At 43.4% G+C, this 66,533-nt stretch overlaps 1 protein-coding gene and 1 long non-coding RNA gene across 2 annotated transcripts; both read left to right on the plus strand.

Moving 5' to 3' along the window:
- Nucleotides 1-4,948: 4,948 nt before the first annotated feature.
- On the plus strand, nucleotides 4,949-14,572 carry LOC113564584. The gene is made up of 2 exons (XR_003408103.1): nucleotides 4,949-5,328; nucleotides 14,418-14,572. It is a non-coding gene; the product is annotated as an uncharacterized LOC113564584 (long non-coding RNA).
- A 182-nt stretch (nucleotides 14,573-14,754) lies between these two features.
- Nucleotides 14,755-52,372, plus strand: LOC6551719 (carbonic anhydrase-related protein 10). Its single transcript, XM_026982713.1, has 7 exons — nucleotides 14,755-14,812; nucleotides 38,609-38,745; nucleotides 38,885-39,097; nucleotides 49,074-49,169; nucleotides 49,316-49,537; nucleotides 51,735-51,918; nucleotides 52,031-52,372. Exons 1-7 carry the CDS (start codon nucleotides 14,755-14,757, stop codon nucleotides 52,051-52,053), a joined length of 933 nt encoding a protein of 310 aa, XP_026838514.1. The 3' UTR covers nucleotides 52,054-52,372.
- The last annotated feature ends 14,161 nt before the right edge of the window (nucleotides 52,373-66,533 follow it).

Here is a 66,533-nt window from a genome sequence, read left to right on the forward strand (position 1 = left end):
TCTTAAGTGTGATTACTTGCAAGATCAAATTTAAGGTGAGTAGTAAAAATTGTCTTAAATAAAGCCTATTAAATGCCCGAAACGCATTGGCAGATTGGCAACGTATGAATCAAACGTATGAATCATAATCTGACCTGTTTTTTCATCCTTTACGTTACGTTACGTTACTCGTATTATTCTAGTGTCTTTGCCATCACTGTGTTTCGGATTAAATTTCAAAATCATAGAATGCTTGATCTGCGTGCGGCTGAAGCGCACTTAAATTCACCAAATAGCAATTTAAACAGCAGCCGATTATATTAATTGCATATCATTGCAACGCCACCAAAAACGTACAGAGTACATAGAAGCACACGAAAGGGGCGGAGCGGGGCGGGGTCAATGCAATTAGCCAAACAGTGGGTGGTCCATTAGTTACACACAGCCGCCTTGAGGCCAGACAAAAAGGCAATTAACAAAGATTTTGTGGCCAATAGTTGTCAACAGATTGTTTAATTTGTGCCGAGTGGGGCAGCAACAGCATTACAAAGCAATCCAGCCCACTGACCAAATGACCAAATGACCAACTAACCAAACACATGCTGCGACACAGAAACCAACACGTTTGCCTGTGAGTGGGGCTCTGTGCTCCATAATATATATCCATAGTCAGTTTCCAGCAGCTTCGTTTTGACAAAAGTGAGGCAAGCAAAAAGTAGAAGAAAACGTTGAAAATATATTAGAAAATACATAAATACAATGGCTCATTCGCAAATATGCGAATATATTGTCTGCTATTTGCCACTGGCAGTGGATTCAATTTCGGAATTGAGTAAATTGACCCACGTGGGCTGCCCAATGGGAGTTTTGTTGTTCTTTGGAGCCAGGGGGCCCTGGTAATATAGGGCTCCACATGCCGTCAAACTCGGCGCACTTGGCAAAGTTTTGGGGCCAGAAAACCGCAGCAAAAGTGGCCAAAGCCACCGAAGCGTCTCTGCTCTGTTCATTTTCCAGCTTTCCATACATATGTATGTATGTATATATATATAGAGTGAGGGGTGGGGGTGGCAACTGCAAGTGTCAAGTCGGAGACATGCATAACTGTGCAGATATATACTTAGATAGATATGGACAAAGGCTGCGAAGTTCGTTGCAGTTCTGTTTCAGTTTCAGTTTCAGTTTCAGTTGTAGCTTCGGTTTCAGCCCGAGCATATGTCTTAATTTTTGACCGAACTTTGCTGAAAACCCCCCTTTTGCGCTGTTGTTGTTGGTGTTTGCAATAAACTTTAATGAGTTTTCTGCTTTTCAGCCACAAAAACCACTTAACCGGCACATATGCAAGCAGAGGGCTGAAAAAACAGGTTGGGTTGCCCATCAGACGAAGCTGCCAGGGATGCTGGAGAAACTTTAGCCGCCACTGAACATTTTTGGCTAGCCAAGTTAACACTGCACACACACATGCACACACACACTCGGGCCCTAAATATATTATATACATATACATAGGCAATGACCAGCGGCTGTTGAAGGAGCAGAAAAAAAGCGATGGCTAAAAATTTGAGCGCATGTAAATTTTTGTGGCGCAGGAAAAGCGGAGCAGCGAAAAGGAGTGAGGAAAAAATAGAAGGAAAATGAATGTGGCATAAGGCTGCTGGTGTCTAACCGACATTTATGGCCAGCAAATTTCCCGCTTAGCGCTAACCAATCAACTGTGGCAAGTTTCAGTTGCATTTTCCGGCCCAGCAGCTCCGATCCACTTGCTCCGATCCCGAATTCCACATATCCCATGAACCAGCCCCCAATTCCACCCAATTCCAATCCCAATCCCGACTTGTCGATTCAGCTCCGTTTCGTAAATGTAATTTCTGACTAACGACGGAGTTTCGTATGAGTAGGCCACTTTTTTCTTGTTTTCCATCGCTTTTTTTCTCTCCTTGGCTGAGCCAGCATTCAAATGTCACTTGGCTAATAAAGCGGTCATTCACTGGGCCGAAAAAACAGTTGGGGTTGCTGGTCGGCATTGTCAAAGTTTTATGAGCGGTCAAGCTCGCGCATTTCAAGCGTCTTTCGCTTAATTACATTTGCCGCACTGCCGACTCGGCTAGCTGAATACCCTATCCAAATATTTCTTGAGATTTTATAGCTTATGCTTCTACCACTTAAGTATTTCTTGTAGTCGTTGTAAAGTTATGTCCAATTATAATCCTTTTACGTATATGTATAGTATATAGTTAAAGTGATCTTTCCGCAGCAGAGGGCTTATAGGGTAGCACGGGGTATTACTGAGCGCCATGTGAGACCCAAAAATCAAAAGCGATTTTTTGCTACCCACTTTCATAACTCGCTCAATATGTGGCCGCCTGGCAGACCATGTACAGACATCTGTCCGTTGGTTGGCCATTTCCCAGAGCCGCTTGTTTGGATTTGTTCGCTTTTTTTTTCAGTGCCGGCCCTGCAATTACTTTGTGGCCAAAGCCAAAAACTAAATGTGAACGCGACGCAGCTGCCGTTAGCATAAAGTAATCAAAAAAGTTTTGCTTTATTGTGGGGCAGCCCACTCATCATCGTCAGCATCGTCATCATTGAAGCTGCACGAATGCCATAGCTTTCTATATTCGCTTCAGCTCTATATCATCGTACATATTTGTGGCTGGTTTTATTAATTTTCGCATGGCCGGAGTGGAAAGTGCAACCTTGAGCGAGCTTAGTGCGCCACGGGAATGCAATAAAAAATTGATAAGTTTTGCTCACCGATTTCTCGGTTTTGTCTTAGTTTTCCTCTTGGCTGCTAACTTAATTGTACACTGACTGGCAGCGAGGGGGAAAATGGAAAAGCAGCAGATAAAGCCGGTGCGACGTATGGAGTGCCGTGGCAATTTGGTATTATTCGCACGTAATTCGATGAAATTTTAATAATCCAGCTACGAAGGTAATAAAGAACTTTTGGACATGTGGGGCTGAAGGCCGTTTCCTGTCTCACGTGTGCCATTTTCCAGGGTAGCCGTTGTATGCTGGCACAGTGTGGCAGTTTCTCAAGTGGCACATTTATTTTGTATAGGTGTTTTTAGTAGTTACATTTTTATTTCCATCATATTTGCATTTATTTAATTGCATATTAAGGCATAATAATAAAAATAAGTATTTACTTTTTTTGCGTTCATCAGTGATTCATTCCTTACTCCACATTCATAAATTTCAAAATACAGGGTGCGTCCTCTTCCCCACCAAATTTTTATGATCTGCCCAACACCTGCAGGTCGCACCACTCAACCACCCAACCACCCAACTACTCACCCATTGCCCCACTATTGAAACAACTTGATTGGGCTTTTGACTTGATTCGCATTGATTGCAATTGCAATTTTAGCTTTTGGCCGAGCAGAAGGGGCGCGGGAAATTAATTAAAATTACTTACCGACTGGCAAACATTTTACTTGATTCCTCTATTATTGGGCGCCAATTAATTTGCTTTAATTTTCGTGCCAAACAAAACACGAGCAATGGTAAAAATTTAATTAAAATTGAGCAAGCAAACAAACAAACATTCGACGGCCAGCTAGTTAGACCAGTTCAGCTCAGTCGAGTTCGGTTTATGTAGCACTTTGTACGGCGGAATGGGCAGTTCTTCAGAACTCATCCTCCAGCGCAGAGAACAAGTGGAGTGCAAACACATGACGCATACGCCGGGGCGGCCCAAAAAAGCGAGTTTCACTTGTGGCAAATGGCAGCAAACTAAATTGCTCAAAAGAGCCAACAGGGGCACACGAACAAACACTCACACACGCACACACACCCAGGGTGTGGCAACTTAAAAGCGTTTCTGGCCAAGACTGGCCAGAATCTCGGCGCTCGGCGCTCGGCACTTGGTACTCGGTACTCCACTCGACGCCTCCCCAAGCCGTCCACTTACTTGGTCTTATTAAAAGTTGCTGGCATTCTTGTGTTTACCTAGCACAAATGTCAAATCAGATGGAAAAATGCGCACGAAATGCAGGCAGAACGGAAGCCGAGACTCAGAACTCAGGACGCAGGACTCGGGACTGCTCAGCCTTGGAAGCAGGACCCTGAGCTGAGCTTGCATCTGCCAGATACTTTTGCATTTTCCGGATACGGAAGGAGCTGCGAAAAAGTGTTCACCTAAGTTGTAGATAGCGATGTGAGTTTAATTTTATTTAAAAGTGTTGAGGTGTGAATTTGTTCTATTAACAATGAAAATGTAGATACATTGTACGTTAGATACGAAATAATGGTTTCGCTTCTTAAGATATTAAAACCAAAATAACATTTATTAAAAGTATTTAAATTGTGCACAGTTCTATCGATATATATGCAATAAAGTCAGTAAGTAACTTATTAAACTGATTTCGAACTTAAGGATATTTGGGAAAGACCACTTCTTGCGATCCCTAACATTTAATGCATTGTTTTAAAACTCCCTTTTCGGCTGGCCAGTCAATAAAATCAGCTCTTCAATGGCACTTGCCAACATTCCATTTCCGTCTAACGACGCTGGGATTCAACGAACCCCTGGCTTGAACTCCTGTCGTAACCCCATCCTTCGTCCTTTCTCGTATTTGTTTCCTTGCCTCCTCCAAGGCAGCCACGTGTTTCCAGTTTTCCCTGGAATGTAAACACAAAACGTAAACAAACTCTCTTCAGCGCCGGCAAAATGAAATCCACCACGAGTTGGATGAGCAGTCGGGCCTCGGTTCGGCTGGCAATCGGCTTCGTTCGGCTAGTGTCCTTTCGGGCATTCGGCAGTCATTCGGGCAGGAAATTGACGAAGGGGCGCAGGCGCCGATGGCCAGTTTTGTAAACAGGAAGCGAAGGCAAGGGCCGCCGGTCTGTTCCACAGCCAACGGCAGTCCTGAAGGATCCGATTGCCAGCCGAAGGACCCTTCGGCTGCTCTGTGGCCATCGGAGCCGAGGGCCGCCTGCCAAGTCCTGGCAAGGATTCGACTTTGTTGTGGCGTCTTCCTCAGCCGCGCAACAGTTTTGTTTGAAGCGTCAACACGTGCGGTAGTCACTCGTCCTTGGTCCTGCTACCCGAATTTTGTCTGACATTTGTGAAAGGACTCGCTGACTTTCGCGTAGCGCGATCAAAATATACTCATTGCAATGTGCACGTCAGTCAGTCAGCAATCGAAGCGAATCGAATCGAATTCAACTGAATAAAGTCTCAAGAAATACGAAAAATAAGAGGAAAAAACAAAAAAACCCAATTCAGCCGATTTATTAATGATTTTTGTTGTTTTTGTTGCGTGCCGGCATTAATACAAAATAGAAAATAAACACAGAATAAAGCGAAGCAGAAGGGCAAGTCGGGCGCTGAATTAATCAAATTAAAAGGTAAAGCCAATGAAATTCCTCGACCAACTAATGAGAGGCCCCACAAAAACACAAGCACACACACATACACACAGAAAAAGCGGGGGTCTGTGTGAAAAACAAATTGCAACCGCAACCGAATCAAAGCGAAGCCAAAAAGGCACCGAATCAACGCAATTTGTGCTCATTATAATCAAGCAGGCAAAACAAACTCACATGCTTTTCAGCGTTGCCTGGTAATTTTCATTAGGCAACCTAACGCCCACTTTTCAGCTCTCGAAACATACACATGTATGTATGTATGTTGTCTATGCAGTGCAGACATTGCTATAGCGATTTTCCCAATGCCAGGAAATCGAAGACAAAGCCAAACGTTTGTTGACTAATCGTTTCTCGATTGCATTTTAAATGGGAAACTTGGAGTGGCCGGAAACGGATGTGCAGTCACCCCACAAACTCCGCCATTTTCGCAGCTCCTGCAACTGGGATTCAAATCCAAGATTTCCGCTGCGCAGAGTGTTTGTTCGATGTGAAGTGAATGTTTTAAGTGTTTCCTCTGTGCTGACATACTTTACTTTAGTTTGCTGTCAACTATTTATACGCATTTTGCATGAGTTTAGTTTGGTTTATTAATGGCATTCAAATAAATCCAACATTTGAAAATATTTTGAAAAACAAAATTCCATTTATTTGCAGTACTCGTTTTTTTTGTAAAGTTTCGTATATAGCTAAAACCCCTATCAGAAAGCATAAGTAGCTTAAATATAGATAACTTATATTTTTAAAGATTATTTCAAAATTTTATGAACTCCAGCAAATTTAGTGGCATTTATTACCTATATTTAAACAGCAAGCAGCTCATCTTTAAATAGCAATCGCTTATAATCGTAATTAATACTTAAGAGCCGTGTTTATTTGCCGTTTTAATTCGATTAGCCAGAATCAGACAAATGCATCTTGATAAGTGCCCGACACTTGAGGCTTAATTTAATAATTATGAATTATAAATGAGTGCTTTAATTACGAGTGATTGTGATAAGCGGCAGGGTCGCGAGTTTCTATGAAGGCCATCGTAATGGTTTTATTGACGCGGATTAGCTCGCTCGGCGCTATTGTAATCAATGAAAAGCGGCGGTGGAGTGGCTCTTCAGGCGAATATTTATGGCAAATATATTCCATCAAATTTTCATCAATCAAATGGCCAATTTTTGAGCAAACAACGGTCTCGTTTTCCTCACACACACATGCGAGGAGCAATTTTGGTACAACAGAAAACAAAAAAGAGAAAAATGAAAATGAAAATGAAAACAAAAACAAAAAGCAGCAACAAAAAATTTGCACAAATATTTGCCAACAATTTCGCCGAACAGCGTCGCCATCAACATCATCAGTCTGCCGACAATAAAATCAAGCTGGCAATTTATTTTGGGATTTTTTGCCATGTTTTCCATGATGCTCACACTCCGAAAATAGCCAAACGAAATCAAAACGAAATTAATAAAAAGAATTTTCATAAAAATTTGGCGCTCGCATGTAGAACTCACTGAACGGCTTCCTTCTTCCATCCGTCGAAAATGGAGCTTTTGTCTGTCGCTGGCGTCGCCAATCAAGTTGCATTCACCAAGTTGCATGCACCGTATCCTGCATCGACACAGGCTTAGAGTCCTTTGTTCTGGTTGAGCTCCTCGAAAACACAGCACTTGGATGCCATTTCTGAGCGCCAATTCACTTCAGAGCTTATTTGTAGTTTTTGGATAAGTTAATGGCTGTGAGCTGTCCGTTTTAATGGGATTTGCGTTTTGCGGTTGAACTGTGATTTTTGCCAGAAAATATGCATTAGAAATTAAGATTGGCTTCATTTGACCAACTTTCTGTGGGAGTTATTTTGTGAATTTAATGTATTTTAAATTTCAATTAAATTCAATAACCTTAGTATTAATTACAGTACATTTTTGTTAGCCTAATTTAAATGCATGTTGCATTTAGAACATTGTGCGAATTATCAAATTATTTGATATTTCATAAATAAAATATCCTTTATAATCATAAATACAACGTTCTAGCTTTTTTCACTCAGCTAAGGCTTTATTTGTTTTTATTGCGTTTTTTGTTTTCGTTGAGATTTAATGTTTATACTATAAATCAAATATTATTGCTTGCCAGAAAATTTCAACTAAAATTGCAATTTATCAAATTAAATTCTGCAGCCACAGAAGGGATCAAATTTATTTGAACAACTGCAATTGGAGTGCTTTCGATTCGACCCATTCGGCCCGCTGTGATTATTTCGGGGTAAATTACAAATGTACTTCTATGGCAAAATGGCTAAATGCCACCTTTTCCCTTCGACGCTTTTGTCCTCTTTTTGGCCATTTGCGTGTTCATGACGCAACGTTTGCGGTTGTTTATGTTTTTGAGGTCGCATATCGTGGTTGGCCAATTGTTATGCGCATTTCGTTTAATTGCACACACTCACACTCGCTTACGCACACACGCACACACACCAGGATTTTGTGGTGACATCCTCGTCGTCATCGTTATTTCGTCCATTTAGGTGTTAATATTTCAATTAGCAGTCGTTTAGGTTTACGTATCGCAAGGAATTTCCCGTAATGCTTCACGCAAGTGTTACGCCAAAAAAGCTCGTAACACACACGCCATGTGCGTTGTGGCTATATTTATTTATTTATTTACTTTATTTACTTTTTGGGAAATCGGCTTCTAGATATTTAGCTTAGTTTTACAACTCATTTGGCATTTTTGCGGCCAGGCAGTTAAGTTTGCCGATTTTATTGTGCATCATCTGGACGATCTGTGGCCAAGTGGTAAATCCAGCGTAAAATGGCCAAAAGTAAGTTGAGGCGAAGCCAACAAACTAGTTGGCTCAACTTGGCCGGAAAGCGAAGTTCTAAGGCTGCCGTCGGAAAAAGTAATTAGTTGAGAAAAATCTGTAAAAACCGAGTTGTAAAGGATTCAGTTTTGAAAGTTTAACTGTAGATTTGCTGGCAAATTTCTAGTCTTTGCAGAAAAAAAGAAAACTCTCCCAAATGAATGAAATCTCTGCATTATACCCTATGCATGCCACAAATATGTATGTAAATAATCTCGAAAAAAAGGGAAATAATCGTAATTAATCCCTAAGCAACTAAGCCCAAAACTATCCAACAAATAGGGCTCAGCAAAAACCAAATTAACAATTTATTTGCAATATACCATTGTAATCTCCCTTTGCAACTAAAAGTACGATCTCTTTAGGCCGTTCTGGGGGACAATGGTCTTCTGGTCGACTTATTTGCAAATAAATTGTTTCCAAACTGAAATAATTGCGTGCGGTGCGGGCGAACAAATAAATGCAATGAAATGAAATGCAATGCAATGGAATTATTTGATCCCTCAAGGAAATCGGCATGCATAGCCAGTGTAATATATATGCAAGTATATATACGTATAATCAACTATATATAGTAGATTTTAAAACATTTGCTTATCATTTTTATTATGAGTTGTAGGCGGCGGGGAGAGAAAAACTTTTCAATAATGAATATGCAACAGTAAATGGCCAGCGAGAGGTGGATTCACTGTGTGTGTGTTTTTTGAACATTTTAATATGCATGGCAGGGCCCGACACATTGCGAAAATGAAAAGAACAAAAGCTGGGGGCGCAGGGGCTGCATTTTCCAGGGGTGTGTGTGTGGGAATGTGGGGGCGGGAAAACCAAGCGGGGCGGGGGAAAAGAAAAACCGCCGGCGGCAACCGAAATAAATTTGTCAGCCATTGCAATATTCTTCTTCGCGGGCCGCAAATGAAACTGGAATGGAATGGAGTGGAATGGCTCTGGACCTGGTCAATAAATAAATATGCAAAAGTAAACTATATACATATATATATATATATATGGATAAATGGATATATGGATATATGGATATACGGATATATGGATATATGGATATATGGATATACATATAAATGCTCCGACTACAGCCAGCTGAAAATGCAACGCACACAAGGCTGAAATTGTGCATGAAAAATATGAAAAGACATTTTCGGTTAACGTATCAAGCACCATCCTGCCCACCAATTTTTTCGAACCTTTTGCCAAGCTGACAATAAATGTCATTTAGTTGCGGGGAAATGTGGGTCTGGAGATTCTGCAGCTGCTCAGTTGCATGGCAATGCCAATAAAATTTATTTAAAGCAAATTAAGGCTCCAATGGCCTGCGAATGATTTGTGCCCTTTCAGTTTGCAATACGAAGGACCTGCATCCTGCGTCCTGCGTCCTGCGTGCTGCGTCCAGCGGCTAATCGTACACATGCAGATATCCCTGGGAATTAAGTTCCATTTACAAGTTAAGCCCAATTGTCAGTAAACCGAAATTAAATGTTTTCAATAATTCAATTAAATTCCATTGTGGCGTCTGCTGTTTGCCCAATCATTTGAGGTCAAGAAAAAGGTCGAAATTCCATAGTTTTTATTACCCCATATATATTATATATATATGTGTATATGTGTATATGTGTATATGTATACTTATGTATATAGGTAGCTCTATGAAAAAAACATATCCGGCATATGCTGCGTAGACTTAAAGCCCAAAAAGAGCGATACATTTAAGTCTGCAACTTCGGAAAACATCTCAATTATTTATGGAATAAATGCAGCTGAATTGTGCTTTAATTCTGGGGATTTTAAATTCGTTTCCCTGGCATAAAAGCAACTTATTAAAATTCAAATAAATTGTGTGCGCCCCCAATGTGTAAATTGTGCGACAAATGCCTGAAATGCTAGATAAGTCTGCATTCAAATTGTATAATCTGCTGCCATTGTTGTGCGTCTTCGTGTGTCTTCGAGTTTCTTTTTTGCACAAAAAGTTAATTGAGAAGTGCAGTTTAATTTTTGGCCTACATGTTTTGGTGTGCGAAATAGTTCAGCAATAGTTGGCCAAATGAATTTCACTTATCGTAAGAGCCGGATCAAATGGAATGCAGAGTGTTTTGCTTTGTTTTGTTTGGATTTGTTTGGTGAAAACTGGCTATCTGACAAAATAATTTCAACGGAAAGTTGTTCAATAAAGACCTTTACTTTTAATTTGTTTTCGTTGCACTTTATGAATTTCGACTGTTGTCGATTTTCATTTTATTTATGTGTACGAGTATTCCCAACTAAAACCTTTTTTTATTTATTTGCCATTTATTTCAAATTTACAAAATTGGCTTATCTAAATATTTGTTTTCCACTCTCCTTTTGAGTTGATTTGTTTGAACGATTCTTTTCAAGTCATCTTTTTTTGGTTATTTAATGGTAGCATTATTATAGAATGAATAGTTATGCAGGTTAGAGAGACCGGATATCTTTACCATTTGATATAGGTGTTTAATTTCAATTTCCCTACTCTTCGCTGCTATTATATTTGAAATTATTGCATTTTAATCTTGGACATTGGCTTCATTAGCTTCGATCTGGCATAAACTTGATGGCCATACGCCAACTTCTCAGAGCTGGGCCAAATTTCAATTACGCCCGTGACATGACGTAAATTAAGGCTGGAACGTCTAAAAGCCCGGTCAAAACATGGGTGGCCAAAGGGGGCGGGGGCTGGGGGTGTAACGCTTGATTTGCTCTGACATAAGTGGAGGTCCTGTTTGGAGTTGTTGGACTGGCTGGTCGCCTTATTGTTACGCCTACAACGAAGCCATTCCGGCATTCCTGGCATTCAACATTCGCCATTTGCTGCTCGAGGTTTTTCCAGCCATGTCTATGTGGTCTTTTGCCTCTTTATGTGTTTGTGTGGCTCTGCCTGTGCCCGTGTGTGTGTGTGTGTGTGAGTTGGCCAACAGCGACGAGTGCATGTTAAGTGCCTTATTATCCTGTTTATGTAACCGTGCAGTTTTGTCCGGGAGAAAGAGCGGTCACATGTCCTGCTGCCGTTGTCCCGTTGTTTTCCATTTTCATGTTTTATTCAGGCCTAGTTTACAAATTGTCGCAACGGCTCCGTGGAACGTGGCTAGCACGAAATGAATATTTTGAATACAAATAACTTAAAGGCGGACGTTCAGAATAGGACTGGCACTACGAACTCGGACTCCAAATTGCTCAATTCGCCAAACAAAATGAAACGAAGAGGAAAAAAAAAAACAAAAGATGGATGGAGAACTTGTTGCCTTGTTTTTCCGCCGTCCAAAGTGGAGTTTTCGAGTAAATAATTCCGATGCCAGAATAGTTTCAAGTTCACTTTCGACTCCATGGAGCAGCTTCAAGCCAACCGAATTTTGAGGTTTCGGAAAATGTTTCTTCCTCTGCCGGCATTCTGACACTTAATTAAAGTGTCTGCTTATTACACTTTCAGGAAGCTGAAAAAGTCAAGCTCACGTTAATAAAACTAACATTTAAAATTAACTGCATTGGCAAGGGAATGGTCCGGAATGTTGGAAAAACTTTTCCCCCATTTAAAGGCAATGCAATATTTTCTGGAGGATTTTTATCACAACTCGGCTGCAAATGGTGATACAGAATTATAAAAACAAATTTTAAAGAGCTAATTACCAACGCTAGTAATCACTTTTTAACGGATTTACGGAAATTAAATTTTGGGTAATTTTCGCGTGTTTAGTAAGGGGCAAAAAAACTGATTATTTTATGACCAAAATTGGAAAAAACGGATTTTGGCAAAATGGAAATATTTTAAATGGGCATTTTAACCATAACTTGGCCAAAAATGTTCGTAAAGCTTAAAGAATAACTGTTTTGAGCAGCTAATTATCAATACTAACCATCCGTATCAATTTTTGACGGACTTAGGAAAATTAATTTTTCGGTCAATTTTCGCATATTTTGTAAGGGGTAACATCATCAAAATTTGAAAAAAATGGCAAAAAATTAGCATTCCCATTTTTGAACGCAGTTCGATTGCAAATTTAAATACGAACTCAACGATGTATAACATTCCATATTCAGACAATTATTTTTAAAGTTGTGGCCAAAAAAACGATTATTTTATTACTGAAATTCGAAAAAAATGATTTTGTCCAAAATTTAAATATTTTAAATTGGCATTTTAATCATAACTTGGCCAAAAATGATCATAAAGATGAAAGGGTTACTGTTTTGAGCAGCTTATTACCAAATCTAACCATCCCTGTCACTTTTTGACGGATTTAAAAAATTTAAATTTTTTGTCAATTTTTGCATTTTTTTTAAGGGGTAACATCATCAAAATTTGCAAAAAATGGCAAAAATTTAGCATTCCCATTTTTGAACGCAGTTCGATTGGAAATTTAAATACGAGCTCAACGAGGTATGACATTCCATATTCAGCCATTTATTTTTAAAGTTGTGGCCAAAAAACTCATTATTTTATGACCGAAATTCGAAAAAACGGATTTTCGCAAAATGGAAATATTTTAAATTGGTATTTTAATCATAACTTGGCCAAAAATGCTCATAAAGACGAAAGGGTAACTGTTTTGAGCAGCTTATTACCAAATCTAACCATCCCTGTCACTTTTTGACGGATTTAAAAAATTTAAATTTTTTGTCAATTTTTGCATTTTTTTTAAGGGGTAACATCATCAAAATTTGCAAAAAATGGCAAAAATTTAGCATTCCCATTTTTGAACGCAGTTCGATTGGAAATTTAAATACGAGCTCAACGAGGTATGACATTCCATATTCAGCCATTTATTTTTAAAGTTGTGGCCAAAAAACTCATTATCTTATGTCGCAAAATTGGAAAAAGGACTTTTGGCAAATAACATCATTATTATTAAAATTATCATTGAAATTAGAAAGAAAAAGTACAAACAAATTTAGTTCCCAGTTTTGAACGCAGTTTTATTGGAAATTTAATTACAAAATAAATGACATGTTGCACTCTATATTAAGACAATTATTTTTAAAGTTTCGGCCAAGAACGTGATTCTTTTTGGATGAACAATCAGGAAAATTAATTTTTTACCATAATTTGACACGCCTCGTTATATATTTATATCCATGTTATTCTTTGGCTATGAATATAGTATAAAATAGGATTGGAATCTGAAGAAGTTCTTTTGTTGTTCCGCAACCTCTTTGGGAAATGGAAGTTTTTATACGGAAACTCTTAATCGTTGATCGATTGCAGTCCTCACCTTTTTCCCATTCCGATTAGCAGCTGCTGTAAAGTTTTCCCCGACCAAGTTTCTAGGGGCAGCGTACTTTGCCGTACTTTTCCGTACTTTCCACCGCCCAGCCGAGTGTATTTATCATGATTTAGATCCGGACGTTGAGGAACTTCGGAGTTCGGAGTTCGGAGTTCGGAGCAGGGATACTAGGACCATCGGCATTTCTGTCTCACTCACTCGCCGCGCTCTTTTTCAAGCACTTTAGTGCAGGCTAATTACAAAAAGTGAAAACACAATTCATTTTTGCTTGTGGTTTATGCGCTTTCCTTGCTGCCACCGGCCACCGGCACGCCCACTTTTCCGCATTTTTCCATCCATCGCCGCCTTGCAGCGTTATAAAAATGTTTATGGCTGACGTTTGTTGCCATAAAAATGCGAAGTTGTCGGGGCTACCGTTGCGAATGCGATTACTTGACGACCAGAAAGGTCACTCAGCCGTGGCCATTGAAGCCATTGTTGTTCTGGTTGTTGTTTGCCGTGTCCTTGCTGCCACACCGCCCACCATCTATCACCCGCCCGCCCACTCGCGTATGTGTGTGTGTGTAGTGTATTTACGCCATTGTGTTTGTTAATAACATTTGCAGCGAGTGCATTCCATCTCTGACGTAATGCCCCCGAAGGACTAGGCCCCTCACCACGCATCCTGCGCCATTTAATGGCCAATACAAGCCCTGCCGCATACCCTATGCAATATTTAAATTCAAGCATACAATTCTACATATTTAAACCAATACAAGACAACGCAGGTTACGAGCACATCTTCTATTGCATATTACATGTATTCTTAATAAGAAGGATGATTTAAAGATATAAATTTACAGGGTACACCCTCAGTCGCAACAGCGCAGCACTCGAAGCTGCTTGTGGCCATGTTGTTCTAATTAATTTAAGTTCCTCCCGCAATCTAGGCACCGTTCACTCATTTTCCATCGCTCTTCTGGTTTTCTTTGCAGTACTTGGCCGTGCAATTACGCAGAATGCCGTTTGCCTTTTAAGTTGCATATTGTTCGGCGATCGAAGGAGGAGTGTGGCAGCAGCGCAGAGTGCAGCAGAGCGGATTGGACTGGACTGGAGTGGAGCGCGGTGGAGTGGAGGAGCGGAAAAGCGCGGAAAAGCGGAAAAACGAACGTTAAGCAGGCGTGGTGCGGTGAGGAGCGCAGAGGTGAGGTGAGGTGAGGAGAGGTGCGGTGGAGAAGAAGTGCCACTGACAGTGGCAGTAAGTTACGGGCCAAGTTTCGCCGGAGTCGCCTTGTCGCTGGCGCAACTGGCATAACTCAGAGCTGATGAAATATGGAGCTGCTGCAGGCCCTCTGCTGTACGCTGCTGCTGCTTTTGGCCCGGATGCAAGGTGAGTCCAACTCCCGAGTCCTCAGTACTCCGTCCCGTAGTCTATTTCCTCGTGGCAGCGTGACGTGTACCCTGCCATTTGGTTAATATTTGCCCGCTGTCAGCGCATCCGCTTTGATCTAGTCAAAAATTGAATAATTCGTGCCCATTGCAACCATACTACCGTCTGCGATCCTGCCCTCCTGCCAACCTGCCATTCTGCCATTCTGCCATTCTGATAGCCGCCCAACTGCCACGCCCCTTTGGGGTCAGTGTCAACCGTGTCAACGATATGCGATATGCAAATTTTCCACATCAACCTGACACGAGCTTGCATAACTTGCAACACTGCAAGTTGGGAAAACAACAAGTAGAACATGGGCATAAGCAGCGGCAACAACAACATTAATGCACTGCAAGAAAATAGTGGGCAAGCACAAGCAAAGATCTATGACTTTAAAGGAATATTTCCCAAGACTTTGGTGCCTGTAGCAATATAAAGTAATAGTGGGTATTTCATGTACCTATAAGTATGGTTCGAAAGAGCGTGTGTGGTTGTTATTGCTTGCAGCGTTGTCCTAGGCTTGCACTTTTTTCCGCAGTGCACCAACCCGCAGTCACGTCCTCCGATAAGCTTCCTGTGCACTTGAGGTTAGTTTCTGTGGTCTGGGAGTGCCACCTGCTGTCTTATCAATGCCACAGATCTGTCATCGTAAATTTAACATTAATTGCGAAGCGGTGGGCCAAAGCCGGCCCTCAGTCCCCATGGCACAGATAATGAGCAACAGAATAAATAAATAAATTGCAGCTTAAATTCGGAGAAGCCAGCCCCCAAATTACCAGAAGCGGATGCAAGTGGCCAAAAAGTTTGCACATTAATCGAGGCTACTTAGGCCAAGTTGCAAAGGAAATCAGAGGGCCATCTTCATTTGCATTTTGAAACTCAAATCGATAGATGCAAATGCGTAAAAGTTTTAACGATGTTGCGAATAAAAGAATCGCATTCCGTTTCAAATTTGATTAAATTGGAAGTCAAATGACTGGGTGGCTGCTGAATGTCAATTGGTGGTTAAACACCGAACTTGAATGCTTTGGAAATCAAATAATGCCATTTGGGCATTGACAAATCATAAATTAAAATGAGCATATAAATTACGGAACTTGTTATGCAAAACTATATTTAGCTTGGTGATTTCTCGGCCCTTAGCCATCTTTAAGATAAATATCGCTCTCTGGCTGCTCAAGAGGTGATTTAGAATTCGAGCCATTGACTATGACCTACAGACTAGCAACCGAGACTCATAAATGTTGCAGCTGCTAAATATTTACTATGAACCGACTTTAAGGCCCGCCGCAGACATACATTGGCTATATATACATATATATACATGTATATAGGTGCGCTGCATTTCATACCCGTGCGATATATAGACAACTATATAGCCGACGGCCGCACCAAAATGCAGCACGTTGAAAAAGAGGCAAGAGCGCTGGGATGGCTCAACAAAAAAAAAAATATATATATATATGTACTATAAGTATATATATAGGAAAAACGAAAATATCACGAAGATGAGGAAGACGAAAAAAATGCAAAAAACAGGAGGGAAAAAGAAATGTTCATGCAATAAATTCACGTTGAAATTTTGCAATAGTTGCGTCTGCGAGTTGCAGCAGTAAAGAGGAGAAGAGGAAGAGCGGAGCGCAGCGGCATGCGGCATGCGGCTTGAGGAAATAAAAAGGGGGAGGGTGGTGGGTGGTGGGTGGTGGTAGGCGAGGACCCCTTAAACCCAGTCAGCCCCCTAAAAATAAAACCCCCATCCGACTTTGAGTTGAGTGGTTCCTGCTGCTGCTTAATTTTGCAGCACCTCCTGTGCTTAAGTAAACTTTTCCATCCTTGCGGGAGGGGGCGTGGGGTCAGGTGCCCAAAAGGGGGCGATGGGTGGTGGGTGGTGGGTGGATTGGCGGCTGGGCGAACTCGGCTGGCCAGCGATAAGCAGGCCGCTCTCTGCACAATTTTTGTTTGCCCCATTCGATTAAACTAAACATAAATTTCATGGACGATAAATCAGCCGTGAGCGCTGGGACAGTTGCACCTGCAGCTTGCAACCTGCCCCCTGGAAAAAGGTTGGTAGCTTAGCCCATGTCCCCCCATCCCCCTTACCCACTGGCACGTGTGGGAAATCAAAAGAGTGCGGCCAGACAGGCAGAAAGAGATGGCATCTGCTGCAGTTGCAGCTGCCCCTCAAGGCTTAATAAATTAATTCGCTCTCAGCGAGATGTATCTAAATAACACCCTTCATTATGCAATTTACTGAGCTTAAGCACCCTGTGCGACTTTCTTGCTTTTCCGAAAATCAAATGGCAAACGCGAAATTGAAAGAACAATTTTCCAAAATGATTTTTGCCTAGGTCACAGCTGCCGCTGTCGGTTCGTGTCGGAAATAAACAAAATTCCAAAGTGGCAACAACTGCCAGCCAAAGTTGAATGCCCGCTACAGTGCGTTGCGGCAGTGTAAGGCGGTGTTTGACTTTGCAATCAAAAGGATGTTGTAGAAATGTGGTCAAGCTATAAGAACTAATGACTAAAGAAAAGCCACACTTCCTAAATCTTTAATAATACTATAACTATTTTCTTAACAATTTATTTATTACATGCAAGACTCGAAGCAAATGGTGCAAGTGTCTATGTAATAATTTCTATATATAATTTCTATAGTATTTAAAGGTTACCTCATCTGTTACCAATTTTGAAGTGGCTACTGAGCCGCTTTTAACCCTGAAAAAGTTGCCTTGAAAGTTATGACTCAATGCCGCCTTTGCTTACTATAACTTATTGTCGCTCGACTATAAATATAAGCAACACAGAATAGTTGCTTCTTTTAGTGCAGCTTACCTGGTCTTTTTTGGCTTACTCTCTAGTCCTATAAATTTGTGCTCTTTTTTGGGAGTCTGGCTTACCAGTCGGCTACGTAATGTGGCACGTAGCAGGCAGGGGAATGGATCTTCGGTCATTCAGAGGGGGTGGTGGAGCTGGAATGGGGGTAGGCTCCAAAGTTTGTTAGCTCCTGTGCAATGGCTGTAGCAACAACAACAGCAACAGCAACAGCAACAACGACGATATTGCTACCTCTGTTTCTCTGTGAGTGTGTGTGTTAATGCTAAATTAAGTTGCTGCACGTCGAAACATATACGTTGCTCTCTACGTATGTATGTGTGTGTGTGAGGGTGTGTGGGTGTGCGAGTGTGTCTGGGAGAGGTTGCTTTTTCGGAAAATGGGAAAATCGTTGGGTGGCTCTGGCTTGTATGCTCGACCGCCGGCAGGCTGTAATCCCAAAAACATTAAACTGGCCGCGTCAGGACATTGATTTTCGCTTTTGCCCAATATTTAGCCAGCTCTGCTCCTTATCTGTGCATGGTAAGCTTCTCCTCCACACATATAATCTATATATACGGACTTATGTGTGTGTACTGTATGTGGGAATGGTGCTGATTCTTTTTCATCTCCATTCTGCTTTTGTGCAAATGAAAATTCAATTTGAAATGGAAATTATACTTTTTCTTCGCTTATTTTCGCATTGTTATACTTGTTGTTGCTTGTTTGTTATTCTCTCCCAGCCAGTGGTTCCTGTTTTTTGGCCTTACTTCAGATTTCTCTGATTTTTTAGTGTGTGTGTGTGTGTGTGTGTGTTGCATTTGAAAATCGTTTTGATTTGCTGTTTGCCAGTGTGTGTGTGTTGTGCTGAGCAGACTTTCAAATAGTAGATGGAAATATGATTGCAAAATGTTCTACACGGTGGGAAACGCTTCGAAAGCAATCGAATATTCAACTGTTATAATTTTTCTTGATTTTCCCGTACAGTTCTATGCTCTCAAGAAGTCCAGATTCTGCAAAACCAAAATCAAATTTATGTAGCATACTTCCGTGGGCTTCGTATGCGCAATATTACGTAGCCGCCGTGTAGGTAACTAAAAACCATATTTACATGATTTGATTGTAATTGTTTGGTAATTATTATAGCGTTTTTTAGCGTTGATAGCGCGTAAGAAATATTTTCTCGTTGTGTGCACTGCTCCTTTTATCCTTTAAGCTTTTTTTAATAGTGTGTAGGAGTTCCAAAAAATTCTTCTCGTTGTGGCAATTCAATTGCTGCCCAAACAATGTCCAGATATGCCTCTTCACTTTCGAAATTGTTTATTTATTGAGTTAATCAGGGAGTGTGTGGGGGTATGGGCTGAATGTGCTGGTGATGGTTGAGTGGGTGGTGACTGCTCATGCATGACCAATAATCCTTGGAATGGAGACATAAAACAATGGCCGACGAGCATAACATAATTTCCAGCACTTAACCATGGCCAACTGCTGAACTGTTGAACCCCGTCGCCAGCCCCTTTCCACACCCTTTCCATCCCCTTTTTCCACCAATTGGTGACATTTTCCACCCCCTCGAACCAACCCACCTCCCCTTTGTCCTCTCATCCGGTTTTTGGACTCGGTCGAAGTCCAAGCGGGTCATGCATTTTTCCGCTTCGCTTGTTTTCAAACTGATTTCAATCTGTTTCTGCTGTCTTTCGATCTTCCTTCCTTCCGACTTTTCCGGCTCCAACCAACACCGCCCACCCCCCCGCGGGACCACACCCCCTCCTTGCCGTTTTTCTCCTTTTGTTTCATTGTTGCCGAAAAGTCGTTGTTTTTCTGCTTCTGTTGTTACTGTCGCTTGGCCAGTCGGTCATCATCATCAGCCTCATCGTTGGCATTTTGCTTTCAATTTGTGGCCAGAATTGAAAGAGAAAACAACCCTTCAAGACGACCTGCCCCCTGCCGCTGCCCCTGTCCTCTGACCTCTGACCTACCGCCGCCTCCTACTGCTTGTCCACAAATCGCTAAAGTTGCCACGCCTTGCGCGCTAATGAAAAGCCACTGCCAGTTGTTGCCCACGGATGGCATTTCGTTTTTTCAGAGGCATTGTGCTGTGGAGTTGGCTAAGAATAATCCATTGTAAAGCGTTTCAGGTATATTGCCAATATTAAGTACTGCATTTAGTGATTGTTGAACAATGATCCCCTCTTCAGTTTCTGCGAGCCAGCAAGTTATTTGATCTGAAAATCTAAGTTTTTGTAATTTAGTAACTATAATCAACAATATCATTCCATAGCCCACGATCACCACACACATTTAGCCCATTAGGACTTTACTTCAAGGGAGTTTGCTCATTCCTATGCTTTCTTCATCATTTGGTATTTTTTTTATTCGGGTTGAACAATGAAAATTAGCAGGAGAAATAATCAAGTGCAGTTTTAATTTGCACAATGCCCCAGCTCTCCGTAGCTTTTCCAACTCTCCCCCTGGGCTTTTCTCTGCCATTTCGCCGCTCGCCATTTCCCTCCCGCTTTCCCCAGTTTTTCCCCAGTTTTTCCCCAGTTTTTCCTATAGTTTTTCCCATTTCCCCGCGGAGCCAGCGTCATCTTCTCGTGCCGAAACAAAGGCATCGCAGAGACAAAGACCCGCCAGGACGCTTCTTTCTTTCTCTTCTTGGCGCTTTTATTTCCATTTTTTTTTTTTTTTTTTGCTTCTTCTTTAACCCCACACTGCCCCGGAATTTCGCTTCTTTTTTTTCAGCTGTCTTTCTGTTTTGGGTCCAGTGCGGTCACAAATAATTGGCCCGATGCCGCTTTGACGTTTAAATTTTATTGAATGGCAGCTGCAATTGGCAGTTGGCAGTTTGCTGGCCGAGAGTTTCCAGTTGAGTTCTAAGCTCGCTTAATTGTTCCCAATGGTTGGAACAATGGCATGGCAACAATGCTCGCCGGAAGTGGGCGGTTGTGCGGCGTGGGGGGGCGTGGCTCTGAAGCCTGCATAATTCTTTTACGCCTCATCGATGGAAAAAGAGGTTAAAGCGGGAGGTAGAGTGTGCAGAGCAATGAGCGAGCCCTGAAAAACTTGGCTAATAAATGATCCCGGCCAGACATAATAATTTTCCCAACTCCCCATTAGCCTGCACTTGTGTGTGTGTGTGTGTGTGTGAGGCATGGTATGTGTGGCGCCCACACACACACACACAAACACACATGTGCATTATTCACGCCTCATTTGGCCTTTGCCTTGGGCCTCGGGGCTAATTTGCCTTGAAAAGTGCGACAGCATTTTACGCTTAATTTGGCATTGATAACATTTCGCCCAAGACACCTGTTGTATACGTGTGTGTGCCACTGTCGATTTGTGTGGGTTCTTAGGCATTAGTATGCGTGTGTGTGACCCTAAAAGCGGCCTACACATCTTTCAACTCACAGTCAAGCTCACAAAAGCACTTCAGTGGAAAAATGCTGAAAAACAGCAACAACAATCATAACAATAATCATAACAAAATGCGAGAGACAGTCTGAAGTGGCTCCCCTGTACAGTAACCCCTCGTCATTTAACGACCCTAAGCAATTCCGTCGTAACAGCACAGTGGCACAAAGGAAAGCAGTATGCAAATCTTTGAAATTCTTTATTTTGTTGGTGGTATATGTCTAAAAATAATGAAGCATGCTAAATAATACATTAAAAGCTTAAATTATAGCTTAGCTAAAATTATACCACAAATTAAAATGTGTTAAATAGGTAATGCATTGTTTTTTTTTTTACAATTTTATAAGTTGTTTACTTAGCTGTCAGCCCACTGTGCATAGAATATGGAATCTGGCATGCTGACATTGATACCTCGCCAGTGCGTGCTGCTAAAATTTTATGATGTGGGCCAGGCGCACTTACCAGGCGCCCAAAACCCCCTGGATTTTCCACACCCCCCCCCTCGCGAAGCTTTCCCCCGGGAAATGGGCCGCCCAGGTGACGGCAAATTGATGCTGTTATTGTCAACGGGCGACGCTTTCTCCTTGGTTGGTCCTTCGTCCTTAGCGGGAGGGAAAGTGCCAAAATGCCAAACGCTGTCAACTGTCATTTGGGGCCTTCCTTATAGACGTCCCTTACGGAATTTCCGAATTTCCACATTTCCACATTTCCACTGTGTCATGTCAGGCGGCCATAATCATTGACATTCATACATAATGGACTCATTGATATTCGTGGGCAACAACAAAAGGTCAAGTGGCTTTGCCCCGCCCACTGTGCCCCACTCCAACTATACGCCCAAACGGCGACTTTATTGTTGTTCTCTCGTTGGGGTCATAACGGTAATTGCCAACAAAACGAGTGATTAACCTGACAATACGCTCGCACGCACACATGGCGGTCCATCTGCACCAGCGGCCCACCACGCCCACCACCCGCCGCCCGTGGCCCTTTGACCTTGCCCATGGGCAGGCCCGCCCTTCTCAGTTCTCCAACCCAAATGCACTTGCATCCCATGTGTGTGTGTGTGCGTGTGTGCGGGAATGTGTGACTTTGACACGACACACTGGCACACAATGGCATAAAGCGGGAAAAGCGGTGGGAAAGCTAGAGAGGAAAAGTCCTGGCAGGTCAAACACGAGTGCCAAGCCAAGTCAACTCAAGGGGACAAATTTCAGCGCATGTAGCTGGTCATGGAGCGAGCATTTAAACCGACCATTAAATAAGGCTGCTGCCCATAAAAATATACCCACAAAGCGAGCTGGAAAAACCGCAGACTAACCGGAAAAATTAGTGCTACAAGCAACGCACATTAAAGTAAAGTAAAAATTACATTTACCATCAAGTGCGTTCGCTGAAATTGTATTATCTAAGCAAATCATTAAGGAAAAGAAGTGAGTTTAAATGTATCCTAAAGTGCAAAAAATGAGAATTCCTACAGAAATACCAACATAAACAAATTCAAATTTCATTTATTGTGGCTGTAAAAAATGCATGCTCTCACTTTTTTTATTTTTGCAGCTGAATTTGAATTTAAATCTTGTATTTATGCAATTGTATCTCAGCATTAGTGCTTTCTGCTGGCCGAGTTCCTGCCAGTTGGTTTCCATTTGCAGGCCAATTACGATTTGTTAGGGCCATCATTTATGCAGCATTATGCTGCATTATTAACCGATTCAATTATTAAGTGAACAGTACTGCAGTCGGCCATCGGCCGTGCCATTAATTATTCGTGGTGTGTGGAAATAAAAACGATTTGCCCCTTAATTGCCGGCTGAGTTTCACTCGCTTTTCCTCACCTGTCGACGCGCTTCCTTGCTTTTCCCTGCTTTTCCCCGCTTTTCCAGCGCTCCATTTCAAATGTCCGTGAGGCGAGCAAGCAAATCACTCAAAGGGGATCAGCAAAGGCTCGCTTTGATTTCCCGACCCAACAAATTATTGAGCAGACAGCCGGAGGGATGGAGGTCTTGGGGGGCTTGGAAAAAAGCTTGGGAAATCAGGCGAAGGGGGAAGAAAAATCAGGGGTAAAGCGACTGAGATTGGCAGGCGATTGAAAGAAGTCGGACAAAACAAAAAGAAAAGAAAGGAAAGGAAAGGAACGGAAAAGAGAAGAAAAACAAAACACAAACAACTAAAACTAAGTTTGCACTCTCTCTTTGGGTTTTCCAGATTGGCCGAAAATGTGTTGAAGAAAATTCGGCAGAAAACTATTTTTAAAATATTTAAAGCGGTTAAAGGTTCCGGTTTTATTGGCTAGCTTACCAAATTGGATAAACATGCAGATTTTCGACCAATTTGTTGAAGCTTTCATGAGCTGCTTTATTTTGTCCATTTTATGTTTTCCCACAATTCTCTGCATAGGATATTTAAAAAGAGCGCATTTCTGTGCATTTTTTTGTTTGTATAGACCAAATTAATTTTTGGATTACATTCTGGCCAGGTGATATCTTAGTATTTTCTGAGAACTTTTGCCCTGAAAAGTTTGCATTGCCATATTTTTCGGAAAGTTCATAGGTTGTAAAACCATCTTACTCGTATCAACATCTTATCGTTGTGTGTATCCACATTTTCCATGGGATTCCTTGAATTTAATTTTCTCCGGGTGGGCGAGCATAAGCGAAACCAAAATGCAAATGAAATTCGTTTATTTAATTTGGGCTACCTAATTTGGCAGCCGTTTGACAAAAAACCAACTCGCTTTGCCATTTTTCTTTGGCCATGCAACATGCAGTTGCAGGTGCAGTGGCATGCGTGACGAGAGCTGGAGTCAAAGTTTTCCTCATTTCCAGCCCCTCAGACGAACGTGCAACTTTGTGGCTTTTCAACGCCTTGGACCTCTAAATCTGCCGCCCATTTCCCAATTTTCCCTGTGTGTGTCTGTGTGTGTGTGTCTTTGAAGCAGTTAGAGGCTAAATTAAAATTACAACTTTTCGACTGCACGTTGACGATGTTGCTGCTTTGCGTGTGCCCCCAAAAAGACAGAAGAAAAAGGGCAAAAACAAAAAAAGGAAAAATAAAAGAGAGAGCAGGCGAAAGGTTGCCTAATAAAATTGGCCCAAGTACGTTTTGTAAAAATGCCAAAAATTTGCTTGAGAAAATTTCTAACTTCCGGCACGAACGAAGTCGAGATGTTGTAGTATTTGTAGACGTTTCCGTGTTTGTTTGGTAAGATTCGCATGCAAAACATGTGTAATATTGAAGCATCGACTGACCAACGAAAAAAAAGGGTTGGGTATTTTTCCTCCCAGCTTTTCCTTTGGCTTTTCCTTCGGCCAAGTGTGGACGTGCCAACGTCATCGTCATTGGCCACTTTGGTCAAGTCTTTTTAGTGTCTTATTTTTTTCTGGTTTTTTGCCTCCTGGCCAAGATATGCTTGGCTGGTCAAATTTAATAGCAATGCGATTTGATTTTCAAGTGTCTTCAGTGCCTCTGATTCTTGGATTCTGAATCCGATTGCAAAGGCGATTCTGTTGTAAATGCACAAAAAGTGATGACAAGCCAGTCCCCAAACAAAACGAAATTAAAGGCTAAGGAATCCCCGAACTCAAATTGCCCATCGCAGATAGCAATCATATTTTAGAATTATTTTTTAATATTTCACATAGCTACCTATAGCCTTACTTTTGCCTTAACCTTTAAGCCCACATTTAATTCCCACAACGTGGAGCCCAAACTTGCAGCAACTCATCGGTTATTTATACAGGTCCCAACCGCCTTTGCGCAACATAAATAAGCCACAAGGTCGTGGCTTTGGCCAACACACAATCACACGCCGATGGAATGGCAAAAAATTGGCATAATTTCCATTGGCTCGGCAACAAATCAAGAGTGCTCAAGGTGCTGCGGCCGCATTAGCGCCACCTGTATGCGCTTACTATAGATGAACTAGCAGACGCTTTCCTTTTCCTTTCTGCCGGAAAATACGAAATGTAATTTTCAGCGGGCTGGCTGAAAAATCAGCAGACATCGATTTCTTGGGTAGCAAACCAAACGGAGTGAAACTGAAACGAAAATAAATGCCAATGGCTCATTTATCATGGCCAACACATGCATACACATACACACGCACACACGCACCACTGGCTTACACACACCAGCACACATGCACACGTATACAGTTGCCCCTTTAGGCCCTTGAAAATGGTAGCATACTTTGCAGCGTTTGCCGCAGGAAAAACCTCGAAGAAAAATGTGACGCGCGGCTAATGAAGAATGTGTGTACTTCGCCGACGCTGCGGGAAACTTTGCACCACCACACTGACACCACCCACTGAACCACCCAACCACCCAACCACAAAGGGCCACCCTTAACCCTTAACCCCTTGCCGCCCTAAACCATTTAAGCACCCCGTCCCTGGCGTAATGATGATTTCGAAAGAATTGCAAATGTTTGGCCAACAGTTTGTGGGTCTCCCGTTGGGAGATATTCAAGGTCTCCCCGCAAAAAACCCCCTTTTTCATCCATTCCACACTCGCTGTTTATTCACATTCGTTTTTATTTTTCGCTTCTGGGTGTGAGGAATGAAAGTTAACTGCATTATGAGTGGCCGCCCCTCAAGGTGAAAGGAAAATCCGATTGCAGTGCAAAGTGAAAATTCATTCGGAAAACATTAGCTTAAATCGAAGCGATGGCCTGTGTGTGAAATGTAATTTGAATACCCACACAGCAAGTGAATAATAATTCCAGTTCACCGTGAAAGCGCTGCAACACTTGCTTAAAACTCAGAGAATATCATATTATATATGCGCCATATTTGTATTACCCAAAATGCAATGTTCGAAATCTAAGAGCGAATTCACGAGGTCATTTCTAATCCTGCGGGTTTTCTTTGCCTTTGTGAACACTCACTTGCAAGGCGACTGTAAAGAATTCAAATGTATACACCCAGCTTGGATCCTTCAGCGGTCGAGTCCTCGAGAGTCCTGCTTCAATACGCTTGAGTGTCTGAACCAAAGTTGGGGATAATAAAGGATAAGTACTGGTAGAGAAGATGTCCTGGAACGGTGAAGAAAATTTGTACTGCTGGGTCCGTAACGTAGCTGCTTTAATCGACATATTTTATTTATTTCAAAGTGTGAGAAATTAAGTTTAACTCATTTTTTCAGAGCTTGTAGAGGGGTGAAGCCAAAGTTAATTTGGATTTTTGACAGATTCTTGTTATGCCCACCAAAATTATGCATTTTAGTTACGGGCATATTTTGTTTTTAATTTGTTTAATCCATACCTGGTTTCATTAGTTGAAGAAACCGTAGAAAGTACCGATTTCAGTTACCCTGCACGAATTTGAAGCCGCAACACGCTCACTGCCCATTTTAAATGGCAACAGCCGAAAAGTGAACAGCAATTGGCAGCAGCCACCAATTCAGGAGAGGCTTCACAAAATGGAAACAGAAGTGCTGTGAAGGGGTTGGGGGTTGGAGAGGCTGGTGGAGAAAGCAGAAGAGCAGCTAGTGAAAGTAGCAATTGGGGGCAACAATGGAGAGTGGGGCATGGGGCATGGGGCGTGCTTGAAGTTTGTGCACCCAGTTCCACTTAGACTAATTAACTGCGCCGTCACTTGGCTGCTGCTGTGCTGCCCTTTCTTCCTGTCCGTCCGTCCCGCTGTCCGCTTGTCCGCTTGTCCGTTCGTTCTTCTGTCCGTCCGTCGGAATTTCCGGCTATCAAAAGTGCACCAGGGCAAAAATGTTGCAAAAATTCTGGTTGAGCCTAGCTTTCAGTTTTCTTCTCCTGGGAATTGGGCGAGTTAAGGCGTGCGGCTTACATTGGGCCTTAAATACAAAAAGGAATGAAATAGCAAATATACATTAATTATTATTGTTGCTTAAAGGTTCATTCAAATTGTGTACTCCTAAAATGAGCAAGAAACGTGATTTTTTATATAGTTTTATTACTGCAGCTAGTATAATTAAAAAAGAAAAATAACTAAAAAATACTTCTATATCGGTGCATATTTCCTTGTAGGATTTTCACTTTGTCAGCCGAAATGAAAGCAATAGAGTAAGAGGCTCTTCGACAGAGTTAGCTGCTACTTTCTCCTGGTACTTTCTCCCCATAGATTTTCGCCCTGCTGATGCTGCGGTCATCCGGTCACTCAGCGTTGCAGCTGCAAGTGAAGCCGGAGACAGTCGAGCAACATCATTAAAAGTCCGGGAAAGTGGGGACGTTGGGAAAATGACACCAGAAATGAACACGCTTAACTTTTCACTGCTTGCTCTTTTGCTGGCTATTTGGCAGTGGCAATTTGAGTGCCTTTTCCACCTACCAGAAGTTGGGGCCTGGATCGTTTTTGGGGAGTTACTGCTATATCCACAGATTTCGGGGCACATCTATGGATGCAGGCGCCCCCAAGTATGCAGCACAACATTTTTAGGCAGGCAGGCAGGTAGCAGCAGCAGCTTCATTTTCCAGGGGATTTTCATTGTCCTTTCCCCGTGTGGTTGTGTCTGTGTTGTTGTTGTGTAACCCAAATGAGTAGAATGTGTAAAAGGCAACTTGACAATAATGAGTGCACCAGCAGTAACAGCGGCAGCAACAAACTCTTGCCGAAGTTTGAGTGCAAGAAAGGTGGGCAGAATGAGGAGGTCCTGGGGCGGCAGGATGCCAAGTTACTGCTCTCGGAAGCAAACAAGCAATGTCAGTCAGTTGTTCAGCTATTTTTGGGCACTGGCAAAATTAATCGGTAAGTTTAGTACTGCAAAAATTAAAATAACAATTATGAAAGAAACACTGCTGAAAGACACCAAATATTCAGGAATATTTTTGGCTTAAATTTTCGTTATTTCCCATATATTGAGACTTATCTCTTCACCTCTGTTTGCAACCAACATTTTCCTCTGTAACCAAAGGCAACAAATCAGTGTCAGTGAAAATTTACGCTTAAGCCTGACAGTCTCCCCTTTTTTCTCTCTTTTTCTAGGTCTCTCTCTTTCTTTCTAGTGGTGAATGCAAAACTTTTGCTAATAGTTAAGTGCAACCATTTTTGGCTATTTATTTTCCCTAAGCTTTTCTTCGTCTGAGGTGCGTTTTCTTTGGCCGCTGTTAGTTTCTGTTTTTTTTTTTGGCGGACGTTTGCTTTGTTTATTTTGTGGGCTTAGCGAATGAGAAACTCTGGCGGAGAACAGATCCCCAAAGACTAAGCCTCGCCACCTGTTGCCAAATGCAAGTCCCATTCCTCCCAATTTCTCGCAGTTTCCCATGCAACTACAACTTTCTTTCACCAGCACACGCTCACACACACACGCACACGTATGCAGAGGAACCCCCGGAAAAGCCAAGCTCACAAAAAATGCAAAGCCAAAGTGACTGCGGTTCCTGTCTGCAATACTTGCTTGTCCCTCGGAAAACTGGGGGGGGCAAAATGGGGCTGGAAAAGTGGGGCGAAGCGCGGTACGGTTACAAATGCACGTAACATCTGAGTGCACGAAAAGCTGAGCCCAGCTCGATTTAGCTGAGTCGATTCCGTTTTTGATACCCTATTTTTGGGTGTCTACAAATACGTTTACCAACACTGAATTCAATAAAAATGATGCGAATATTTCAAATCGTTTATCACCTAGAAAGTAACCATAAAACGTATCATAGTGTGGCATCAAATATTCATAATATATATGTATCTATAGTTTATAGTTTATAGTCTGTAGTTTCAGTTCATTAAACTACTTTTATATGGATATTGATTTCTACTCAAGGGTATTTTCCAAGTCGTTCATTTCAAAGCACACATTTTTTCGTCGAAGTTGCTTTCGTGTTCGGTTATTGTTACTATTGCCGTTGTCGTCGCTGGTGACTTTTTGACTTTCTGGCGCGCCTATTGGCAGTTTGAATAGTGACAAAAGTGGAAAGAAGCAGCAAAGTGGTGAAATCAAGGGGTAACGAAATGAGCTTACAAAGTTTTCGTTTTTTTCGTCTAGTTCTCTGTCTTTTTTTTTTTTTGACAGGTGTTTTGCGTGCCATTTGTTTCCAACACACACATACACACTTTCAAAAGGTGCAGGTGTCACTTGGAAGCGGAAAAAAAAAGAAAAAGTCAAAACAGGCATTTCATGAGGCCCAGGAAAAAATACAAAAAAAAAGAGAAATGAACTCTGATTTGTTTTTCTTGGTGTGGATGCGTTTTCTTTTCCAAGGTTTGTACTAGTTTCCACAAATTGTGCCAAAAAAGTAAGAAAGTCAACGGCTTTGGGTCACAATGTTTTTAAGTTTACTCTTAAGTTTATAATGTTCAATTTATGGTGTAAAACTATGGCAAGACAACAGTTGAACGCATTTTTCGCCAATCGTTTTCGCTCCCTTCTCAGCATTTCTGGTAGCAATCCAGGTCGTTTTTTACCATGGAAAAACGGCCTCTAAACGGCGTCCGATTGATGTTTGATTATGGCCGCACCCCTCGCAGTTGGTATATGCCCCATGGCCCCATAACCCCCATAGAAACCCAACGAAAGTCGACCCCTCGCATTGTGCAAATGCACTTAAAGCGCAAATGGAAATCGACAAAGCAACAAACAGACGAACAACGTTGACTGGCCGCATTAAATTTTAGTACTGTGTACGTAATTGAAATGGCATTTACCATTAGCCAGGCGAAGGGCAATGGGAGTGGCAGCTGAAGGGGGGTCAGAGGTTACGGGGGCGTAGCAAGGCGTGGCAGCGGACAGGATATGGACAAACGGACACACAAAAGCAAAAACCGAGTCGACAAAACTTAATAAAAATCAAAGAACGAGGTGTGGCTCTGTTGTGCGAGGCCGGGGGGGTTGGTGGGGCACAGCCAGAAAGGGGTGGCAAGTGGGGGCAAGTGGGTGGCGGTGGAGGGGGGCGGCAAATGGAAATGGTTACTTGAGCTCGGGAGCAAGGCAAGCCAAACCAAACTGAACGGAACTAAAAACTGAAATCGTAGCGATAGAAATTAAAAGCCAAAGCTGGACACAAAAACAGAGGCAGAGGCGTGTAAGCTCAGTTGTGGGAGGGGCATTAAATGCCCGGACGGTGGTGGGGTGGGCAAAGTGGGTGGGGCAGGGTCGCCTGACGAGCGAACGACATTGATTGAAAGCTTTCACTTGCTTGCGCTTTTAAAAACGGAACCACCGTTCCATGTTCCTTCAGATCTCTCTGTCTCACTCTCTCACTCTCTCGCTCTGACCAACACTCCCCAGCCCGTTTTCCCCCATATCCTTCGAGTTTTTGCTCCTGATTTCAGTGAACACGCCTTGGGCTATTTGCATATTACTATTCAGCTCCTGTCCGCTTTGCCTTGGTTCATAAAAATCAAATGAATTAGAAGCGGTGGGAATGGAAAGTGTGCGATAGTCCGGACATTTGGTACAATCAATTAAAATACAAATGAACTATTCCTTTTGAATATGCACACAGGCATTTAAGCAAATACCCCAATCATTACATATTGATCTGCATTATTACACAGCTTGTATTAAAAAGTTAGCAGTGCGTATGCGTGATATCTTTGTGATTGTTTTCGGCAACGGTACGTATACTTTATATTTCCTTGGAGAGTATAAATTAATTGCATCAGAATGCGTAAGATAATTCCGTGGAAAAAAAAGGACCAATTCAATTATTCACACGAATCACAGCCCCACGTAAACATGTGGGTAATTTATAGAAACCCTGTCGCCTTTTACATGTTCATTATATCACTCGTCATTTAATTTCACGTTGTGGACATATCCTTTTGGTTCAATCTGTTGTGTTGACACTTGTTTTTGGGGCCGCTCAGTATTTGGGGTACATTTTGCATATGTCTCAAAAACTGGGAGTGCTAGCCGCTTGGCGGACGGTGTATTATGATAGTGATAGATATAATCAAGTTGGGCAAACATCAACAAAATATTAACTTACCCGCGGGCAGAGTTTTGCACGCCGATGTCCCGATGACCCGATGTCCTGATATCCTCGTGTCCCTCACACACGTCGTGCTTACATACATGTATATGTGCCTTTGCCTACAACTACAACTACCACAAATGGGCTCCTGCTCCTGGCAACAACAACAACAACAACAAAAACAATCAGCTAAAATGGCAAAAAGGCAAAAAAGCCGCGACAGCGTGACTAAAACGCGCACGTCAATCCTTTTTCCCCTATATATATTTCCTCCGCACTCCCCTCACCCATTACCACACCCCTTTGTCCTTTCACAATTGTTGTTGTTATTGTTTAACATTTTGTTGTTGTTGTTGCTGCTGTTGATTTGGGCGCGCCAGAAGTCGGCTATGTTTACGTGCTTTTTAAATAGACAAGCGACTACGACGACAGCAAACAAATAGAAAATAGCTAAAAAAAAGGAGAGCAAGCAATCCCCACGAAAAGCGAGCACAAAGCAAAGAAAACATACGGAGTCGGAAAATAGGGATATATTACATGCATCGAAGTTCTAGAAACTGGTAAAACCAACTCTTTACAAAAGAAAGACAAAGGACCTTTGTAATACATTTCGCCAATTCTAGCAAGACTTTAAGTATTTAAAAAATTCAAGATGGACTGTTAATAGTACATGAATACCATGGGTTTAACAGGATTTCTAGCAAGACTTTAAGTATTTAAAAAATTCAAGAATACATTGAATACATTGATTATAACAGGAATTCTAGGAAGACTTTAATATTTAAAAAATTCAAGAAGAATACCAAGCTGGTAATAGTACTTGAATACACTGATTATAAAAGGAAGCCATTTCAAATGACAACTATTCAAGTGCAAGTATTTATCAGCTAAATTCCAACTTGCCTGACCAGAGTACCAGTAAAACCGAAAGTTTTGTGCTGACGGGAAAGTCGAACCAACTAAAGTGTCGCCATTAATTTGCTGCAGGAAGCACAATGCCAAACACAAAGTACGAAATGCGAAATGCGAAATACGAACTCAGTGAAATTGAAAAGGCCGAAATGGAAGCCCAACGTGATGGCTGCTGACAATTAGCACGCATTGGCCATAACAATAAACGGCAAACAACAATTAGCAGCAACTATTTTTGCTTATTGGCCCTAAACTAGAGGAGCTACTGCTGTTCGGTGCGGGGTGCGTGGTGCGGGGGAAAATGGCCCAGACGGGCCAGCAGACAGAAAGTTGTCAACGGCAACAGAAATGATAAGAAAATTTCATTTGTAATTAATACTAAAAGGCGCGACGGCGAAAACGGGGAGAGAAAATTTTAGGCGGGGCGGAAAATAGCAGGCAGCCACAAAAGCGACAACCACAAGCAGACAAACGAGTGATGAGGGGGGATTGGGGGGCGTTCAGACGGCTGTGCTGCCATGACATTGCCTGCACTGGGAGAAAAGTGCGCACAAAAGGAAAGTAGCTTCAATTTATTTCTAATGTCTGCGTTTCAGTTAAATGAAAATACACACACTCGACATAAAAAGTAGTTCTTCAAGTAGGGAAGTTGTCTAAATAAATGAAATATGTGATTCAATTCAACTAATTACGTTAACATGCTTAAGCCTTTAGTATTATGTTTTGCAATGATTTTGGGGCTTGAGCTGCTGATTATTTCTTTCTGTGCATCCTGAACTGGCGACTTTTTGCCCTGCTCTCTCGCTTTGTCACTCGCTGTTGCTTTGTGCAGCCATAAAAATTTGTTCAACATTTTGTTGCCTTTTATGATTGCGAATGCGAGAGCAAGGAGGAATGGCAGAAGGCCAAGAAGAAGCCAAAGACAGGACCAGGTGTAAAGGGGGGTGGGGACGTGCAGCCAGGTGAAAATTTATAAATAGAATTCAATGAACAAACAAAACCGGCAAAGAGCAGGAGAACTAGAAAATTGAATAGAAATTATTCGAGATGCTTTCTCTTATTTTGTGTTGTTTTTTGAAAAACAGCTTAAAGAAACTTGTGGGTAAATTTTGGGGAATAAATACATCTAGAGCTTAGGGGATATTCGAGATAAGGTGATTAAATAAACGTACCTTTTGGGTACATAAATCACTTCTTATATTAAATATTAAAACGCATTTAGGTAGCTCAATTAAAACTGACAGGATATTTCCAACAATTTGCTTAATAATTCATATTAAAGTAATCTCACTTTAAGCTCTGCTGTTTTATTGTTTCCCATGCTGCATTAAAAGTGAAATAAATCTTCAAGTGCGCAAAACTTATAAATGGGGCAAGGGGATTCCATGAATCGCAGTGAGCAACATTTAGCCAAAGCCACAATTTGTCGACAGCGGGTTAACTCCCCCGTCTGCCCTGAACCCCTGCAGCTGCCAAAGGGTTAAGGGTTAAGAGTATGGGCGACTGCAATGACGCTGAGCATTTAGAAATCCATTAATTTCAATCATTGCCCATGACTTTGCATTATTATTATTATTATTGTTATTACTCTCGTTGATGTTGCTCTTGTCGTTCCGCTGCCTTTTACTTTTCGCTTTTCCCCCGTCACAAATTTTCAAGGTTTTTTTTGTCGCGACTTTTTGCGCTTTTCACAAAGTATTTCAAAGGGGTGAAACAAAAAGCAGAGAACTCTGGGTTATTTTGACCCAAAGTTTGTTTGGCGAAATAGTTTCGTGGGCAAATTCGCAGGGAAAGTTTAGATTTTAGTTTCTGTTTTTCTGTTTTTGCAATGATATATATAAATATCTTCGAGAATTTTTGGCTACTTGTTTTTCCGACAACATTTCCCCACAGATTCCTCAGTAAATATACCCTAGCTTACCTAATAACGCACTCGACAAACTTTCCCAAGAATATCTGCAGAGGAACTGCAGTTCGTTGAGGTTTTTCATCGTGTCTGAGGAACTCCTTGCCGGAAACTACAGTGCATTTCGCACTGCACTTTGTGGGGAGCCCCATGGATGGGCGGGGCGGGGGTGTGGTGATCAGGGGGCTGGTAACGCGTTTTAATGACTCAACATTTCTTGACTTTGATTCGAGTCGCGGAAGGAAGGAATGAGTGCAGGTTGCTGGTCGCAAAGGGGTTGCTTCTGGCCAAAAGGCATTGGCCCGCTTTTTGTCGGCTGTCAAAATAACAAAGTGCTTCAGCTGCATTCCCTTCGCCAAGCCAGAAAACAGAAAAAGTGGGGTAGAACGAAAAAAGAAGAAAAAAAGGGCCAAAAGGCAAAAAGTGTCGATGAATGTTAAAGTTAACAAGTGACGGAAGTGAATTTACAGGGCGAGCAAAAAGAGCAAAGCAGCCGCGAAACAAAAACGAGCCAACGAACCGGCGAACAAAAAGCGAAAACCAACGCGAACACGAAAAAATTAAAAGGCAAGTAAGCAAAAATCATTTTCACAAAGTGCAGGACACGAAGGACCTTCCAAAAAAGCCCAGGACCAAACTGCTGTTGCTCTATCATTATTACAGCAAAACTACAGTAAAAACGAGCTCAATAGCCAAGCTTTTCCATAAATTGAAAAATAACATTTTATTATTGTGAATAATCAATTGGATAAAGATTTTATTTCATTAACAAATAATACTGATATAAATGAAAATTATGAGAGAAATGAGTGGGCAATGATGGGCGCAAAAAATAATCATAGTTTCTATTTCCGAAAGCTTAAATATACACAATTAAGTTTTAAATCAACAGACAGTTTAAACATTTCAATACTGGGATACATACAAATTTATTTGAAATGATTGGGAATAAGTCATTAAAATGTACCGTGTCCCACAATCTTTGTGACATTTTCTCGGCTTATATTTCAGTACATGCACGGGCGCTTTTCCGCCGAAAAACATTATAAGGTATTAAAGCTCGGCCATATATTGACCCAATCAGATCTTTGACATTTTCGCGGCTTATATTCATCGACTCAAAAATCGAAATCTGATGCACTTTCCATCGCCTTCTCTTTGCAGTTCTGCTTGCCGTCAGCTGGGAGGATTGGTGGACATACGATGGCATCTCAGGTAAGCTTTTCCGCCTGATCCGCCCCTCATCCGCCCCCTTTCATCGCCGCCGTTTAAGTTTCATAAATACCAACAACAAAGTAAATTTTAATCAAAGCTCAACAATAACCGCGGACGGAAGCGGAAAGTAAAATTTCAGCCAACGAGCAGCACGCGTCGCTCCAGCAACAAAGTTGGTTGCGGCAAAGGGGTGGGGAAATCCAGGGGAGCAGGGGGATACTTTTCACCTGCTCGAGGGTCGCGGAAAAGCCAGGGCGATAGCCATTTGTTGTTGTTGCTGCTGCTGCTGCTGCTGCTGGTGTAAAACGATTTTCTCAGCGACTGAAGCTGCACGCGTGAAATGCATGGAAAAATAGCCAAAGGAAAATGGCTTGGGAGGATGGGTTGGGAAAACGACGAACGGGAAACGGGAAACGGGAATCGGGAGGTGGGTGGGGGAAAAGCAGAGACGAAGCCGATTTGCAGCTGTCAAATGGAAAGGCAGACAAAGTATTCAAAGAACCCGGGCGTAGAAAGAGAGCGAGCTTTCCTTCTTTTTGTTTTTTTTATTTTTTTTTTATTTTTTCTGAGCACCATTGTCTGGCGTTGAAACGTGATAAGCAGGAGCCCAGCCGACGAAAGAGATGCAGCTAGCAGCCAGCGAAAGAGAGGGGTATATGAGCAGCAGAGGGAGATGGGAATCGGAGCTCCGAAATGGAAAACAGTTCGCCATGTGTCACTACGGGCGGCGAAATCGGGGCAGAGGTCCATGGAGATTATGTCCAGACAGGACAGCAGACAGCCGATAAGCGTTGCTCCGTCTCCCTCACTCCCTCACTCAGCCCCGCCCTGCCGCCTCTGCCGCCCATGCTGCATTCTGCCGTCGGTGGAAGCATCTTTCTTAATCTTATTAGAGACACAACGGCGACGCCATTTGCACAAGACAAATGCATAAATAAGTTCAAGTGCTTTGAATTTTGAATTGAATTTGGCGAGCGGGAAAAAGCAAATGGAGAGTGCAAGATAGATCGCACAAAAATCAAGCTTAAACTCAGGAAAACTGAGCAGGAAAATGAAGTGACTGAGGAAAAATATGCTGAATTGTACAAATAGAAGAATTTAAACGCCTGTCTGCAAGGACGCATTTCAAATACTTCGGAATCGACTGCGGCCCAAGTCAAGTGGCGCGTTTCTCGCCGTGTAAAAGCCTGGTAACAGGGGTATCTTGTAACACGTGTTGTCAACAAATTGCAACCGAAATCCGAGGCGAACTTTGTGTGTCTTTTTGGCATAAATAAATTTACATAAGCATTGCATGCATGTCGGCTGGAGGACTTCAAATCCCTCGCCAGGGGAACACCACTGAGTGTGGCTCAGGGGGCGGGGGTAAGAGGGGCCACGGAATTGGCAGAAGGTTGCCCCGAAAAGACGGCTTAGCCTCAGCTGCAGTTGCAGCTGCAACGTGCCACTTGTTTAACGTGATTTGCACTCCCAACGAGCCAAATAAAGGCGGCCAAGCGGAATCAAACGAAGCGTGCTTCATGCCACCCAGCGTGCTTCTTTTGCCTTTGGCACCACCCAACCACCAAACTATTCGACTCAAAAAAAAACACAAAAAGAAGAAGATGAAGAATAAATCCCCACACCACCAGCACTGCCAAAAACCAGCCACCCACTGGGGCAACAGCCATGCAGCCAGATCCCGGATCCAGTCAGCCAAGCCACTAATGTTGTTAATGGCTGCTAAAATCGTTTGGCAATTGCCTCATTGACTCGACTCCAGACCGCAATTTAATAGACTCGAGACTGCAACATCCTCCGCGGCGTTATCTCAAGTCTTCAACTTGTATCCGCCGATTTTACTTATCCTCCTTGGCGCAATGCCTTGGTGATGAGCACGTGACACGAGTGAAGAGACCTCGAGTTCCCATTGTTTTAGTGATAGATACACCACTATTTGCTGGCAAAAATACAGGCGTTCTGCACAAGAATGTATCTTTTGATCATAAGCTAGAATAGAAGCTGAAATTTTAGTTAAGTCCATGAATAATTAAATGATAAACTTGGCTACAGCAACTACTGCAACTAACTGAAATTGGTCTTCTGTTATTCAGCCGTATTCAAGCAGTTCAACTAATCTCTTTAAGCGAATAGAAAAAGTATGAAAATTATAGGATCGCCACGCTCTAGAGTTAATTGCCTAACCCATTTAATGGCCACAGCATCTCCAGTTTTTCATCAGGTTTCATTCGCCACTCCTGGGATTATTTTCGCCCCGTTCCTCATCTTTTATTTTATCCGCTTTTCCTTTGGCTTTTCTTTTCTTTGGCTAATGCGATGGCGTCGTTGAGGTCAACAATCGTTTAAACGCGAGTACGTGGCATATCTATGATTGAAGCTCCTGATTGCGGCCTCGCAGCGAACGTGTTGATTCCCATGGCCCCTTTCACGCCGCCCCCGCCAACCAGTCAGCCAACCAGACGTACGTACTACGTGTCGTATACGCAATGCGACTGCAGGCGAAGCATTTTTATGGATACATCAGAGAATGGAGAATGCAAAGGAGGATTGGTGGCGGAAAACTTTCGAAATGTTTGCCATAAATGGGATTACAAGTGGCTGGAACGCAACGGACTCGAATGGAACGCCGTGGAAGGGGCTTTAATAATTGGTTGATCCTTGAGCAAGCAAGCGAAAAACATGGTGCAAGAAAGGATAAGCGAGGAATATAAATAAAAACCATAAACTCAATTAAGGCACTGCAGCCGTAACTCCATGTTATTAAATGAAATAAAACACCTGGCATTAGGTTATATTTAACAGCATGGCTTAAAACGCGTTGCTTGTTGTTAAGCTGAAACTCAAAACAGGAGAAAAACAGTAAAATGCTTAGCAGAACTCGATTCGTTTAGAGGAAGATTTGGGTATTCACACCCAGAACTCAAAATGCAACACTTTCGATTGCTGAAAATACAAGGAGCACAGATTAAATGAACTCGACAATAGCAACAAACTCAGTCCTGGGAACTGGCCATAAAAAAGCTGGCCTATTGTTTTTTCGCATTCAGCTCGGCTTGATTTCATATTGCCATAAATTAAGCTGCCCGAGCTGCCAGATAAAGTTGGTCAAAGCCAGGAGCAAGTGAGATAGCACAGCGCAGACGAGGGAGACGCCAGATAAAGCTGCAGTTTTACTGTTACAGTGGGTGGCGTTGGTGTGGTGTTGGTGAGGGGTGGTGTTATGGAAATGGAACTGTGATTGGGGTGGTGTGGAAAACTAAGTAAACCGCACGAAATTAAACAAGGGCTGGATGGCTTAGTTGTGTGGCCAGAATCAAACAGACGCAGAGCCAACGAAAAACACAAAAAACACAAAAACCAAACTGACGCAGGCCAACACCTATGCAGATGCAGACAAATATTGTAATGGCCTCTGGCCCCCTGACTTTTGACCCACCCCCTGCGGCATTATGCAATTTGTGGCAGGTTTTGCAGCACAGCCCACAATTGCGGTCGGCAAGAAACTTTGAAAGGAGTTTGAGGCGAACTGGGTTCATAAATCTCCTTGCCACGTTTTTTGGCAAGGATCGATTCGAGCGACTGTCCAATAAAGCATGCTCACTCTTCGTTTCAGGACCTGCCTTTTGGGGCCTCATCAATCCGGAGTGGTCGCTGTGCAACAAGGGTCGTCGTCAGTCGCCGGTCAATCTGGAGCCCCAACGCCTGCTATTTGACCCCAACTTGAGGCCCATGCACATCGACAAGCACAGGGTGAGTCGGAGTGTCCTCCGGGGCATAGACATACACATGTATGTTTCCTTCTTGCATGTAGTGCCCCAGATATATAGTAACAGATATAATATCTTCCTACGCGCTATGAATGTTTGCTGACATCATTTTGTATCTCTAGATATCCGGACTGATCACTAATACGGGCCACAGCGTCATCTTCACGGCCGGCAATGATACGGTGGCCAACTACGACGGCATGCAGACGCCGGTGAACATCTCGGGCGGACCGCTGTCGTACCGCTACCGCTTCCACGAGATACACATGCACTACGGCCTGAACGACCAATTCGGATCGGAGCACAGTGTCGAGGGCTACACGTTCCCGGCGGAGGTGAGTTACCGTAATGCCCATGCCTACTGGTGCCGCCTTTCCACTGGTGTCACTCTCAATTTCCGGCGCAGGGTGAGGCCCAAATTAAGCATGGGACACTTTGACACTTGCTGGGGCTGATTGGGGCTGGGGCCTCCAATGGATTCTATTTCGGTGCCTTGGCCTGTCAACAGATTTCCCACTTTCCCTCTTTAACAATTCAATTGTGTGTTTTTTGTTTTGTTCTGTTTTTTTTATTTATTTTTTTGTTGCTGCCTCTTGTGTGCCCCTCTGGGCAATGGAATGCCAGGCAGTGGGGGAGTTTCTGAACTTTCCTGCGTCATTTCATTGCCAAGCTGGCATTGTTGGGCCTGCGCCACTGACTGTAAACTTGTTAGCCCGCCCGCTCAAATATTTACACAGATAAACGAGCGGAAGTGTATTTGATCAGCATTTAATGCAGCGAATGTCGATTTGTCGCTGACAAAAAACAAAAATGGCTCAAAAAAGAAAGAAACATAAGAGGGGGTAAGTTAAATAAATAACAAAGTCAAAAGGCAAAGAGCTCGGCGTCTTTGTCTGCAGTTCTCGACGTTATCAGCAACGCGACGACGTCGTCGCCAGGTTCAACATGTTGGAAACTCGCCCCACTTGTCTGCCGCTTTGATTTGAAGCCCCAGCCTCCGCTTTTCCGCTCTTCCGCTTTTCCGGCTTGCCGCCCCGCGGACGCGTCATTCACACTTTCGCGAGGCGGAATTTCCACAAAGACAGCTCGGCTCAGGTTACCTATTTGCCTAACTAGAAGTGTGGCTTGATTTTGCACAAATATTTTCGAAGCTGAGACAATATATTACAAATCGATGCTTCTTAAACTATCTGGTAGATAATCTACAAACAGCGCGAACACATTTAACATATTTCACGTTTGCAGGCTAACGAGAGTGAATGATTTGCACAAGTGCGTTCCTCCTGGCTTTTCACCGTCTGCTTCTGATGGCTGATGATTTTGTATTGTTTTATTTGTACATTGTTTTGGGGCAGCGGGAGGGGCATATTTATGTGTCATATGGCAGGCGTTGTTGCGACTCGCAGACACCTTGTCTGTGTTTTGAGCCCCCGCCCTTCGCACACTTTTCACCCTCCGTGCATTTTCCGGAACCCGGAATCCGGAATCCGGAAAATACACATGCGTGCCCTCGCCCCCTTGTTTGCTGTTTGTCAAATATGATTTAACCTCTCGGAGACCGTGTTTTGTTCATTTTGATGTCAAGTTCACACACAGGCTCGCTTCACTTGATTTGCGAGCACGTTATTAAAAATATGTAAATACCCACGACTTTCGGCAAAGGATTTCTACTTGCCACCGTCGTCTTCAGCCGGTTCTTAGCTGGTTATTTATTGCCCCAGATTTATAACTAAGTGGTAGTGCTGTCCCATTGTCCCATTGTCCCATTGACTTAATGACCTGTGGAGTATGTGGGTGGCATCCGTAATCTCTGACAAATTTCACTGGCCAGATGTTCATTAATTAAAACACATTTCTTCTGCTGGACCAGCTGTTGCTGTTACAAATTGGTTATTGTCTCTGGTTAATGAACCCATAACTTTTATTTGACCTCAGATGGGGCAACTACAGTGTGCGATTTATTAGCCCAGCCACTTTGCTTACTGTCGGAATAGCTGCTCCAAATTTATAACTGGCTACGATATCATTGATTTATTCTAAAGTAAGAAACAGCACTTACATGGGCTAAAATCCACATTTGAACAATGAAGGAGTACATAATGGCTATAATTTGTAACTATTAGGTCTTCCCGAAATTACGAGTGCTCCTTGGCGATTTTTGAAGAACCTCTCCGCCGGCAAAGAGTCCTCCACTCGCGATGCTTAATCCTGTCGTGCGTCTTTCTGATCCTTGGCCACTTGACTTGACTTGAGTTGAGTCGGGTCGAGTTGAGTTGAGTTGCGTTGCGATTTCCTGAGTGATGTGCGACACAGTTTTCATTTTCATCTCTGCAGATCCATTTCCATTTCCATTTGCCGTTTCGTGCCGGTCGTGCGGCGCTTTTGTCTGCTTTTCCGCCCCATTTTCCAGCAGATTTTCCTTTTCGCTGCTAGGCAATCAAAAAGTGAGCCGCAGCTGCCACAACAAACTGCAGACCGTCGACTGCAGACGACAAACAAATAACGTTATAAATCTGTTGCATGTCAGCAGTTGGTAACAACCTTTAACCCCCCACGTCCGACTTTTGACATCGACTACCAACTGTCAACGACTACCAATGTCAGTGTAAATTAATTTGAAATCCGCCCGGGGGAAGCAGTCGTTCCACTTTCGCCATTGACAAAGTACGCCCTGCATTTCGCTTAAATTACTTTGGCTGCCAAGGAATCGCAGACTCTTATTTCGTCGCTTTGGGAGCCCAGGACCCCAGGACCCCAGGACACCAGGACACCGGGAATTCGACAATTCGCCGCTCAACAGCCCACAAATTGTTCTCTCGTGTAAACAATCGAGTGATTAAAACGCAGTTTGCCTGTCTGCCAGCTTGATTTAAGCCCAAAGTGACAAACAATTGCCAAGCTGAAATGGCAGATTGAGGAGGAGACGGGAAGCCACTTGAATGTATTTTCAAAAGAGCCTGGCGATGAACGGAAAAAAATAACTGATAGTAAACTATAAACTACTTTCGATGGAAAATCAAAAAATATTATATATATTATATATGGAAAAGGCTTACTTAATAGATACTTTAGTTTAATACTATCTGTTTGATGCAGCCGAAAGTCGCTCCTGAATAAACACTCGCGAATAATATGGGAGAATATTAACCATGTTGCATTGTGGATCAATTAAATCATCGCCGAAATAAAGCAGCCAGGGGATCCCAGCTTCCACTTCCCAGGAAGCCGTCAGTCTCCGGCCAATGAAGGCATTTTCCGGCCGTAACAAAAGCCGCCTTAATGGGCCCCGCCTCGGAATTTGATCTGCCTTAATGAATTCGTAATTGGCAATTTTAATTAATCCCCATGAAATCCGCACAAGATTGCAGCCGTGTCTTGGATTTCGCCAGTCTGTTGTCATTGAATGCCAGTGGCATACACCTGAATGGCGTGGGGAGGGGGTTTGGTGTAGTTTGTCGGCGGTGGGTGGGGATTTTGCAAAAGTGGGAGCCAGATATGCGTTATTTCTATTTGCAATGCACAGTTGCCTGATTTTGATTTGTTTTGGGCCGCGGTAATTTAGCACTTGTCTTGTGGCTAAAATTTAATCACCAGGGGGTTTCGGTTTTTGGCGAGCCCCCCCTTTTTGGTTGTGATTTAGCGATGGCCGCGTGAGCCAGCTAAACTATCGCCAGTGGCGTAGATAATTTGCTTCGTGATTTGGCAGCAAATTTGTACCGCACTCTGCGGCCGATTTATCATCCAGCAGTCACGTGCTCATCCAATGGCCTGGTATTTGTCCCCCACTACGTAACCCACTAACCACCCCCCTCGTTATGGTCAGCCTGGAGCCAGGCCTCTTAACCCACCACTGACCCCTGACTGCGGTTGGAAACCACGGGCAACGCAACCCAAAACGACCAACAACCGGCAATGGCTTAACCATTAATTTACGCGCTAACCATGAAGTACTTAAATATACAAATGTATCTGTATCTCTATCTGTGTGCCCGAGTGACTGAGCACGAACGAACGCCAAAATATTTGCTGCTAATGAGGTCGTGCTGTAATTTTAGCAGCCACCCGCCCCCGGAAAGAGTCGTAGTACAACCCCTTTTGGAAAATCCGTTTAAAGGATAACCAAACCAGCAAGCAGGCAGCGATTAAAGCACGTTTTTGCCACCTTTTAAAACGCTACTAAGTCGTTAATGGGGGCCGAGTAGATTTTAGCTGGCGGGTAATGAGTTTGGTGAAGTTCTTGATTGGATTATGATGCTGGGTACGTCAGGTGGCGAGACGGTGCTTTAAGCGCCTGGCTAAGAGCATTTTGCAAGTGGCTCAACTAGAAGTTACTTATAAGGTGGTTGTTTAAAGCTCGATTTGTATTATGTTAAAAACCGCGATGTTTTCAACAGGCCTTTCATCATAACTTGGCTAAGAATGGTCGCACAGCTTTAGGGCAAAATAAAAAAATGTTATTGTTCATTTTAATCATACCTCGGCCAAAAATGATCGTAAAGTTGAAAGAATAACTGTTTTGAGCAGCTAATTACCAAATCTATCCATCCCTGTCACTTTTAGACGGATTTGGGAAAATTAATTTTTTGGTAAATTTTTGCATTTTTTTTAAGGGGTAACATCGTCAAAATTTGAAAAAAATTACAAAAAATTAGCATTTTAATTTTTGGACACAGTTCGATTTTAAATTTAATTACGAGCACACCGACGTATAACATTCCATATTCAGACAATTATTTCAAAAGTTATGGCAAAAAAACGGATTATTTTATGACCGAAATTCGAAAAAACGGATTTTGGCAAAAATGGAAATATTTTAAGTGAGCATTTTAATCATAACTTGGCCAAAAATGATCGTAAAGATGAAAGAATAACTGTTTTGAGCAGCTGATTACCAAATCTAACCATCCCAGTCACTTTTAGACGGATTTGGGAAAATTAATTTTTTGTTAAATTTTTGCATTTTTTTTAAGGGGTAGCATCATCAAAATTTGCAAAAAATGGCAAAAATTTAGCGTTCCCCTTTTTGAACACAGTTCGATTGGAAATTTAATTACGAGCACAACGACATATAACATTCCATATTCAGACAATTATTTCAAAAGTTATGGCAAAAAAACGGATTATTTTATGACCGAAATTCGAAAAAACGGATTTTGGCAAAAATGGAAATATTTTAAGTGGGCATTTTAATCATAACTTGGCCAAAAATGATCGTAAAGATGAAAGAATAACTGTTTTGAGCAGCTAATTACTAAATCTAACCATCCCTGTCACTTTTAGACGGATTTGGGAAAATTAATTTTTTGGTAAATTTTTGCATTTTTTTTAAGGGGTAACATCATCAAAATTTGCAAAAAATGGAAAAAATTTAGCATTCCAATTTTTGGACACAGTTCGATTGGAAATTTAATTACGAGCACATCGACGTATAACATTCCACATTCAGACAATTATTTCAAAAGTTATGGCAAAAAAACGGATTATTTTTTTGATCGAAATTCGAAAAAACGGATTTTGGCAAAAATGGAAATATTTTAAGTGGGCATTTTAATCATAACTTGGCCAAAAATGATCGTAATGATGAAAGAATAACTGATTTGAGCAGCTAATTACCAAATCTAACGATCCGTATTAATTTTTGACAGATTTTGGAAAATTAATTTTTCGGTCAATTTTTGCATTTTTTGTAAGGGGTAACATCATCAAAATTTGCAAAAAATGGCAAAAATGTAGCGTTCCCCTTTTTGAACACAGTTCGATTGGAAATTTAATTACGAGCTCATCGACGTATAACATTCCATGTTCAGACAATTATTTCAAAAGTTATGACAAAAAAACGGATTATTTAGATTTCCCATTTAAACGATTATTTCCAATATATTGGCCAAGAACTCATAGTGATTGGAAGGAAAGTCTGAATGAAGGCAGATAGATAGCACGAATGCAGTTTGTTGGGAGGGGTTTCGTTTTGGCTAAAATAATCTAATATTTGTTTTGAAGTCATCGTGGTATTTTGCTCGTTTTAATACAGCCGACCATCTCAAGTGCTCTTGTTATCCTGCAGGACATCCTTTGCACTCTCAGCATTTCCATTTGGTCGCGCTTTCAGCGCCAGCAAATCGCGTTGGTCTGCTCATTTCCATGTTTTTCAGTTACTCTTCTTTATCTTCTGCCTTAGTGCAGGGCATAATTAGCCAAAAGTGCTATAAGTGCATCGGAAAAGTGCTACAGGAAGGGGTTTCCAGACAACCATGACAAACTGCGGCCAGAAATGGAGCGATGTTGGTCCGGTAAATCGGCTCCTTCCTCGATTCTCCTCTGTTTTCGGTCGTTGGTGTGCGTGTTTGACAATGTCCCCAGTGCGTTGTTAAGCTAATTTGCTTCATTTGTCTAGAAAACTGACACAGAGCAAAAGGAGGACGGGGCAGACCATACATAGGCGGCAAAGTGTTGACATGAGGCCATGTTCTCGGCCTAAACCACCAAGCCTCTGCTTCTGTTGGCCATGGCCAATATTATCGTGCCCGGTCAGTGCAGAACGAAAGCCAAGTCAAGCGGCTGAAGGGCCAAGAATGTTGCTCCACCTCTTCCCGAGTTCTTCCACCTCCATCCCCATCACCCCCAACTACACCCCCTCCCCCAGCCAAACCAATAAGCCCACTGCTACCTCTGCTGGGGAAAATATTTATGCACAGTGGAGCTTTGAATGGGTACATTGGTATTTTTATAGAAAGGTTATGGCGACGAATCTATAAGCTTAATTTCGAATTTGATTTTAAGCACTAACTACTCAATTACTTTTTATTTTCCATTTATTACGAATTCTGAAATCAAAATGATGAGTAGTGCCTAGTAAATTGTAATCGTAAGCACATACTACATATTATTGAAAGGACATTAGATATCTTTGGACTAAGAATGATTCATGATAAGAGCTAGAAATGCGGCTTATTTGCAATATCGAGCAGTTTTGCGCCATTTGCCCCACTGTGCGGGGCAGCTTATTGACTGCGGATGTGGCTGGGCGATGGGGTTTATGAGGCAGAAGGACCCACTGTGCTGGCCAGGCAAAGTTTCAGCAGCTGGCGTCGCGCTGGTCGCTTTGACTCCTGCTCCTGCTCCTGCTCCTGCTCCTGCCGTGGGGTTAAAGTGGGCGGGGGTTACAGCAAGGACTACACGAGGACACAGGACTACGGACTACGGACTACGGACTAGGCCTGAGTCTGGGGCTCTGGGCTCTCCGCTCTGTGGAATCCATGCAGTGAAAACATGTGTAATTGATCTGATTAAGTTGCCTTTGCCTCTGCGTGTGGGTATTCGTTTGTATGCGAGTGTGTGTGTGTGTGTGTGTGTGTGTGTGTGTGTGTGTGTGTGTGTGCATGTGCTGGCCAAGAAATATGCCAGAGGAGCTGGCTTTGTTCAAACAAATACTAGTGGGAAAGGGGCATGCCCCAACACCGCTTAGGCTTTTGGCTCTCTGCGTTTTGGCCGGCTGGTTGTCCGGCTATTTGCTGGTACTTACACTATTTGCCCTTGTTGTTGCTATTGCCATTTTTGTTGCTGCTCGTCTTTATCCGCATGTATCGTATTTGTTGTTGCGGCCCAGACACACTGCTCGTATTTATTTGCTTTGCCACAGGCTTTGACGGTTTAATGAAACGGAAATATAACATTTTAGTTTGCGGTCAAATATTGTATAATTTTCCCTCAGCACCAGCCGCCCCTTTGTTGCCACTTAGCACACAGAAAGGAGTGGATGGGGTAATTCATTGCCTTTATGATTCAATTTCGTAGATATTAGGCCAAAGGTGTGAAGGCATTGGAAAATGCGCCGAGTGAGGGTCGAGATTTACGCATTACGAAATGCGATTTATTTGTCTTGCATAGGAAGATTTTAATGTGATTTAAAGACTATTTATAAAACTGAAGACTTAATTGGGTCGACAGTGTGGGAGACCGCCCAGAATAGGTTTATTTAAAGGTTACATTTTATTCAATCTACTTATCGGATTTTGAGACCACTTTAAAATTTGATTAAAAGCCAACAGGCTCTTAAAATCAGCTTTAAACAAACCAACATCAAATATACTTACGTTCTGACTACGAAAGAAGGCGTAACTTAAATTGTTATTTCATGTGACTTAATTTCTCACAAATATATTATTAAATACTTGTTTATTCCGACGTGGCTCTGCTTAACTCGTCTGCAGCAACTTGTACAGTTTGGAAACTAGTTTTTTATGTTAAATTTTTAATTACCAACCAAAAGTGCGCCATCTGGCGTTGAAGTGGCAAAGCTGCTTGGTTGTTTAGTTGTTCGCTTTTCTCATGCAGTTAACGCCCAGGATTTGGCCATATTTTGGTTGTCTGAGCAGGAAGCTGTTTTGTGCGAATGAGTATAGCTGCTCTCGGACTGTGGCCACTTCTCAAGATGAAAATGACAGGGTGTGCTATATGGAAATTCCCAGCTAAATAAAAAAATCCATCTAAAAATAAATAAAAATTTGCCATGGTCTCGTCAAATTTTCATGTGCTGCAGCACTACCAAATATCTTTAGGTATGCGTACATCCATGCAGGGACAGTGCGTTTCGCAAGTGAAGAGTTTTGCGTGATTTCCTTACCATCAAATATTTGCCAAAAATGAACAGGATATACGAGTATTCATTTGTAGCCATATTATGATATATAGCACTTTAAAAGTGAATGTGTACTTGCGAAACGCACTGTTGGCAGCCGAGTTCTCTTCGTTTTGATAGAAACTTCAGTTATATTTGCATTAGTTGCCATTTTTGCCACCCCCAGTTTGCCGCCCAGTTTCCGCTGCTCCGGCAATTGCAACTTCACCAAACACTCGGGAAAAGGAACTTTGGGAAATTTTAATTTAATTTAATTTTTATTTGCCCGACTGGGCACACATTAAAATTGCAGCATGTAGTTTTTTAATATTTAAATGCACGCCTCGTCGCCCACCGCCGCTCTTCAATTCGTCCTGTTCTGTTCCCTGCTCCTTTCAGCCATTCTCCTTTTGGTCCTTGCAATTCCCAGGGAAAAGGAGGAGTAGATGGTCGGGACAGGGCATGTGGGGAGTCCTGGGGGAGGGCGAGCTCAGCTGGCAGGACTATTAACTGGCCAGCGCCTATGGCCACGCCCACTGGCCATCAGTGTGTGCTCTTTGCTATTATTATTATTATTTTCACTATTGTCTGCAGCATTTCCTTCCGCTCGGTGCGTCTGGTCTGGTCAGCCAGCTCATGCACTCACACCTAGCCATTTACCAACACTCACACTCTCACACACACACACACAGACAAACACATGCAGGCCGAGAAACAAATATATCCCAGACCCAAATCCCCCCGAAAATCCATGTATACATGTTACACAAGCTAACAAAAAATCGCTGGAAATGCCTGAAAAGTAAACGCAAAGGAAGTTTCAGTGCGAAAGATGATTGCCTAATAAAGTTTAAAGTGCCATGCTTTAATTATAATCTCTAAAAGTATTTTAAAGCAACGGAAATATTAAAAACTCTTCGGAAATTTAAAGGAAATGTGTGCCTAAGAGTTTCCAGTTGTCAAACGTAAAAACTTTCATTGAACACTTTAAGAAAGTTTCTAATCGCTGGTAATTATTGTAAATTGAGTTATTTGCTTCGCCGATTGTTCGCTATTCATTGAGCAACCCTCGCTGTAGCCATTTGCCTAGGATACATTTTGTGGAGTCGCCTCCTGACCCTTTCCCTTCTGCACTCCCCTCTGGTTCTTCTTCATCTGTAGGCGTTTTGTTGCCGACATGAAACAAAAGTGCAAATGCACATGAGGCTGTATGTGTGTGTGTGTGTGTGTGATGGTGGTGGTAAGGAATAATCTTGGCCCTTTTGGTGTCTTGGCTAAAAGCAAAATATTTGCCGTTTTGTTGCTTGATCTTCTCTCCAAAATATTAACGTTTGTGTGTGTGTTTCTACCCACGTGTTTTAGTGTTTGTGTTTGTGTTTGTGTTTGCATTTGTGTGCATTTTGTTGATAGTTGGGATTATTTTGGAGCAATTTATGCGAAACAAGGCGAAGGCTTCCGTTGACCCGTGCCACGCCCCTTGTTGTGTGTTGGCTGTCACCGCCCCTGTATGCATTTGGGCTTAAATTGAGCAACAATAAAGTTTTGGCCACACAGCATGCGAGAAATAAAGAACGGGGACAGAAGGATAACCCAAAAGCACGATTTTGAAAGGGTTCTGCAGTCCTTAGCCATATCTCACTCGGTCTTCTCTCCATACATCTTGCTGACTCTTCATTTCTCCCCTGTACTTGCAGATACAAATATTCGGCTACAATTCCCAGCTGTATGCCAATTTCTCAGATGCCCTCAATCGCGCCCAGGGCATCGTGGGCGTCTCCATTCTGCTGCAGGTGAGTTATCCTGTCCCCAAGGTGCTCCAAAACGATGTGCGACTAGCCATAGCCGCGATGGAAGCGCTGCTCCTTAGCTGGAAAATACCTAAATATCTAAAAGCTATTTATATATGAAGTATCTTTCAATTATCTTTACACATTAGCTTGGAGACCTCTCGAATGCCGAGCTGCGCATGCTCACCGATCAGCTGGAGCGGATTCGCTATGGCGGCGACGAGGCCTTCGTGAAGCGGCTCTCCATCAGGGGATTGCTCCCGGACACGGATCACTACATGACCTACGATGGATCCACAACGGCACCAGCCTGCCACGAAACAGTCACCTGGGTGGTGCTCAACAAGCCCATCTACATCACGAAGCAACAGGTATGTTCCGGCCATTTACCAGCTATGTATAATATAGTAGTTATGCTGGAAGTGCGCAAGTTCTTTTTTTGTTAAATTATTAATACAATACCCGCATAAAGCCCATCGCAGTCAGCGAGAATTCGCAGCGCAAAGTGAAGAAGTCAACAGCATACTGTTTATTCCAAACGAATTCATCAAGTTGCTGTGGTCGCTCTACTTGTACCTTTTTGCCCAATCTCCGTTTCCCCTGGCCGGCAAATAAAAAAACATTTTGAGCGATGAGCACCTTAATGTTTGTTAATTAGTATACAGTGCTTCGTTGTCCGCTGGTCCCCGGGTTCTTCTGTTTTATTAGCTAATTTCATTTAAGTTTTAAATTGAGTTGCTGCTGCTGGTACTTCTGCTGCTGGAGGAGCAACAAAGTGGATAGCGTCCATAACTCAAAGGAATGGCGAGCAGCGAAAAGCGAGCTACACACACACACACACATGCAGCTGAAAACAGAGGGAGAAAAAATGTAACACAAATGTTTATTAAGTGCAGCGCTGTAATAAAGACGCCAGCGGTGGGCGGTGGGTGGTGGTGGATGAGTGGTTTCTGGAGCGGTTGAATGGTGGCCAGCGGCGTACGTGTAAACAATGTAAACAGGGCGAACAGGAAAGAGAAAGAGGGAGAGAGAGGGACAGAGAGGGACGCCAACACACACATGCACATGCGGCTGCAGCAGGCAGACTCATAAAAACTTCAACAAGCTCAATGGCACCCATGGGCACATGATTACAACTTGTGGCAGCCATGGAGGACTCTGGTCCACCAGTCTCCCAGCAACGTAATTTACTGCCTGCACCGCACACTCTCAATCTCACACACACACACACACACACACCCACACACACACACACGCGCGCAGGAAGAGACGGCAAGAGCGAGGCAGAAAGAGAGAGCAGAAGACAGCACCTTGCTGGCAAAACATAATTTACCAAATTAAAGTAAGACCGGTGTGGAAGGGGGCAGGCAGCACAGGAAGCTGCGCGACATGAGCTAAAATTGCAATTAACCCATTAACGTGAGCTCTCTGTCACAGCCGGAAGGGGAAAGCGATGGCGTCCCAAGGGTTAAGCCGAGTCACGGATCGCTGAAAAGTCACAGTCACGAGCTGTTAATAATACTAATTATTTTAAGTTTACGAGGAAAAAGATACAACTTAAGGCTTTAAAGTTATATTCTTTAGTATTTGCCATTTAAAATATTTTATTTAAATATTTCTTGTGAATTTCTGGTCTTGGCTGCCCTATGTTTTTGGCAAGTTTTAAAACCGCAATACAATCCAACCGGAAACGGGCTTTAATCCTTGAGTGCCATTTAGTGTTGCATACTTTCGGGACATCACACACACACACACACAGGCACACATACGCGCGCATACACGTATACCCAACTTAATTCACACTTGAACGGGCACGGGGGGCGAATCGAAACCCTTAACCCTCTGCAGCCCCCGCTGTCCTCAATCAATTTCAACCCGGCCACGTTGTCGTGAAAAGCGATTTTGACGGAAGTCAATTGATAAACAGATTGAGTAGATTAAGTGTTATTGACTCGTTGTCGTGGTTGTTGTTGCTGCTCCTGTCGTCTCATCGCTGCTTCTCTCTCTCTCTCTCTCTCTGTCCCTCTCTCTGTGTGTATGTGTGGGTCCTTAGAGTTTCCTTTTTACGTTTTTGTTCAGCGAGCGCTTATTTTTAGGATTAGCAATTTGTGTCAAGCTTGATTTTTTGCCAAGTGCGGATCGATGATGTTGTGTGTGCGAAAAGTTTATAATTATGCACGTTAAACGCTTGACGAACGGGCTAAAATCGGTTAGCTGGGCTCTCCGGCTTATCTTCATCGGCTGTTTGGCTTATTGTCGAGCCATTGTTGATCCACTTCCGTGTCTCGATGGTGCTGCAGGCACTACAGAAACCATGTTTGCTTTAAAGCGAAGTCATTGCATCACTGAAATCATTTTTAGTACGAGTAATGAATGCATGCAGCTAAGCTTCTTTTAATGCTATTAGTCAAACGGCGTTTAACAGTAATTATTATTTTGTAGCCGTTTTAAGCAGCCGACAAAGGTTCAGTTAATTAAGCGACTCACGTAATCCGTTGGGCTCGAAAACCTGTAATAGTGATACTCATCTGCAGAGTAATTCATAGAGATTTCATTTACTGCTTGCAGTTGCACGCTTTGCGCCGCCTGATGCAGGGCAGCCCAGACCACCCGAAAGCGCCCCTGGGCAACAATTACCGGCCGCCCCAGCCGCTCCTGCACCGGCCCATCCGCACCAACATTGACTTCAAGACGACGAAGACGAACGGCAAGGCCGCCTGCCCCACCATGTACCGCGAGGTCTACTATAAAGGTAAAGGTCAAGGTCAAGGATTAAAGTCCAAATACTTCAAATATTTCAAATGTTGCAATATCTTGCCAATGCTCGATCCCTTATTTGTGTGCCATATCCATATCTCTTGCAGCGACCAGTTGGAAACAGAACTAGAAGCCAGTGACGTGATGGCGCAACGTAACGCATCGTAAGCGTAGGCGTATGACGTAAGTAGCGAGCGGCGTGCAACAGGAGCTTCCACTAAACATACATATAACAAGGCGATGCCGAGGGAGAATTACACGAAACGGAAGGATTCAGATGGAGGAGGAAGAGGAGAAAGGGAAGGGACGAGGAGTGGGGTTGAGGATCACAAAGGAATCAGTGCAGCAGCGGCCAAAAAAGTGGCGATTGGAATTACACACATCTATATATATAAATAGGCAAAGGAATAATATGGATAGCGATTACGATTACGATAATTAGCATTAAATGTGCATTTTTTTGTCTCCCCCATAATGAAAATCAATCAGACCTTGATTGCCGTCAGAGGTAACTTTTTTTTTAGAGTGTGTGCATAGCGTAAGTACAATAACGATAAAACCAGATAAAACAGCGATGACTAGTAATCACAATTATCGACGTAACCATTAACGTAATCCACAAAACCAAACACTATTGTATGTGTTATGTTAGGCCGGACAACGTGAAAAGATCAAAATAATATAAACAACATACAGAATACGAGTTTCGATAGTTCGCAAGTGCTATGGCAGGCATTATGCAAAACCCACCCACAGAACAGACCTTAAATCCATACCAAAAATCCATTCCGCTGGATGTTTGGAAACAGTCTGTTTATGCCCCCTAAATGTGTATAGAGCGGAGTTTGTGTGTGTGTTTGCTGATATTAGGTAATAACATTAACAATAATCAAGTGTTAATCTTAATGGGAGGAAGTGCGTCAATGTGAAAGTACCAACACAACACTATTAATTTTTATTGCATAGTCAGATATTTTCATAAATAAGGGTGCATATTTCAAACTGAAAGCCTATGCCATAGTTTTGGTTATGGAAAAATATAGTTATTTGCCTTTTGCATTATTAGTTTTACACTAAGTGCATGCTTCAGCTTATTAGTTCTGCGTCTAAAATCATGCCAAAGTATTTGCTTTGAAATCCGATCAGTAAAACGTGACGCACTGCCAATATATTGGCCAATTTCGGGGCTTTAAAAAGGTCGCACGGGCCAATGCAGACTTAAAATACTTGCACACTTAATTGCAATTTTAAAATTATGATTTTCGGGCATTTTTAATGCGTAATCCCGAAGTGGAGGCTCCAACAGCATTACAGTGTCGCCACAAACGCGTGCATTTTGCATTTTAAATGCACTTGACCGCAGAGCATTCGCTGCTCCGCCAGTTCCCCACCGGCTTGTGTAACCGGGGAACCTTATCGAGCCCAATCACCCGGCATCCTGCGCCATCCTCGAGCACCCAGCTGCCACCCTGCACCACCCTGCACCACCCTGCACCACCCGAAAACCACCCGAAAACCACCCGGGAATGTCGGGCTGTCGCTTATCGAACGGCAAATGCAACATGAAACCACAAAATCTGTTGCGGTTATTTAAAATCACGTTTAAATACGAAAGTGCTGGCTGTCTCTCGCTTCGGTTGGGTTTTTCGGCCAGTATGAAATTCAACTTTTTAATGGCCAAAAGGAAACTGATTACGTATACGCCGCATGGCCGGGGACATGGCCGAAAACTGGCCAAAGCTGTACAACTTTTGTGTGATTTTTTTGCATTCGTATTTCTGGCTAGCTCTAAATACCCCTTTTGCAAAATCACATAATAATTTGTATAAACATTTGCATTATTTGCACAAGTTGACATTTTGCAGTTTTGTTTATGTTCATTGGCATTCGACTGAAACTTTTTGAGCTCTTTGTTTCATTTAGTTGGTTTTCAGTTTATGCATTGTTATTTGTACTTTTTATCTTTTTTGTTTTGGCTGTGCATCGAGGGATTTGCCAATGGGAAAATATGACTTAAATTAATTCATAGCAAGTGTAATTTATTTGAGTGAATCAAGCGGCAGCTGCTGCCTCAATTCAGATACCCTGCATTGGGTAAGGTTCTTAAATTGTGGAGGCAATTACAACAAATTTCACACTTTGAAGACCAAAAATACGTCTCTACAAAATATTTGCAACTTTGGTTTTAAAGTTGCAGCTTAAACCAACTACTTTCCTGCGATTATTCACACTCCCCTGCATTTACATGGTATTAGCCCGACCATCAATTAGCCAGAGCAGTAACCTAATTAGCCCGGCCAGGGAATTACGCAGTCCATCAGTTTATTTGCAGCAAACTCAATTCCAACTTTGGCTGACTTTCAATCAATCAAATGGTTTGGGCGAGGCGGTGCAACTCCGGCCAAACTGATTTGCGGTGAGTTCTGCACGATGCAGCATAACTGCAGCACAAGTGGGCGTTGGGGCGGGGGCGGGGGCGGGGGCGTGGCTGACCACTGGAGCTGGACAGATGGGGCTAACCCGACGCAATTGTATATGGACAGGAAAACAGTGTATGTGTGCATAGTGCAGGTGTAGCAGTATTTACTTATGCTCGTATTTGGATTACATGCTGTTGGGCCTCTTTTAAAACGCTTGGTAATTCCCAATCAAATGCACATCATTTACAGGGTATGCTCCCTGTCTCATGCTGCGATCTTTCCTTTTCCGTGGAAGCTGCCACTCTATCGCCACGCAAAAAATTGCGGCGGCATGATTTATATACGGGGTAGAAGTACTCCTTTTTACATCATTTCATTTTCATGCATATGCATATATGCATATGCTGCATGCGATTGCAGTTGGCCATTTCGACTATTGGCCATTTTGGTGATTATTTTGAATACATTGAAGTTGTGGGGGCATGGTTGCATTCCACACTCGGATAAAAGACAACATCGATCACGACAGTCGGAGGACGAGCAAAACCATTCGGAACAGACCTGCAAATATTGCAATTTGACAAAGTGACAAATTCGCTGCCATTATTTCTCTGTGGGGGTGGGCTTTCAAGCAAATCAGCGAACAGACTCTGTAGTGCCCTGTAATCATATACTTACTACATTTGTGGAACACTTGGCTATTTAACGTTTGGTTAATTTAACAACATTGTATTTTTGTTTTTTTTTCTAATATTTGAACACGCATAGCGCTAATTAATAGTAGGTATAATTACTAGAAAAAAGTAATATTTTCATGATTTAGCCATTTTTCCTGTTGACAATACACAGGGTTTTTTTTTATTCCCCGAAAAGCTTGGCATAAAAAGTGTGTAAGCAGCCATCAAACGATTGGAAAATGCAGGGTCAGCCGATTGGGGCAGCAATCCAGTGAGTGGAAAAGTGAGCTAGTGATGTAACAATACTCGTATTCTATTGATAGTACCAGCCAGATCATATTTCCGTGGCCGTATTATCATATTCCGCTGCTGTTTTTAAAGCTCGGAAGCAGATGAGCAAGGCCAAACCACTTTTCCGACCAGTTATGCAAATGGCCCCAAGTACAGGGGGTGCACAAAACCCAATCCCAATCGCAATCGCAATCGCAATCCCCAGCCCAGCCAATCCCCAACCCATTTGAAGCTTAAATAACACTGCCCAACCCCACTGCCCTTTGGGGCTATCGCTGCTGTCCACACAAGACTAATTAAATTATGGAAATTAAATTGAATCGAGCATATTTGTTGTTTGCAGTTCATAAATTTGCGCTGCTAAAATGTCCGGAGCAGCTAATGTTTCGCCCCTTCGGCCGTGACGCCATGTAAATCATTTCACAATAAAGCGCACAGCGCAGCAGCAGCAGCAGCAGCAGCAACTGCAGCAACACACTTAATTATGACATCATTAATTTTTAATAATGACAATTTTGCGACAATAAATCACTTAACTAACACAAATGCGCCAGAGCTGCAATATGCATGAAATTAGTAAACTTTAAACAATGCGCGTGTGATTGCGAGTGTGTGTGTGCGCGTGGGTGTGTGTATGTGTGTGTGGGTTTGTGGGCTTGTGGGCTTGTGGGTGCAAGTGTCAGGACGGGGCATCAATGGGTTAAGTTGGGCTGGATGAGCGAATAAACAGATAGACTGTCCCCATTGCCTTGTCCTGGCATTGAGTGATGCCAGCCAACAGGAGGATGTTGCCCCTGGGCGGCGATGTTGCTGCGGGGCAGCTGCAGCAACTGCAGTTGCAACAGCAACAGCAATTGCGAGTGCGAGTGCGAGTGCGAGTGGGAGTGTCGTGCATGGGATGAATTTAATTAATCTCGCTACCGTCAGTTGCACACAATTGCAATTAACTTGCAACACTCGCATAATTACAGGCGACCTCATGTTTTGCTACTTATCAGCATCAACATTGACCCAACGACAGCAGCATCCACCTGCAATCGCCGGCCATCGTGATGGCAGTCATACATACCCTGTACATGATAGTATTTTACTATGCACTGCCTAGAAGTATGCAATGGTATTTTGTGTATGGTTTGACTTCAAGTACACTGGCGCTTCCAAACTTTCAGTGATTTCGAAAGAAGTTTTCTCCCGGGGAAAACCTCCTATACATCATTGTTTTTCCGCTTTTCCACAGTCGCTCATACCCTCTTTCCGCACTTTCCCAGAGGCGCATAACGAGCGACAAGCTTGCCCTGACACATGGTCGACTCTCAATCTCGCCCTCTCTGTCCGCCTGTCTATCTGTCTCTGTCCATCTATCCATGTGTGTGTGTGGGCGGCTGAGTGTGTCTGTGTGTGCGGGCAGTGGTTGGCTCATTGGTCATTTGGTTGCAGCTCGGTTGGTGTTAGCGGTTGCTCGTCATCGTCATCATCAAACTGCTGCTGTTGTTGCTGCCGTTCGGCGACTGATTGCAAATGTTGTTGCAGCTGTTGTTGCTGCTGCTGTTTGTTAATGCCTGTAGAGCACAAAGCTGCTGCCTTGTGGTCCAGTGAGGCACCTGCCGCAATGCCACCCACCCACACCCACCGCCCACCACCCACCGCATCGCCGACCGCCCGCCAATGTCACTGCAAATTAACATTTTGTAACGCGTTTCGGTTGCTGCCGTGTTTTCATTTCACACTTTGGGCATTTGTGCACGTGTGTGTGTGACTGTAGGTGTGTGCGTGTGTGTGACATGCATTTGACACAGGAATTGGACAAGGCAATTGCCCAGGAAGCAGCGCCCGCCTCCCACTCTGTGGCAAATTTGTTGTATTTGCGCCTGATTGCCAAATCAAATATTTGGCGTACACAGCAACAAATTGCCAAGTTAATGCGATCATAGGAATTTATGGGGTTAATTTTAGCTTTAATTTTCCCAAGTTTCTGTTCTCATAAATGCGCGTTATTTGCTCTCAGTCATATATTACGAATACAAATGTAATTATAGCGCTTACCACGTATTATTCACTGTGTACTCTAGGCCAAGTGTCAGTAAACAGAGGGGTCGACGGCAAAGAGCACAAAGAGTTTGGCTTCCATATCACACGTAAATAAATAATAGACTTCCGAAAGGGGTGAAGGGCCATTTTTGGATTTCAATTTAGAAAAAACTGTTTAATTTGCACAAACAAACGAGCTGTGCTCACAATTCGCTGATTGTTGGGCAAATTTATTTGATTTCTTATTTGCTCATGGGTCCGGAACAAACCACACACACACACACGCACACACACACACAAACGAGCCGGAAGGGAAATCGTTTGGGCCAAGCACCCAATAAGCCATGATAACCAGTCGAACTAGAGGATATCCCCATGTAACTAGGCAGAAAGGCACACACATATTCGCTGTAAGATTTACGTGTAACGAACAATGAAGCAACAGAAATAGTTTACCTAGCGGCGTAGTAATGTACATTTTTTTGGAGCAGCAGAAACTCCACCGAATAATCCTATATATAGTAATTAAACCGTATAGCGTAATTAAACCAATACGAATATGATATATATTCATCACATAGTGAAAACCAAACTAAATGCTTTGTATGTTTAACGAATTAAGTAGCGAAACCAAGGCGAACACCAAGTGTGTAGTGTAAAAAAAGACAGCAAATATAATAGCTAAAGGATATATATAGGTATCTATATATATACATATATGTAACTCCCAGAAATCAGCTTGCCCCATTGTTGTGTGTTGAAATCCCTCGAATATAGTGCTATATACTGACATGTGTAAAAAGATTTGCAGGCCACAAATTATACATAATTATATACATACGTCTCTAAAGCTATATATATATGTGCACATATATATGTGTGTATATGAGGACAACAAATATACGAGTATATAGAGAAGCATTCCGTTTTTTGTCTCTGCTCGGGGGCTAATCCTTGGCCAGGGAGGAAATTACCTGTAACAGCAGAACAATTACTTATTTCCGAAAGCCTTCGCCGCTTTCGCCGCTTTTGCCGCTTTAACGACAATGGAGCCCAAGGAGGCGCAGGATAATGGAGATCCGGGGGCGTGGCACGCGCTGTCGCCTACGAAAACTAATTTCCGCCACGACCACCAAACAACAATAAACTGGCGCTGTTTTGTCGTCCCCATAAGAGGCACAAATTAAAAATGATATCGAAGGACACGAAGGACACTCTTGGATGCTCTGGATGGGTGCTGAAAAATAAAATATGAAAAAGTCGCTTTGGTGCAGTTGTGTATTGTTTACAGTTTACTTGTATCTTTTTTGGTCAATATTATCTGCAGGGATTAGGTTGTGATCTTCACGGCTGCTTTAAGAGTCACCAATGAACAATAAAACCGTTTATATTCCTTGGGCCCCCGTATAATTGTTTTTGACAGCCGATTCCATCGCCGAAAATCCGAGAATCGTATTGCGTAATCCATATCCCTGAAATCCCAGGACTCTGGTGTATCATCAAAAGCGATGAGCAGGCCAAACAACATTTTATTTAATAGTTTGCTTTGGACAAAAGACGGTCGGCAGGAAAATAAATAAATATAATAATAACAATATTAATAATAAGATGATAAAATGGATTTTCGTGTTGGCCGAGTTTATGCGTCGTGCTGCCGGACGATAAAAATCTCTTTCATTTCCCATTTGAATTTGCTGGCATATGTTTTCTTTCTTTTTTTGTTTTTTTTTTTTATTTTGTTTACGGACGGCGGGGTCCGCGGGGAGGCTGTTATCAGGGTGTCTTATCAGGGCGTAAAAACGGAAGAGCGACGAGGACGAAATAAATGCCGGATATCCTGGCTCTGGCGCGCTGCTTCCTCCCGTTTCTGTTTCAGTTGTCCCCGGATTTTTGTGTGTTTTTTGTGGAGCCCTCAGGATGCGACAGCAACAGCCGTGTTAATGGGCAGCAAGCAAATTTGTTAAACAAACGCCCCCCCAGTCCCGGAGATCCTAAGTCTTGGCTTTAATAGATTTGCCGGATTTTTTCCATTCCGACCGCCGGGTTCAATGGCCATTTCGGCGGCCTATCGATTATTTCCCCGCGCTTCGCTTTCTGCCTCTAATTTGCCGCTGCCGTTTTCCGTTTTCAATTTCACGGGCAAACACAAAAACCAAAAAATACAAAGCAGCACAAAATGCAAAATTTGGGGGAAGGGAGTGTGGTGCCTTCCGCTTGATGATGACGTTCCCAGACATTTCACTTTTCCTCGCCTGCAATCGGATTACACATGCAAAACAAAAAAGGAGCAGGCCAAGATTAAAGGAACAGCCCCTCCGGAAAAAAAAACCCACACAAACAGACGTATCCTGCCCAGATGCATTTTCAATTTCGATACTAAAAAGCGCCACAGAATCAAATCGAAACTCGACGTCGGCCTGCGGAAAACTTTTGGGGCAGCCAAACTACTGAATGCACTTGCATCGGACCGCGTATGTGGCAGGAAAAGTTGGGGCACGGCAGCTAACTGCATTGCCACACTTAAATTATGGAAATGATATGTTTAGATTTCAGCGCCAATAATTTATGGATAAAGATTAAAGTAGTTTGTAGCCAATATGTATGTAATGCAACATGTTTCCAATGCAAAAAGTGTTGTGCAGTCACTTTGTGCGCTGATAAATACAAAATAAATGAAAACGCAAGCCACATGCAAGCAATTTTCAATTAGCAAGCGGCAACAAGTTATCGTAGGCCCGATTGCGTTTTTCTTGGCTGATTAGTTTGTGGTATTGCAATTCCAGCCTGCGCTGTCCACTTTCGATCGGGTCGCACTTCCTCTGGGGACCACAAAGCAAATGGACCCCAGTTTCGCTCCGCAGGGCTGTCAAGCGCGTGGCCGGCAAATTGGAAATATGAAAACGGCAAACTGGCGGGCAGAGGGGCAGAGGGGCGAGTCAACATGCCGATCGAATCCAGGTGGCGGTCAGGTGGCCACCAAACCAGAGCGAGGAGCAAACGCAGAACCAGAATCAAAATCAGAATCAAAATCAGAGCCAAAGCCTGGCCAGTTAGCTGCTGGCTGGCAAGCCGGATGTTAACGGCCAGCAGCTGCAGTTGCAGCAGGAAGTGGCCAGGAAAAATCGGGGGCACAAGCGGGGGCAGGGGGCTGTCCAGGAGCAGGCCAAACAAAAGAGGAAATTAAAATATGCAGACCGAAAACCGCGCGTTTTGAATTTTCGCGCGCGTTTTTTGGGCACCGCTTTTGCATAAATTCGGGGCATGCCGCTTGCCCCGCCCACTTTCTGGTTGCGAGCCATCAGCGGAGCGAGAGAGTCATGTATCATCAAAATATGCAAATCCCGGACACGCGGACAGGCGGACACTCGGACATTGCGACTCGGATTTCGCATTCGGCCACGCTCGATTCGACTACGGGTTACGGGTTACGGGTTATGGACTCCGTGCAATGGGTCAGGGGTCAGGGGTCAGGGGTCGCGCTGTTTGCTGTTCCCGGGCCCTGCCCCTCGGGAACCACCAGCAGTAAATAATGCCGACGGTTCGGTCCGCAGGAGGGTTGGCCGAAAGTCATTGCCTCCGGCTGCTGCACAATAGCCATCCAAACGGTCACGTTGCCGGCTAATCAGTGGCGGTGTGTGGGTCGCTTGAAGGGGGGCGTCAGTGGAATGTTGCTCCTTGGAACAACCAGCTTGCCACGCTGCGCAACGCCAAATTAACCGCTTGCAAGTCGGCCGAGTATTAAGCATTTTCAGCATAGATAAAAGCCAGTTTAGTATTGCAGTTCTCGAAGCAGCTCAATGATGTTGTATAAATTGTTATATTTTTGCAGAGCAAATGTGCAGTCAGAAAGGCGATAAAACACGGAATTCCCCCGCCGCACACTCAGTGCTCGCCACACTTGAGACACTGGCATTAAATTTAGCCACAAATACAATTTCCTCTCGGAACCGACCACCTTGCACCACGCCGCTATATATACATACATATATGTGGCATCCAGATTCCGCCACGATTTATGCACATGTTGGGTGCTCGATGTTGCAGTGTTGCGAGGTTGCGATGTTCGGGGGCAGCAGCAGCAGGTCGTTTCGACACAGCGGGCCAGCCAAGGGTTAAGGCGGCCGACCAGGGGCATGTGGCAAGCGATTTATGCGCTGCCAGATAGAAATCGATTGAACTATGTGGCTGGTTGGGGTGGAGTGTGGTGAGTGTTTAGATTGAATGTAAACTGCACTTATGACAATGAACAAGTGACCCGCTTGCCACCCACCGCGCCCCCCGCCCGAGTCGCCCACCTGCGATGCCAAGGGGCAGAAGTCGAGCAAGGAAAGGTTCAGCTTCGAATGCAGCGTGCTGTGCCACAGTGGACACTCGAAGGCGGCAACGGGACTCTGGGGATCCAGGGGACTCATTAAATTCCATGTAAATACCTTTTTACAAAGTTACTCTGTTCGGAGTGCAACTAGTTATTGAAAATTAGTTGGTTGCAATTCTATGAATTATTATCGCAGAGTTTTGGTAACTGTTGTGGTGGTCTCACTGTTTCACTTTGCGACCTGTGCAGCTTTTTTCAGGTGAGTAGCCCCGCCCCCTTTGGCAGCGCCTCCATTCCATTGGAGAAACAGTCCATGGCTGCAGCAATTTCTATTTCTTTTTATGATTTATGGCGCTGAAATATTAGTTTTGCTTATTTCATATAGACGAGGGCCAGTCTCGGGTGCCGCGCCCACAACCGGCCACCCGCCCCCACGGGCACCTTAACCCCTTGCCGGTGTCGCCTCCGCTTAACCCTCTTGCGTCCCCGGGGGCTCAGGTGGCAGTTGAAGCAGCAGCAGCAGCAGCCACGTCTGAGTTGCATAGCTCATTTTGTGTGCGGCAGGTGAGCGCTTATTATAATCGGATGGGGAGGTGGGAAAAGCAGGGGGGTGGTCTTAAGGAAAAGCCTGGCACATGCTGCCTGCCACCTGGAAAATGGAGAAGGCAGCTCGGGTTGCGGCTCTTCGTTCTACGTTCCCAGATAAAATTGTTTCGATCGGGCTGCGTTGCCATCTTGCAATTGATGCAAAAATCCTTCATATTTGTGCATGTGCTTGTGTGTGTGTGTGTGTGTGTGTGCATCGGGTGCATCGGTGTGCTGGTGCTTGAGTTGAATGTGTTAATAAATTGCCACTTGCGGCTATTTTGCAGCCATGGCAAATTGGCTTTTATGCAATTGGCAATCGCTTGGATGCCACAAAGTATGCAAAGGCCAAAGTCACTTGTCTCCCTCAATTCTCAGCCCGTGCCACTTATTTTGGTTCAAGTGTTTGCCATAAAATTTGATTATGACCTTTGCTAGCTAGCCCCCCAAGCTGTATCCTGTATCCCGAGTCCTCTGAACTGTCTGCCACTTACTCAAACGCAAATTGACGCAGCAATTGGAGCGAAGAGGGCATAAACAGGCTAAGTCGATGCACCCATAGAGATGGCAGCGTGAAAAATGTGGCACAATATTAATCGTATATCTTATGCACTGCCAGGTGCGCAAAACGTACTAAAATATTTGTAATCATTTAGTAGTTTAGTTAAAATAACAATAAACTTAGTTCAAAACTATGTACAGAATTCCGATTCAACACCCATATTTAATTTAATTTAATTTAATTTAATTTGTAGCTATCGTGAGCTAGGCTGTCATCTCCATTTTCTCGGTTGCATGTCAATTGTCGCTTTGACTTTCCTTTCCGCTTTTCCAGCGGCGGGGCGGCTCATTAAAAACGGCAAAAGTTTAAGGCCTACCAAACACTTATCCGCACCCGCCCCCGCCCCCGCGCCACCCCCTCTCGAAGGAAAAGCACACGCACATGGGCATTTTCCTTCGGCTTTTCCGGCGTGCAAGGGAGTGTTGGTTGTTATGAGCTCGCCGGCGCAGTTAACGTATTCATTTTGTCACACCTCGAAATATGAGCAAAGACAAAGGGGAAAGGGGAAACCTTAGGGCGGGGAAAAGCCGGAAAAGCTGCTGCTTGGCCCAAAAGGTGCGTGTCAATAGGCTGATGTGTTTATTTGCCAGCCAGGCAGCGATAATCGATGCGTGTGACAATTAGGGCCTGGCACAAAATCCAAAAAAAAAAGGGAAAATTGCATTTCTGTTTAGGAGGAAAATTCGCAGGGCATATGAGTTTTTCACAGAGATCTTTTCCCCGGAGGAAAGCGCGATGAAGGAGCCTAGGGGCGAAATCGAAGTTTGCGTTGAAAGTGAAATTTAATTTTATGACTCATTATTTTACACACGCACACCTCGCACAAAGGTGTTTTCCTTTTGTTGTGTGTGGGGGTTTTGGGGGGTTTGGGGCCAGAGACACCCACTCACACGCGTAGAAAGCACATAAATATCGTTTGCTCGGATGGGAGGCCGTTAAATGAGCTCCGTGGGACATTTTCCGTTCCGCCTCGATTGTCAACAACCCAGCCAGGAAAACAGGAAAAAAGTGGCCCGAACTCACGTATTTGCCTGCCTGTTTATTTGGCTTATTTATTTCGCCTTAGCTGCCGTCGTTTCATGCACACTTTTACTTTCACTTGCCCCAACAATTGCCTTTGTGTCTCCACGTGCATGGCTGTGCCTCATGCAGGAGCAGGAGCAGGAGCAGGAGCCACCCGCCATCCCGGCTGGTGGTGCTCACCCCTGGACGCGGAATCCGCGGGGAGTCGTGTCTATTTAAATCGAAGCGAAATCAATTTCGGAACTCGCGTTTTATGCACAAGGCAAACATAAAAAGCGCGCATGAAGAGCGCTTAACCTTTCGCCCCCGCTGCAAGCCCCCTTTATCCACTGGGACCCCGCCCCCACTGGCGCCCCACTCAACTGGCAAGTGGTGCGGGTGGAGCGGGTGGTGCGGGTGGAGCGGACCGAAGTGGTTTCAGTAGCTGATGCATTCACATTTGAGCACATTGTTGACAATTGAAATGTTCTGTGTGTGCGCTCGTGTTTGAACGGCTTAACGTTGGCCAGAGGCGTCGTTTCCAGGGATTCGATTAAGCGGAGCACTCGCTCGTCCGTGGTAAGTATTAAAATATGATAATGCGCATTGAGTGGCTCGGCGAATTGGGAAATCGGACAAACCCACAAAGAAAACATATTACAAATAACATAGAAGATGTTGCCCCCCTTTTGGTTGCCGCTGCATCGCCAGGTGATCCACCCGTGCAAATGTGTGACCTTCTGCCTATCGCCACCCCTGCCGGCCAAGAAAAAAGTCGTTCTTTGGAAATGCGGAGTTGCCTGTGCAAAAATAATCGCATTTCCGATTCGCGATTTGTGATTAGCGTGCGATAAACAGTCGCTCGCGTCCTTTGTGCGTTTTCTTTATGTTGCCACCGATTTTGCCGTAAACGGGTATGCCCCAGACGTACCCCCCCACCTGCCACAATGCCCCTGTTTACTGGGGCATAAATATTACACGTTGATTCCAAGTGAATTGGAAACTTTTATTTATTTACCTTGCGCATTCCTACCTCATTCTATTTATGCTGTCGCACTTGGCGCGTTTTGTTCGATTTTTGTTTATGCGGTGATAAAAGTGTTTTGGCCCCTTTCGACCCATTTTGCACACTGCCGGCAACGATGACGACTTGAATTTTCAATTAAAAAAACTTTGCACGAGCAGTTGGCGGAGCTGGGGGACATTTCTGAATAGTTATTCATAAGCACGCTGCCGGGCCATGAATCAATGCTGAAAGTCCAAAGTCCAGAAGGGGTTTTGCAGGCGGAGGGCGTCTGGCCAAGTGACAGTCATTGTAGCAGAAATTATTCTACTGAAATGCTATCAGTGCTCCCCTGAACTTTGGCCCCGCAAGGGTTAGGCTTCCACAGGCGAGCAGTTGTGGGTGCTGCCGTGCGTGATTCTGGAAGAATCTCCAGATTTCAGATATCAGCAAGTATTTAGAACATATCATATCGTTGTGCTTTCTCTATTAGTCTGGATATTTATGTGGCTGTTCTTCAGTTAGCTCAATCGCTAGACTAACTGATAGCAACTAGAACCAACTAGAATCTAGCTAGCTTTTGGGCCACTCACGATTCCATCGCTTGGCGCCTCGAATAGTTCCATGTTGCTGACAGAGGCGGCAACATTATCGCCAGCAACATTATTCATTATCGTTTGCCAGCTGCCCCGCCCTTCCCGCAGGCCCCGCTGCTTTGGCCATTTCAAGTCGGTGACATTGCAACAGATACTTCTGCTCTGCCTCGAGTTTGGCTTCCTGCCACGCCCACCCGCATCGCACGTTGTGCCCAATGAAGCCAGGCCCGCCCACATTTAAGTCGCAGCTCCGGACAAAGTTTTGCGTGCTGTGAAAAAAGAAAAAAGAAAAAATAATAATAAAGGACGAGCAGGACTACAAAACAGTTTGCAGGAAAGTAAGGCCGAGGCACAGACGCATCTCGGTGGGCAGGAAAACTTCCGTTTCGAGTTGTGGCCTGGAAATTGGCAACTGCAATCAAGTGGAAGGATCCAATGGAATACGCTCGTGGGTTCCGAAGTCGGCCAATAAATATGAAATTAATCTGGCTGTGTATTAGCAGAAAATGTGATTAGAGACGGCTGAAAAATGAGTAGTTACTTGGCAGGCGATTTGCAATTTTTAAGTACATTCTATCCCAATAATTACGTATATATTTTGTATTGGCAGTGCTATTTTTCATACCGAAGGTAGATATTAGATAGGTAGCACCAGTGGCGTATCCCTGAAGAGCTGGCAATTATTGCTGCTGTTGACCATGCAGCTGCAACATTTCAAATTTCGTATCCTGCGTGCGGACATATCGCCCCGGTTTTCTCCCATTTTCCCAGACAGATTTTCATAGCTGGCACAGTTTGAGCCTTGAATATTTTGCATTTATGCAAAAGGCAGCAGACAAAAAGAAGATTCTAATGGAGCACAGCTTGCTGTGGACCTAAAGAAACAGAATAGTCGAAGGAGAGGCGCCATCTGCCACGCCCACTGGGCAAAAAGTTGCAAGTTTTGTGCTGCGTGCGGTTTTTGCTGTGACATTTTCGTAGATTTCGCTGTGAGTCTTCGGTGCGAAAATGTGCAGGGTGGGAAATGGGAAAAGTCCGGAGTTGTACTTGAAATACGTTTTAGCGAATTTATCTTGACTGGAAGCAGCCATATACGTTGTTGGCTAAAAGCGAAAGTCTAAACAGTAATAT

This window comes from Drosophila erecta, unplaced genomic scaffold (genome assembly GCF_003286155.1).
Source record: "Drosophila erecta strain 14021-0224.00,06,07 unplaced genomic scaffold, DereRS2 tig00000152-arrow-arrow-pilon, whole genome shotgun sequence".
Classification (NCBI taxonomy): Eukaryota; Metazoa; Arthropoda; class Insecta; order Diptera; family Drosophilidae; genus Drosophila; species Drosophila erecta.

What these genes read in the sequence shown, in the direction of transcription:
- LOC6551719 (XM_026982713.1), top strand. Translation starts at nt 14,755, where the DNA reads ATGGAGCTGCTGCAGGCCCTCTGCTGTACGCTGCTGCTGCTTTTGGCC. An exon ending in GCTACACGTTCCCGGCGGAG is followed by an intron (nt 39,098 to 49,073) that starts GTGAGTTACCGT and finishes CTGTACTTGCAG; the next exon opens with ATACAAATATTCGGCTACAA. An exon ending in CCGCGAGGTCTACTATAAAG is followed by an intron (nt 51,919 to 52,030) that starts GTAAAGGTCAAG and finishes TATCTCTTGCAG; the next exon opens with CGACCAGTTGGAAACAGAAC.